This window comes from Cervus canadensis, chromosome 5, assembly GCF_019320065.1.
Source record: "Cervus canadensis isolate Bull #8, Minnesota chromosome 5, ASM1932006v1, whole genome shotgun sequence".
Lineage (NCBI taxonomy): Eukaryota > Metazoa > Chordata > Mammalia > Artiodactyla > Cervidae > Cervus > Cervus canadensis.
In genome coordinates this window covers 23,773,419-23,844,061 of record NC_057390.1, presented here as the reverse complement: position 1 = coordinate 23,844,061, position 70,643 = coordinate 23,773,419, and the positions used below count along the sequence as shown (strand labels likewise).

At 49.0% G+C, this 70,643-nt stretch overlaps 1 protein-coding gene and 1 long non-coding RNA gene across 4 annotated transcripts; one reads left to right on the top strand and one right to left on the bottom strand.

Annotated features, from left to right (window-relative positions):
* The first annotated feature begins 15,984 nt into the window (after nucleotides 1–15,984).
* Nucleotides 15,985–42,806, top strand: LOC122441608. Its single transcript, XR_006269403.1, has 4 exons — nucleotides 15,985–15,996; nucleotides 18,968–18,971; nucleotides 42,026–42,038; nucleotides 42,640–42,806. It is a non-coding gene; the product is annotated as an uncharacterized LOC122441608 (long non-coding RNA).
* On the bottom strand, nucleotides 25,366–35,530 carry PKDCC (protein kinase domain containing, cytoplasmic). Of its 3 annotated transcripts, none has more exons than XM_043468414.1 (7): nucleotides 34,695–35,529; nucleotides 30,497–30,619; nucleotides 29,609–29,793; nucleotides 28,858–28,937; nucleotides 28,524–28,631; nucleotides 26,462–26,635; nucleotides 25,366–26,253 (listed from the first exon to the last, which is right to left on the bottom strand). In XM_043468414.1, exons 1-7 carry the CDS (start codon nucleotides 35,331–35,333, stop codon nucleotides 26,168–26,170), a joined length of 1,395 nt encoding a protein of 464 aa, XP_043324349.1. In that variant the 5' UTR covers nucleotides 35,334–35,529; the 3' UTR covers nucleotides 25,366–26,167. The 3 variants fall into 3 exon arrangements, with proteins under 3 accessions (XP_043324349.1, XP_043324348.1, XP_043324350.1); XM_043468413.1 differs by having other exon boundaries at nucleotides 29,609–29,880; nucleotides 34,695–35,528; XM_043468415.1 differs by lacking the exon at nucleotides 28,524–28,631 and having other exon boundaries at nucleotides 29,609–29,880; nucleotides 34,695–35,530.
* Nucleotides 42,807–70,643: the final 27,837 nt, after the last annotated feature.

The following is a 70,643-nucleotide window of genomic DNA, read 5'->3' as shown; positions in this document are numbered from 1 at the left end:
CCAGTCCAGATGGGCTTCCTTCCTCCCTTCCGTCACAAGCGTCCACCCGCCTGGGCCCAGGTCCCAGTCTTGCAGTCTGACTTGGTCTACGTCACCCACGGCCATCAGTGGCTACCCTTTTCCCTCCTTCTTGGAGCGCATCCGACTCCCGGTTCCGTGCCTGCCGACCACACCCTCAGTCCGCGGCTGCCTCCTCTCGTTCCCTGAGGGGTCAGAGAGCCCTGGAGGGCGCACCCCAGGGGTGAAAGGGGCCTCAGGGAATTATCAGTGCCCTTCTCTCTCCTGCTCCCTCTCGTCCTGTTTATCTAGTCTTTCTTTGGGGAATGTAAACATACAGCAGCCTTGCTTGGCAGGCAAGAGATGGAAGAAAATGTAAAGACCAAGTCTAATTCCCTCACATAACAAGTGAGGAAACCGAGGCCCAGAGAGTGGAACTCACTTGCCCTCACCACGTAAGCTCCGCGCACGTGTCCTTCCAGAGACCACCCTCTTTGTGCACATTAGCCCAGAAATGCAACTTCCATTAGGAAGGCACGTCCAATGCAAACCACTCTAGAGATTGCATTTCAAAGATTGATAGACACGGCTTTTGCGTTATCTGCTGTTTCGGATTAGCTATGCTGTGGCTTCATACTTTAGTGCTGATATTGGGGGGTGGGAGGGATGGGGAGTGGGGGTGGGGAGCCAATTTTGAGACCCCCTCACAGGCCTCAGGCTCCAGCCTGCACGACTAGGCCCAAAGAGGACAGAGTGATCCATCCTATATTTTCAGTCCGTCAGGAGATTTCACTGTTTAAACAAACATTTCAGCGAAGCCATCCAGCTGGGCAGTGATTTATGGCTCTGGCTGCAGTTTTTCCCCAACAAAGATAAACAATCCTACAACTCTTGGGACTGGGGCTGGGACTCCTGGTTCTAATAACGTGGAGCCGGCTGGACCACGCCAGCCATTGCCTGGTCTGGGGTTTGGTTAGGATCTGTTCGCACTGGTCCTGCGGCTCAGCCACAAACCTTGGGGGACTGTGTTGTGTTTGGAAGCTAGAACCATTGCCTCCAGGGCCAGGGAGAGTGGTAGGCAGGAGAGAAATCGCGTTGACCCACCCGTCTTCTAGGAGGGCAGCCATGCTCCTGTATTCTGTGCGGTCATTGTTTGGTGGTTTGGCCAACAGCATCTATTCTTCCTTCTTTTGGTCACAGTATGTCATTTCCTTCTGGGGAAGTATTTTAGGCTCTGTGCTGTGTCCTGCTACTCATAGAATCCACCCAGTCCATATCTGAGAGTAGATATGTGCTCAGGTCCTATTAAAGCAATGCTTTCCTGTGGTCACAGTGATTGGCTCAAAGGTGGACACCTAACCCATTAAGAGACAAGGAAAGGTAGTGGGAGCTTTGCTGGGGCTTCTAGAAGGGAGGCAGGTGCCCTTTCTCTCTGGACTTGAATTTGAGATGATACGAGAGTGTAGTTGACCACTAAGTTGTTGCTGCCATCTTGCCTCCACAAGGGTCACATGATCCCTGTCTGACAATGAAGCCAGGAGGCAGGCAGTGAGGCTGAAGGCTGCTCCTCCACCCAACAAGTTCTTTCTCTTTTGTTTAAGAGTTGCTATTCTTCCATTGCCAACTGAAAGAAGGTTAACTAGCACCCACCCTCTCACACAGCCGGGGAGGCTGGCTGGCAAAGGCAGCTCCTGTAGCCCCCAGCCCAGATGTCTGGATACGTTGGTTTCACGAGAGAACAGTAACTCCCTCATAATCTGCCCTCCTGCCCCCATCAGTCTGATTACTTGTGTCTATGATTTATTTCAACTAAAGGTTAAGGAACTGTGGCAGATGCAGAGATGAATGGGAATAGTTCACATTTTTCCTAGAATTCTTGGTTTGTTTAAGGCAGCTTGAGAGGAAAAGAAAGAGCAAGGTGCTTGAGTGTTCAAGGGAAGAAGAGTTCACATCTGACTGTTGGGGACCAGTTGTGACTATGGAGAAGAGGTGTTTGGGATGGGTCTTGAAAGATGAGGAGAATTTGCATAGGCAGAGATTGGCAGAAGACTTTACAGGTAGATGTAGCATAGAAATCAGGGAGGAGGAATAGATTATTTAAGGCAACACTGAAGAGTCAAGAGTCCTCCTTTAGGGAGGACAACAGACATTTAGGGGGATCACCAGTTGGCAAAGTAAGTTGATATCATTGACACAGATGCCTCTAATGAGAGGTTTATCCTTGCTTCAGTTGGTGATGGGTAGTTACTGAACACTCTAGAGCAGGGAGATGCCCTGATGGGAGTTACTCTTCAAGGACTTCAAATGGGAGCAGGGAGAAAGTGAATGTGGAAAACCCACTAAAGCTATACTAGGCGATAACCTTGACTCATTCATAGGAGAGGAAGCCAGTCAGGGGAGGAAGGGCAGGGAGGGAAAAGCAGGAAGTAGTTCTAGTTTCTATTCATTCATATTGAATACTTTAAGAAGTGTGAGGTTTCTGGAGCATAGCTTAAAGCCCAACAGTCATAAAAGGAAAGGTTGATATATTTAACTACATAAAAATTAAAAATTTTCTACATGGCAAAAATGCCATCAATAAAGTCAACAGACAGGGACAAACTGGGGAAATGTTTGCTACGCAAGTGACAGAGGGTCTCTTTCCTAAAAATATACAAAGAGCTTTTACATTTCAGAAAGAAAAAATAACAAGCAATGGAAAAATGGGCAAAGGACATGAATAGACAGTTTATGGGAAAAAATTACAATGGTCATTAAACACAGGAAAATGTAACAGTGACAATTAACACTTATACTGAGCTTTGCTTTTATTTATGCATCTGATTTTCACAATTACTCTATGACGAATGCATTATTATGATGATATTTATTTTACTGATGAGGAACCAAAAACATAGAGAGGTTAAATAAATTACCCGAGTCACTCAAGCAACCAAGGATCAGAGTTTCTCCTCTCAAGCACTCTGCTACACTACTTGCTCTGTGTCACCTGTTCTGGAAGAAATCCATATTAAACCCACACCAAAACATCATTCTTTATATGATATCATTGACAAAGATAAAAAGTTTGGTGGGTGGTTGGAGGAGATCAATACTGTGACATATTGTTGGTTAAAACGGAAACAGAAACAACTATTTTGGAAGTTTGACAATACCTATCACAATTTTAAATACACATTTGATCTAACCTAAAAACTACATTCCTAGCTTTTAAAACAGACATACAAAAGGAAACACAGAGAGATATTTACTGCAGCATGTTTACAACAGCAAAAGGTTGGAAATAAGCTAAATATCCATCCACAGGGGAGTTGGTGGATGGGTTACATACATCCATAAAGCTGATCAGAGGAATAAAGCCTAGCTATGTGTATGTTATGGGACAATTTCTAAAGTATACTATTGAAAAAGGCACAGAGAAGAACAGGGCATAGACTGAATACTGCCTACTCATCTCCACATATGCTGGCCGGGGAAGACTGTGTCTGCCTCTGGGGAAAGGAGCTGGGTGCCTGGCTTAGGGATGAGAGGAAGCAAGTTTTTTCACTGTAAATATTTTGGCATTGTTGAAAAATATTTTTAACATGTTTAGGAATTACCTTTTCAAAAATAAAGGTTTGCAGTAAAATATAGTACTACTTGGAACAACCACAGAGAAAGGTGTGATTTCCATTATTCATCCCAGGTCAAGCTTGTTGATACACTCATTCCAAAGGCAAAGAGAAGGGGGCTGTGTGGTGGGGATTGCACACAGAACTGAAGGACAGGAAGCTAGGGTTTCGGAGTTCAGAGAGCTTTACTAGGGAAGAGATATTCTGCCAGGTGGTTATTATTTTAAGATAGGAAACACACAAACTCATTTTTTAAATGCTTAATATATCAGAATTTGCCTCCCTTCCCTTAAAAAAAAAAAAGAACTAAAGTCCCTTTTGAAAAATTCTAATCTATTTCAGATGGACTCAGGAGAAAAGGATTTTGCTCAGGCCTCTGCTGAGTGGCATAGCCAGGGTGAGAGTCAGAGAGACTCAGGGGTCAGGAATTGAAAAGCTGACACTAAGCTGCGCTTTGCTCTGGAGGGTCTTTCATGCGCCCTGTTTTGCATGCCCTTCACACAGATGCTGTTTCTTCAAGGTGGCCAGTTTGATAGTCTCCAGGTGGTTTATGGAGGGTCTGAACTAGACTGAAGAAATTGGTGGAGGTGAGACATGGAGGAAATTTTAGGGTGGGCTTTTGAGATAATAGACAAAGGGAAAAGAAAGAGGAATCCAAAGAAGAGTAGCTGAATCCCAGATAGCAAGTTGGTACAAGATGGTGCAAAAACAACGGTTCGGTTCAGTTCAGTTCAGTCGCTCAGTCGTGTCCGACTCTTTGCGACCCCATGAATCGCAGCACGTCAGGCCTCCCTGCCCATCACCAACTCCCAGAGTCTACCCAAACCCATGCCCATCGAGTCGGTGATGCCATCCGGCCATCTCATCCTCTGTCGTCCCCTTCTCCTCCTGCCCCCAGTCCCTCCCAGCATCAGGGTCTTTTCCAATGAGTCAACTCTTCGCATGAGGTGGCCAAACTACTGGAGTTTCAGCTTCAGCATCAGTCCTTCCAATGAACACCCAGGACTGATCTCCTTTAGGATGGACTGGTTGGATCTCCTTGCTGTCCAAGGGACTCTCAAGAGTCTTCTCCAACACCATAGTTCAAAAGCATCTATTTTTCGGCACTCAGCTTTCTTCACATCCATACATGACCACTGGAAAAACCAGAGCCTTGACCAGACGGACCTTTGTTGGAAAAGTAATGTCTCTGCTTTTTAATATGCTATCTAGGTTGGTCAAAACTTTCCTTCCAAGGAGTAAGCGTCTTTACGGTAGGAGGGTGCATTTAGTTTTTTATAAATAGCACTGCAAAGAACATCTTTGTGGATGTCTTGGTGCACTTATCCAATTCTTTCTCTAGAATAAAATTTTAGAAGTTCAACAACTAGGTCAAAGTTTATGCACATTTAACATTTCTCACCAAACAGCACTCCAATACAATTTTGTCAATCTCCCCCAGGCAATGTATGGGATCCCACTTCCCCCACATCTTTTGCCAATCATTTCAGAAAGGGTGATGAGAATCTGAGGGAGTCCATATCAGACATTCTCCTTCGCAGTAAGATAAGAGGTGAGATCCTGGCCTGAGTTCAGAATAAGGGGCTCAGGTGTAGGACTGGGGTCTGAGAACGGTGAAGGTGAGAAGAATCAAGGTGGAAAGTCCCAGAAAAACCGCTCTAGCAAGAAATAAGCAGCAATTAGGAACAGGTGAAATCTGATGATTTATTGTGTTTTCCTTAATTGCTTGCTCCTTAGGACTGTCTGCTCTGGAGCTGTTTTAATAACAAATCCTGTTTTTGACTCTAAAAAGGGAATTGGGTGTGCAATTCAATTTAACTATATAAACATTTGTTTGACACTGATGATGTGTCAATTACAGGGCATGGAAAAATGAGTAAGACTTGGGTCCTGGTCCCAATACATTCCAGTCCAATAACAGAGATAGACCTGGTTGTAAATAGTTACATTGCAGTGCAATAGTGGAATAATGGAGAGAAGAAAAAGTTACGATGTATAACTAACTGTGCCGCAGATGAGCAGTGCTGGGAGGGAAAGCTTGGAGGGAGGCTAGGTCTGAGTCTTAGTTTCAAGGGCAGGTGGAGAAAGTTCTGTCACTAAGATTAGGCATAAAAAACTGTGCTTAGACGCCTGCCACCTAGCTAGCTAGCTCTCAACATGCTCAATCTGTGTTGCAGCCAGTGTAGGTTTAATCCTCATGGGAGGTGAGGGAGGTTTTGAGCTGCTTCCCTGTAGGTGTGTGTGGGGTGGTGAAGGTAGGTGATGGCAGGGGAAGTTGAGGGTCCCACTTTCTTTTCTTGAGATTTCAGGTGTCCTGGGACACTGTGGGACTAGGGGGCAGAAGCCTGGATGGGGACAGAGCTGAGTATGGCTCCCGTGCTGGCTGATCTGGAAAGATGAGCCACGGGAGGGGGCGGCATTGGGAAATGAAGCCCGGAGTCCTGGGTGCTGGGCCCTGGGTGCAGAGGTCTGGACGCGGCAGTATCCCTCACAGAGGCTCTTTACTGGCGTGTTCTCCATCCTGTCTGCCTGGGCCCCGCAGGTCAGGGGCCCACCAGCCTCTCTTCCCATCACCTTCCCGCCTCTCCATCTCCCTTCACTATTGCAGAGGAATCTTTATTGTTTATCTTTGGGGAGTGTAGAGGAAGGGTGGAGAGAAACCCTGCTCTCACTCAAGATGTTTCTCCTAAATATTTTAATCTTGCCCAGACATCAAAGCTTGTATTTTCCTTTTTCTCCCCATCACATCCTCCCCTTGAGGCAGACAGTATAGAGGAGACTAGCCTCTTGGATACAAGTGGGGGGTGGGATGGTGGTAGAGGAGCTCCTGGGAGCACAGAAATTGGTCATTATCTCTGAAATGTCTCCTGCTGCATTCGAATTTTTGGTCTTGAGACCAGCAGCCACCTGTAGCCGAGTGTACTACTTGCAAGTAATGCAGTAAGTGAAAATTGCTAGAGGCCCTAGTTTGCAACCGAGATCTCTAAAGTGGTGATTCATGTTCACAAAACAAAAATGAGGATCAGAGTGCAGATGCAGATGAAGGATTGCCTGGGTTCCTCTGCATTTTCCTGAGGGATGGGAGGGGTAGTTGGGAGTCAGTGGGAGGCTGGGGCTTGGGAACCACTTTGTGGTTTTGCATCCCAGCCTCAGTGCCTTGGGTCGCTGGTTTCTTGGTTTTGCCTGCACTGTCTGCCCATTTCAGGAAGGGGTGAAATTTGGGAGAGTTGATGTTATGAAAAGCAGGGGGAGGGGACTTCTCTGGTGACTCAGCGATAAAAAAAAAAAATCCGCCTGCTAATGAAGGAGACATGGGTTTGACCCCTGGTCTGGGAAGGTCCGTAAGGTCCATGGGGAAGGTCCAAAGAATTGGACATGATTGAAGCGACTTAGCACACATGCCCACACTGGGAAGATCCCACGTGCCACGGAGCAACTAAGCCTGTGTTGCCTGTACTCGAGAGTCCCGGAGCTGCAACTACTGAAGCCCCTGTGTTGCAGCTACTGAAGGCCATGCACCCTTAAAGCCTGTGCTCTGCACTGCCATGAGAAGCCCGTGCACCGCAACGAGAGTGCCACTCGTTGGAACTAGAGAAAAGTCCAAGCAGCAACAAAAACCCAGCAGAACCATAAAGAAATAAAATTGTTATTTTTTTTTAAAAAAAGCAGGGACATGTGTGATCACAAGCATCACAGGGAGGGAGTGTCATGTTAGCCTGGATCTGAGATACCTCTGTGTTCAGTTGATGTAGACGGAATCCCACCCCCAGCCAGACTACACCTTCTGTTGGCCTCAGGCTGAGTGCTTACTTGATATCATCCTCTACCTTCTGCCAGTGTCAGGGGCTTCAGGGGAGAGGACTGTGTGATCAGCAACTGGGAGAGTAACTCACGGGGCAAAGAGGACCTGTGGGAGGCTGAGGGTGAGGAGGAAGAGAGTAAATGTTGTAAAAAGCTGCTGAGCAGAGAGGAGGGCTGATGAAAGTTACAAAGTCTGATAATCTTCCATCTTCAGAACTTTTCATCTGAAGCATGAAATTTAATCAGATGTTTAAAGATCCGGAGAAACAAATGAGCAAACACAAGAGCAGAAAAAGGAACCCAGGGGCAGGTGTGGCATCTGCATTATTATTGCAGTGAAGACAGATATTGGAACGGGCTGTGAGACTGGTTTTGGAAACCCTGGTATGTTGCTAGGGGTAAACAGACTCTGGGGAAAGAAATCACTTTTCATTTCCTGAGATGGGACGGGCTGGGAGGAAGTGGTCGTGAGTCTCTGGAGACAACAGCATCTTCATCCCCTTCAGCCAGTGAGATGTCAGGTTGAAACCAGATGGCAAACAGTTCATCACAAAGGACAGCCACCAGGGGGAGGGCTTGACTTGAGTTGGGGGTGGGGGTGGGGGGCACATGTCTGGTGCCAACACACTGCTCTGGTCAGTGAATGGTGGTTGAGCCCCTACTGTGTGCTGGCTAGCACTGACGTGGCACACAGCCCAGGCTGCTCACATTGCTTTCCAAGTGAATGCCACTCCTTGGAGCACATCCCAGTTATCTATTTTAGCACCACAGCTTAGCAGGTTTTTATATTTTCTTGGCTGCGCTCTGCTGTTTGTGAGATCTTAGTTCTCCTGCCAGGGATTGAACCCAGGCACCGGCAGCAAAAGCGCTGTGTCCTAACCACTAGACTGTCAGGGAATCCCCCAAACTGAGCAGTTCAAAGCAACAATTTATGACTGTTTTTCACGGTTCTGTGAGTTGACCAGGCTCAGTTGGATGGTTTTTGCTGCGACGTTCCCTTGTGCTTTCAGTCCTCTGTCTCAGCGATTGTGGTCACATGGAGGCTGGTTCACTCCTATCCCTGGGGTTGACCCTGGCTGACTGCTTGGGGCACAGCTGCGGGCTGTTGACTCACACATGGTTTCTCCATGTGACTTGGATTTCTCACAGCATGACGGCTGGGTTCTGAGTATCCCAAGAGCAAGTGTCCAAGAGGGTCAGGAAGGGCTCAAAGGGTTCTTATGACCTAGTCATGGAGGTACGAGGATGTCATTTCCATTGCCTTCTGTTGGTCAAGTGCATTCAAGGGAAAGGACTTTGTCTCATGAAGTGGGGGTGGGGTGCAGGCAGAGGGAGGTGAGGAATTGATACCAGCATCTCTGCAGGCAAGCTACCGCTCACACCACATGGGCCAGGGCAGGCTCCATGGATGCGCGACCAGGGACGTGGCACATGGCCCCACACTTAGACGGGTTCTGTACCTGGCTCAGTGCTCTGCTGTCCTCATCTTGACAATTTTAATAATTAAAAAAAAATCATTTAAGTTTTTAACAAGGAGCGCCACATTTCCATTTTGCACCAAACCTTTTCCAGTCAGGTATCTGGTCCCCAGCAGGACCCGTTGTGAATGATATGAGCAGCGTGCTGAGGGGTGGGACCTTGGCCAGACTCTGCGCTCTGCAGTTGGGCCTTCTGCCTATGGAGAGCTTGCAGACCATCTGAGGACACAAGAGACACAGATACACTGGAACTAGCGGGTGACAATGTCTGAGCAGAAGTTAGGCTCTGCCTATTATACTGAGTGACGTAAGTCAGAAAGAGAAAGATCAATATCATATACTAAGGCATATATACAGAATCTAGAAAGATGGTACTGAGAATTTCTCCATTGCATGGCAGCAGTGGAGAAACAGACATAGAGAACAGACTTATGGACACGGGGAGAGGGGAGGAGACGTATGGAGAGAGTAACATGGAAACTTACATTACCATGTGTAAAATTGATAGCCAACAGGAATTTGCTGTATGTCTCTGGAAACTCAAATAGGGGCTCTGTATCATCCTAGAGGGGTGGGATGGGAGGGAGATGGGAGAGAGGCTCAAGAGGGAGGGGATACATGTACACCTATGGCTGATTCATGTTGAGGTTTGACAGAAAACAGCACAATTCTGTAAAGAAATTATCCTTCAATTAAAAAATAAATTAATTTAAAAGAAAAAAGAAGTTAGGCTCTGGCTGCCAGAGGAGTTCCAGGTGGGGTGGGGAAGATCTTCACATTTTGCATGTTGTCTTGGGCTCATATTCAGACTCAAAACCCATGCTGGGCAAAAATCTTCCTTTTCTGGGGCCAGAAAAGCATCTAAGAATCTGAGAAACGTTCTCCTCTCCCCACTGTACTGCCTCCCTCAGCCTTATTCCCAGGACCCTTGGGTTGAAGGCTTTGTTGAAGGATTCTAGAGAGGGGCTTCTGTATCACGCTCTGGGGAAGGGGTGGGGTGGAGAGGGAGAAGTAGAGGCATTTGATGCCCAGCTCAGGCGGAAGATATTAGTGAGTCACCAGAAGAGGCCTGAAGGAAGCTGGGCCAAAGTGGTCTGGGTTTTTTGAAGGCGGGGATGAGGGATGGGAGGAGGGAGCTCTCTGGTCTCCTCTAAGGAGTGCCGAGTGCCCTGGTACCCTGGACAGTGCCTCCTTCCTAGCCCCCAGTTGGATCCCTCACCATGCCCCAAGACACAGGCCAGGCCCTTTTCCATGTAGGAAATGACCCAAAGGACCCTGGACCCAGCCCAGCCCCTAACCAGGGCACAAAGCCAGATAACCTTTGAGAGGGCCACCCTTTTTTTGGGGTGGGCTTCTCAGGTGGCACTAGTGGTAAAGAACCTGCCTGTCAACGCAGGAGACATAAGAGATGTTGGTTTGGTTCCTGGGTCAGGAAGATCCCCTGGAGGAGGACACGGCAGCCCACTCCAGTATTCTTGCCTGGGAAATTCCATGGACAGAGGAATCTGGCTGGCTACAGTCCATGGGGTCGCAGAGAGTCAGACATGACAGAAGCATTAGTGCTTAAAGGGCTTCCCTGGTGGCTCGGTGGTAAAGAATTCACCTGTGCAGGGGACACTGGTTCAACCCCTGGTCCAGGAAGATCCCACGTGCCTTGGGACACACTAAGCCTTGGGACACACGTGCCACACACACACTAAGCCTGTGTGCCACAACTACTGAAGCCTGTGTGCCTAAACCCACGCTTGGCAATAAGAGAAGCTACTGCAATGAGAAGCCCACGTGCACCATCTAGAGAGTAGCCCCTGCTCTCCTCAACTAGAGAAAGCCCACACAGCAAAGAAGACCCAGCACAGCCATAAGCAGACGAATACATCTTTTTTAAAAATTGGAAAAAGTAAACAAGCAGTGTTCAGTTTTCTTCAGGGGCCTCTCCCGCTGTGATGAATGTGCAGAATTACCTTCTGACTGTGCACGCTGACAGGGCATCCAGGTAGTTAGTCCGTTTCCATCTTTGTGAAGCGAGAGGACGGAGAAGGATGCTGTTTCCTGGGGAGGTGGTTCTAGAACTTCTCTAAAACGCTCACCACTGGCCCATCCAAGGCCTTGTGGGTTATCACTCCTGTGCTGGTCCACAGCCTGTTTGCTCTCAGACTGGTCCCTTGACCTTTGGGGGCTGTTCTGTATGGCCTGCAGGTCTCAGGCTCTTTGCCCTCTGGCTTTCAGGTAAATTCATCCAGTAGGGGGCCTGGCAGCAGGGTAGAAGGTGGAAGGAGGGGGAAACTTGGGGTATCTCTTTCTCTCTGCTTCCTCTTCTCTCTGCTTCTTTAGCAGAAGCTGGATCTCTTCATGGCTCCGGCTCACATCAGACAACCCGTCTCTCTGTGGTTGCGATTCCCACTGGACAACCCTGGCTTCGGACCCTGGTGACCTCACTTTCTCTCTTTCCGGTCTTTCTCCAGCCCTGGGGCAGAAATGGCTCCCTGCTGTTGCTCACATCTGGATTGGCTTAGCATGCCTATGTGGCTTCTTACCTCTTCCATCACCTGTGTAGCCTCTTCTCTCTATCGAATTTCCTCTGACTGACATCACTGGTCATCTGCCTTTTATGAGTTCAGGAAGCCCTGGAGGTGGGAAGGGTCCCGTGACCCTAGCTCCAGATGGCGTCTGCTGAGCTCAGCTCTCACTGCATCTGACTGTCATGCACACCAGTAACCATACTCTACAGCTGGGGGCAAAGAGAGCAGGCCATCGGTCTGCTCCCATCAAGTCCAGATCACTAGACCTCAGATCACTTGCTGAGCAGGAAGAAGGGGCCCGGCCAGGGCAGGTAAAAGGAGTGTGGCTGAGGTACCCAGAGGCTGGGGCATGGGGATCTAGTGATTGTCCTTCCCTGATGTGGGGCCCACTCCTGTTGCTTGTGCCCTTACACACTGGAGGCCAGTGACTAAGAATAGGCATGTGGGTTCAGAAATAGTATAAACATGTGTGTGTACATGAAGCTTAGGGGTTAATGTAGACACTCAAGCGTGAGGCTTAACGGCCTATATAGATGAGTGTGGGTTAAGTTTTCGTGCCTGTCAGGATGTGGGTCTAGCAGAGATGAACCTTGCACCTGGCTCCCAAGGTTACTTACCCTCCCAGAAAAAGTCTTCAGGATCATTGGCGAGACATGGGTCTGGAGCAGAATTTATGGAGTTTTTAGCTGATCCTAAAAAGGAGACAAGTGAGAGCTGGACTGGAGTCAGGGGCTATGGGAACCCTCACTGTCCTTCCTTAACTGGGTCCAGTTCCCTGTTCACCGCTGCGCGTGTTCCTTCCACTGGGGTGCAGAGCGGGGCCTAGAGACAAGTCACTTGCCAGGTGACTGTTGGGGGAGCTGTTAGGTCCTGAGGGACTGGACTTTTCATTAAAAAAAAAGTTGACCCTACCTATTTTGGTTCTTTGGTTCTTTATCAGCAAGGAGGATCTGGGGAGAGAAAAAAAATGCGAAAAGGCAAGAAGCAGGAATACTGGAGTAGTAACTAGGAGAGAGAGAGAGAGTATATGTGTGTGTGTGTGTGAGAGAGAGAGTTCACAGTTAGCCCTCAGTGGCCTCCAGCTTCCCTCTCCTGCACCCGTAGAGTGGGGACATCTCACTGTCAGGCCTGAGCCTATTGCCCTGGAGATTAGCCTGGCTCTGGCCAGGGATCAGCATCAGGCTGGCCCTCATCAGGCCCTGCCCCACTCTCGGCCCGAGCAGGTCTTCTCCCAGCCTCTGGGCTGGGTTTGAGGCTGAGCCCCAGGAATGCTCCTCCTCCCTGTGTCCTAGGCCGACAGCTTCCGTTTGGCCACCTGAATGTCCTTCTGGGCCTGTGGGCCTGCTTTGTTCTCTCTGGCCTCTCTCCATCACTTCTAACCTTTGGTGGGTGCTGGAATCTGTTACAAGATTTTCCTGAGGCTGCCCACCTGCTTGGGTTTCAGAGCCCCCTCTCTGGAGTTGCTCATGGCTGTGGCCCACCTGCTGGTCAGGACCCCCTCTTGCCAAATGCCAGAAGGTCCTCCGCTCACCTCCCCAGCGGCCGGCTGCCGCCAAGCTGCCTCCCGTTGTCTGTTTCCACACCCGTGCGCACTGCGTTCTGCCTGTCACCCTGGACGGCTGCCCAGCAGCTGCAGCCGAGGCCATCCTGCCAGCACCTTCCCCAGCCCGCTGGGTGGTCCCGGCTGGTCCTGGCCCTCCCAGCCTGCCCCACCTGCCATGTACAGAGTCGCATCTGACTGAATACAGGCCTGGGGGAGGCTGGATGGACCCTGCCACACTGACCCACAGAGAGGTGGTCATCTTTCCTTAGGACCTCTTGGTGTGAGTCAGGTCTGGAACCAAGAATAAAAGACAATAATAATAAGAGTACATGAAGTGATAAACTCAATGATTCACCAACATTACTGTCGGTATGTATACCTCACAACTACCCTAGAAGGTAAGTACTATTTTAGCCCCTTTTCACAGATGAAGAAACCAGCGCTAAGTGATATAAATGAATCCTTGTAGGGGTCCCACAGGGCATCATTTATGGAGCTAGGATTCAGAACTAGGGTTGACTTGACTTCAGCACTCAAGTTCATATCCACTAGACCACAGTGACTCCTTAGTGACCCAGGAACTCTATCCAAAGGTCCCAGCTACATCTTCTATTGTCTTCAACGACCTCTTCCTGGTCTGGGACCTCTCCCTGGTCTCCCATGACCTCTACCCACAGGGGATGGGTAGAGGGTAAGGCCATAGACTCAGGCAAGCCTTTGGGTGCTTCCTGCTCCTTTTTGAGAACCTTGAAATAACCTTACTCATGGCCACTTTCAGGAGTGAGTCACCAGAGTCACACATCCCTCCCCCTCCCCATGTATGCTCAGGTCCTTCATTCCCTGTGTCTCCTCCTTTGGGCATCCTAAAGTTTTCAGGGAGAGTTACCTGGTAGTAACGTTGTTCGATAAAGCTGGAGATGGAATATATGTGTACAATTCAATTGTTTATTGATGACTCTACCTTCTCAGAAGGGTCAGAGACTCTGTGAAAACAAGAAGGAAAAGAAAACAGGCCCCGGGGGTGGGAGTAGCAGGAATACATGAGGAAAAGATAGTGGGACTTTCTGGAGGAGGCCGCCTTCGTCTTGGCCTTAGTCCTGTGCAGGAGTAGCTATGGGTGAGGGAAAAGAAAGATGAGCAGTGGATTGAAAGTACTTCAGTTTCCAGCTGAATAATTATACACTGTGGGTTTTTGCAGAAGATGGAGATGGTGAAGGGTGGGAGTGGAGAGGGTTGGATACAGGTAAGAACTGCTTACATTTACATTTCACACTGAGATAACAATTTGTGATTTCTGCCTCCCATTTAGTCTTGGAAACATGAGATCTATAGAAAGTTATCAAGGCAGTTCTTTCCTTTTCCTACTAGCTCTCAGTCATTGCTGAGTTTGGGATGAATGGCTCAGACGTGGGATGGGTATAGTCATGGGACGGGTGTAGTTCCTAGGAATTCTAAGAAAATCCAGTAAGTGGGTCTCCTTACTCATACTCTGCCTAGTCTGATGTCACATCATAAGTTCTCAAAAAAGTATGTGTGGCTCTATTCATGGGCCTCTTCTCTGCAAGGCTACTGCAGCCTGTCTGGGATGGTCTGAGTGCTGCCGCTCACTTCTCCCTCCTCCCAGGTCCGTTTCTGTTTGGAAGTACAGGCTGGTTGTGAGTTTCTGCCATTTCATCCTGCTTTCCAGGTATAGCAGGCAGAAAAGAGAAAAAGAGGATATTTTTAGCTTTTAGGTTGACAGAGCCCAAGAAAGCAGAAGGGAGAAGGAGAATAGATTGAAACAATGAGAAGGCTTTCCCTCCTTGTCCAGCAGTGGAGATGAAGGTGGCAAAGTGATGTGGAATCAGGACCTTTCCCTTCAAGGGGCAGGGATTGTAGGTTATTGCTTGCCGTGTCTCTGGGAGATTTTGGACCCTGGTGGGAAGATACTGGTGCTTTTGGCCTCTGCCATCAGCCTCAGCTTCCCTTAGGAACTTGAGATCCCACAATCCTACTGGGCTCTACAAGTGGTGATGGGAGCAGGCAATAGGGTTGTAGCTGCAAAATGGATCGGGCTTTCTGGGGTTCTGAGGGTAGTCTCGGTGTTCTACCGTGGCCATAACTCCCCAAAGCATCATTTACAGATGGTCCAAATCACTCCACAGGGACGTCTGCCTTTTGGTCTAGACGAGGAAGGGGCTGCTTCAAAGACCAAGGTGAGAAGGGGATTCTGCGGTGAGGAGAGCACGTGAGGGCTGGTAGAGCCCAGGCATGACCTCAGAGTTACACACATGTGTCCCACATGGTGGGCCATGTGTGGTTCTGCCTGTGCTCTGGAGCCTGCCGGGTCCTCCATGCTTGGAATAGTCTGGGTCTGCTGACTTGGCGAAATGGGGGTGGGGGGCCTGGGCCACATCTGGAGGGGAGAGGGAAGGAGCCCCCAGTGACTGGGCTGTGCAGGGGCTTGCCCACCCCACCCGCACCCCCAGCCCCCCTTTCTTCAACCACAAGGGCAGTGTAATTCTCCTCACGTTAAAAGTAAACATCTGGCAGCATCTGCAGTTCCCAAATAAACCAAGAACTAATAGGAGGCGTTTGTAACCGCAATAGGTCCCGGATGGTGAAGAAGGGAGCCGGTCTCTATGTCAAAGCCAAGCTGGCTACTTGGGGAGTCTCAGCTCATTTGTTTATTGATGAGTGGTTAATTGATTGATCAATGCACCAACTCCTAGACCTTTCAGGTGCCATTTGCTGTGGCCCCAGGGCCTCAGGACATCACACTGGAGCCAGATAGTCCATGGTGTAGCATGACTGGGAATGATGGTCAGTCCTGGAGCATCAGCTGCCCTTTGTTGTAAGTCCAGGTCCAAATATTCCAGAGAACAGTGAGATGACCTTTGTGGCAAAGCCATTGGGGTCACTGCAGGGAAAAGGGTCATTTTCTAGAAGTGAAGTTTGCCTGGGCCCATTCCTCATTATTATTTTTAAATCTTCTGACTGTGCTGTGTGTGGGATCTTGTTTCCCTAACCAGGGATTGAACCCACAACCCCTGCTTTGGAAGCGTGGAGTCTTAACCACTGGGCCATCAGGGAAGTTCTGCCTGGGCCTCTTCCCAAGACAGCAGAAGCAGATGCTAGCATAAAAGCAGGAATGATCCCTCTGTGTTTGGTCACGGTGCCAAAGAAGCATCCAGGGATGAGAGAGAGAGGGAGACAGAGAGAGTGAAGAAACAGCAGAAGAGGGGGCTACATCTTGAGGACAAGCTCTCTGAAACCAATAACTGGTGTCAGGTCAGTGATATTGGAAGAAAACAAGAAAACAGTGATTAACACATTGATTGCTCAAATCTGATTGACAACAAGCTGGAAACACAGCCCAAATCTGGCTGGTACATCTGACAACACTGAAGGGGTCAAGGATGAAACCAGTCCTATTCGAACAGCTTCAAATCCATTCTTTACAGTCACACTAAATTTAAGCGACAGACGGCAATACAAAGTAATATTAAAGATGTTGCCAGCTTTCACATTCTGGTAGGAGAAATGCTTCCAACTGTTCACAAGCCTTCATACTTTGAGGACTAACGTCTTCTATCAACCTCATCAAACAGCCAGAAGTGACGCACGGCTCACTGAGGAAGAGTCAATGGGATAGCACAGTGGGAGGTGGGGTTTGGTGGCTGACTGCTCAGAGATCAGGCAGTCGGCTGTAACTTCAGAAACGGGTTTCATGCTAGAGGTCTCTAACTGGTTGCCAGCTGGCTGAATCCAGCTTGTAGATTTGTTCTGTTTGGCCCACAAATGCTTCTACTTTAGTTTTGAATTTGGATTAGTCGCCAAAACGCACAAATCTGGGGAATCACGAAAAAAATCCCAATTTCCTTGAAATATCTATGCACTCAGGCCCAACATCCCCAGATGGCATCAGCCATCAGACTTGCTTCCCTGCTGGACTTACATTCATTTGTGATATCAACTCCTATATTAAGCCATCAAACACCTTTTATGAATCAGTGTTAGTGGAGCTGACTTTTCAATAGTCCAATTTAAATGAAGGTTATGTAACAAAATGGGAGCGAGATTTTTGTCCCACTTCAGGTAAAAAGATTGAGCTACTCCATCAATCCACTGAAGCAGTGATCTACTTGAAATCATTTTTAAAAATTAATCAAGCAACATGACAAAATAAAAAAAGAGTTTAGAAAACTTTAAAAAAGCTAGTCTGTCATCTTGGCAAAATTGTGTATATTCACAACTACTTACAATAGTTGTGTGTGTTCCTTCCAGTTTTTTTTCACATGCATTTTTTAAAACTTAGTTTTTTACTTACTTATTTGGGGTCCTAGTTGCAGCATGTGGACTCTCTAATTGAGGCGTATGGGCTTAGTTGCTCTGTGATATGTGGGATCTTACCTCGCCAATGAGGGATAGAACCTCAGTGAGAGTCCTCTGCATTGCAAGGCAGATTCTTAACCTGAACCACTGGGGAAATCACCTCATGTGCATTTTTACATAGTTATATGCCTAGGTTTGGGGCTTCCCTGGTAGCTCAGCTGGTAAAGGATCTGTCTGCAATGCAGAAACCCTAGTTTGATTCCTGGGTTGGGAAGATCCCCTGGAGAAGGGATAGGCTACCTGCTCCAGTATTCTTGGGCTTCCTTGGTGGCTCAGATGGTAAAGAATCCACCTGCAATGCAGGAGACCTGGATTTGATCCCTGGGTTGGGAAGGTTCCCTGGAGGAGGGAGTGGCAACCTACTCCAGTATTCTTTCCTGGAGAATGCAATGGACAGAGGAGCCTGGTGGGATACGGTTCCAGGGGTTGCAAAGAGTCAGACACGACTGAGCAACTAAGCACCACACAGCACAGGCCTAGGTTTACATCCTCCTCTTTTCATTTAACACTAATTTACACGTTTTATCATATTGCCATATAACCACCCCTCACTTTACCTTATTCTAAATAATGTTGCAAGGAACATTTGTACGCATTTGAACCTTTCCCTATTTTGAATTGTTTGCTGGCAATATATTTTCAGAAATAGTATGAACTTGCACATGAAAGAGTTAACCGGTAAATTCCTAACCCAGAAGGACTCTCTATAAAGCTCTGCATCTCAGCAAATTGTTGGAGAAGCTATAGGAAAAAAAAAAAAAAAAAAACAAGGTCACTTCAGCATATGTGATAGGAGTGTGGGTAATTAAAAAAGAAAAATTCAGCATGTGAAGTCCATTCCAGGAATAGCACTATCTAGAGACCCAAGTCAAATAGTACTAAATGTGCTAAGCAGAGGCCTATGTTTAAAGAAGAAACTCATTTGCTCTTAAGAACTGCAGAGCGCTGCATAGTTCAATGATGGAGTCAGAAAACTCCGCAGAGCATCAAAGCCTGGTTCAAAAAGATACGGGAGGCCAAGCTACAAGACAAGCTGTCTTTCCCCATTAAAGCATCTTGGTGCCCCAAGTACAATAGTCATTTCTTAGAACAATGGCTGCCTTTAAAATTTTTTATTGTCGGGAGAAAAAAAAAATGACTAAACAAAACCAGAGCATTTAAAGGTAACCTATATCCTATAAACAACTGAAAAGGTGGTGTAAACAAGGTGATATGTCATAAAATGAAATGTGATACAGATAACCTCACAACCATCTCCTGTGCAAGTTCAGATAAATAACAGTGCCTTAAACCTCCAAGCAATGGGGAGCAAAGCATACTGTGCTTTTTTTTTTTTTTTCATTCTATTTTTTAAAACTTTTGGCTGCACTGCCCAGCATGTGGGATCTTAGTTCTCAGACCAGGGATCAAACCTGCGCCTTCTGCATTAGAAGCGTAGAATCTTAACCACTGGACAACCAGGGAAGTCCCCATACTGTGTGTTATATTATTATTGTTATTTTTGGCGGCAGTGTCTTTCCTCAAATGGATAAGAAAATTGATTTTATGGAAGGGTGGGACAAAATGAGAGACCTTTCTTGAGACTGACCTCTGTGCTGAAGACCTGAAGGGCACCAGAAGGGCTTCTGGGAAACAGCCCACAAGTTTTGTTTCCATGCCAGGCCAGTCAGCAGAACCTCTCAGGGCTGGATTATGGAGCACTTGAGAAACTCCACCTCCTGTGGAAAGGCAGCCTGTCTTTGGTAAGGAGACATGGGGCCTCTCTAATCTACTAGAGCTCTTTGAAGGGCCAAAGAAGTGTATGGATAAGGGGGGAAACAGTAGACACACTCTATTTACACTTTCAAGAAGCCTCTGACAGGCTCCACACCAAAGCCTGTTGAGTCACCATGGGACTGGGGGGAATGTCTGGTGACAAAAGGGACTGACTTACAGATAAGAGGCACAGAGTAAGGATAAGGTTTTCTGTGGGTGGGAAAGTGTTAACAGTGGGGCTCTTGGTAGGGAATTGATGCTCCTGGGGGACCAGGTTAACTTGCCCTTAGTAGTAAGACATGTGACCATCAAGTCCTTTGCTTTCACAAGCCACATGTGGAAACCGGTCTCTTTGCTCTAGAGTCCCAGCTCATATATTGTCCTGCTGAATTTGTCCATCTTTGTGACATCTCTAGTGACATTGTAAGCTCCTAGAAGGTAGGGGATATATTTGATATTTTAATATTCATTACAGTGACTAGCACTCAAGAAATATTTTGTGGCCTGATCCCTTGAGAGGAGAGTGACTGTGCATTGAAATCCCCTGGCTTGCCTGAGACCCGAGCTCTTCTGTGTAGGCAAATATCAGCTAAAGGCTGTGAGGTGTGCGCAGATCAGGAGACCCTGCATGGTCCAAGATGTTCATCATGGGCAAGGGTACATTGAATAAAACATTAAGTGAAACATAACTCAAATTGCCCTTTGTTTTTATTAGGAATGGCACAGAGAGTACACATAAAAGTATATTTCAGTTTAGAGAAAAGAATATAAAGTGTACTTTTGAGGGTGACAGATTCAAAGCTTCCAGTGACAGCCTAAATAAGGGTTTTGGGTCAACTCTAATTCAGTGCTTCTTAACCTATGTCTCATTACTGCACCCCCAGTTATCTCGCCCCCGACAATACTCTTGTGGATACTTTTTGCTAAATACTACCACCCCATGGAATTTAACAGCACAGTTACATCTCATGTCTGTGTACTGTGGCCCTTTGGAGGGCCACAAACTATTGTGATATCTAATATTTTTTTGCTGTTGTTGGCTAAATGTGGTGTCAGAGGAGACTCTTGAGAGTCCCTTGGACTGCAAGGAGATCCAACCAGTCCATCCTAAAGGAGGTCAGTCCTGAATATTCACTGGAAGGACTGATGCTGAGGCTGAAACTCCAATACTTTGGCCACCTGATGTGAAGAACTGACTCATTTGAAAAGACCTTGATGCTGGGAAAGATTGAAAGCAGGAGGAGAAGGGGATGAGAGAGGATGAGCTGGTTGGATGGTATCACTGACTCAATGGACATGAGTTTGACGGGAGTTGGTGATGGACAGGAAGGCCTGGCATGCTGCAGTCCATGGGGCTGCAAAGAGTCGGACACGACTGAGCAACTGAACTGAATTGAACTGAAGTGCAACGTATTTTTTTTTCACCTTTTTTTTTTTTTAAATTGTGGTGTAATTGCTTTACAATGTTGTGTTAGTTTCTGCTGTACAGCAAAATGAGTATCAGTTATGCCTATACATATATCCACTCTTTTTCAGATTTCCTTCCCAGTTAGGTCACCACAGTTAGTAGAGTCCCCTGTACTATACAGGTTCTCATTAGTTATCTATTTTTTATACAGTAGTGCATATATGTCAATCCCAATCTCCCAGTTCATCCCACTCCCCTTCCCCCCCTTGACAACCCAAGTTTATTTTCTACATCTGTGACTCTATTTCGGCTTTGCAAATAAGTTCATCTGTACCATTTTTCTAGAGTCTACATATAAGCAATAGTATATGATATCCATCTTTCTCTTTCTGACTTACTTAATTCTGTATGACAGTCTCTAGGTCTCTTTAAATTTCATTATTTTGTTCCTTTTTATGGCTGAGTAGTATTCCATTGGATATATTAATATGTACAATATCTAGGATTTTTTTCGTCTCCCAAGAACCAAGTTTTGTCTTCTTGGGGACGATGGTGCCCCTGATAATGTATGCTGAAGAGGACTCTTGGAAGGTTTGGGCCTGTTATTCAAAGAGAACAATAAAGAGCTGGATATCTGAGAATGGATTTGGGAGGAAAAAAGAAAAGTCTTCTCTTGCCCTCCCCCTCAAGCCAAACAGAAGCTCAAACAGGAAGTCAGACACTGCGCTGGGTGTATTACTCTGGCCCTCCCAGTCAGCTCTCTCCCCTTCTTCCCCCTGCTGCGTGACGATTACAGACCTCACATCAGGCTCGCTCTGGCTTCAAGGTAGGTTTGGTGATGGAGAGCTGGGAAGGAGATGGAGGAGTTGGTGGGGAGAGGATGAAGAATGAGGGGAGACTGGGGCCCTCTTTGTGAGGTCATCGTGTCTGGTGGTGTTCTGTGGTCACTTGAGTCCTCCTGGGTTCTCCCGGGCTCTGATAGCAGATACTACTCCTTCCCTTGGGTAGAGTCCGTAACAGCTCTACTGCTACTAGTTCCAGGTTATTGCACCATCCCCATGGGGTTCCTTTGTACCCACACATTTGTAAAAATATCCAACATTCCTGGTGCTCTCTGTTTCCTGTTGGGACCCTGAATGATTGACATGGGGTGGGAGAGGGGAGGTCTTGTCACTGCAACTCAGGAGAGACTCCTGGAGCTGGAAGGAGGCCAGTGGAGGGCAGGTGAGAGGCTGTGGGGGGCTGGGTAGGATGGGGCAGGAGGACGAGGGGTCGCTGTCCTGAAAACCAAAGCTGAAAGGGGCCTTGATCTGGTTTCTGGAATGAGGTGGAAAATGAACTTCTCCCTACATGGTCATCAGAGATCCACCAGGGCTTGAGAGGTGATTTTGAGAAGTATCCTGGTCCGTCTTCTTCACACAGTTGGCACTAATGGAGCTCTTTCTCCACTCAAGCGGGTAGCACTGGCTTAGATTTACAGAGAGGTGAACAAGGGAAATTAAAATACTGCATGACAGGCCTCAAAGGAGTACTTTAAAAGTGCCCAGGCCTGGGACTTCGCTGGTGGTCCAGTGGTTAAGAATCTGTGTTCCAATGCAGGGAACATGGGTTCCATCGCTGTTGGGGAACTAGGATCCCACATGCCCTTAGATGGGCACCTAAGCCCATGCGCTACAAAGGGATGAGGCCAGAGAGGAGAACCAGGTCTCCTTAAATTACTCTTTGGGTTTCTCATCAAAGGTAGAGTGTAAGTCTGGAAATTCCCAAGGGAAGAGGCAGATCATTGATCTCTTGGGTTCAAGGTGGCTCTGCGCTCCTGGGTGAGACAGTGGTAGAGGGGAAGGATCATACAGTTTCAGAAGTGACCACCTAGGCTTGAATTCCAGCTCCTCATCTCTCTGGGACATCACTGGTCTCACAGGTGCCATGAGGATTAGACCAGAAAGTACATGTAAAGACAGCGGGGCCCCTCTTTCAGGCCAACTGAGTAGTCCCGTGTTCAAAGCCCACCAAGCTTCTTCCCAGCTCTTCACTGGCACCAAGGGGCAACCAAGCCTCCCAAATTCTGGTTTCCAGAAGCCACAGAGTGAAAGAAGCTGTCGTCATGGACAGGGGTGGGTGGGCACATTATCCTGTGCCTCCTAATCCCATTTTCTGCTTTCATGTTAATCCTCTTCCCGCTTCTGTCTGCCACACACTCAGCATCCAGGGCACTGACCCGGGGAGCCTGGCTCCACCTCCTCCAGTGTTCCCTGGTAGAGGTGGAGGGTTGGGGGACAGTCCGGGTATGCCTGGGTCTACCCCAGCTGAGCTGGATCCTCTTGTATGGCAGGCCATGGAAGAACACGGAGGGTTCAACACACTCGTATCAGTAACAATGACAATATCAGTCAGTGTTTCTTAAGCAGTGTGTGCTGACTCTAGTTAAGAGTTTTCTGTACTTAATTTCATTCAATGCCAGTAACACTGCTATGAAGTGGGTATCATAAATCTGAAATTTGCAGATAAGGAGATGGAGGCTTGGAGAGTCGTCACAGCCCAGACCACACGGTGAGCAGAGAGAAAGACTGGCCAGAGTTCCTCCAGAGCCTCCTGGGGGCCTTGTGGCATCATGGGCCCTCTGATGTTTTTCCTACTCCGCCAGCCCTGGGAAAGACCCCCCTCCTTCCTCTGGGACCAACACCTGAGGCTTCGTTGGACGAACGCATTTCTTCCATGTGCTGGGTCTTGGTGTCACTGGCTGTGCAGAGGAGAGGAGAGAACATAGACTTCGGGGCGGAAAGCTATGGATCTGGCTTCTGCAGGAAGGGGATGAGATGTTCCAGGAACTGAACTTCTTCCAGGCTCACAGGTGGCTACATGGAAAAGGCCGTGGGGGGAGGGACGATTTGGCTGTCAGTTTTCACTCACTACCCTCTTCAACCCTAGCTGCAAACGCTGCTTTCTATTCTGCAGGACTGAGTCTGACCATTTTTGCCCCCCAGATACGGCTTTGGAGTTAAGGCTCACTCACTGAGGGAAAAGCTGTTTGCTAAGCCTTTATCAACCTGCAGGTGAGTCTTTCGGAAAAGGTTTTACGCCCTTTGGACCTCCATCTGAGTCTGGCATCACTGAGTATGGGCTCCCTGACTCTAACTTCATTCTTCTCCCAGGACAGGCTTGGAAGGTTGGCCTAGGTTTGAATGCCTCCTAAATCCCTTTGCAGCTGTGACCTGGGCTTCAGTTTTCAGGTCTGTAAAACTGGAATGATAATCGTGGCTTGCCGAGGCCAAAGCCTGTCCCTCCCCACAGGCCAGTGAACTCCTCATCTGGAAACTTCTAGAAGCCCAGAAGGCAGTGCTGGGTTAATCTTCAGGCTTCTTTCCTCAGTTCCTGAGCCCTGTGGGCCTCTCTGCTGACTGTCACCACGGTCTTTGCTTCCCTGTGGATGGCACAGACCCCGCAGACCTTGCTGCCCCAGCCCGGTGGGACCTCCTTGGGCCCAGCATGGCGGTGTGGTTCTCCCACCGTCAGAGCTCCACAGATTGGTGGGCAGTTGGGGAACAACAGAGGGCAGTGTAAACTCTAACACTGGCTGGCACAGGGCAGGCTACACGTGTGGCAGCGCATGAATTCAGCTGAGGAAAGGGGTATGGAGGCTGGTGGAAGTCAAACTCCTCCTTGGAGGGGTGGGGTCTGAGGGTGATGAGTATGGGCAGGACCCAGCTTGGTTGAATCATGAAGTGAGGTTCTGCGGAGCCTCTGATGCTCCCTACTCTCCACAGTCACTAAGGCTCAGTAACCAGAGGCAGGATGTAGCGCGTGTGGGCTGGGAATGGTGGTGCTGAGTTACAACTTTGAGGGTCTGAGCGGCTCCATAATGAGGACTCTGGGACTAACATCAGCTCCTCAATTACTTAAAACTAAGGGGAAAAAAAAAAATTAAAAAAAAAACAAAAAAAAACTAAGGGGACAACCTGTGCCTAAGAAATTATGCCAAGCACATCTGGTGAGAAGAAATCAGGTTCTGAGGTAAGATTTGGTTATTCTTTTTAAAGCCCTCAAAGGCTTGTGCACTTTGAGAATATTCTAGAAGTAGAATGGTGTATAGGAGAGAAGACATGGGATCTCAAGTTAGAAGACTTGCATCCAGAGAATTCATTGGTGGTCCAGTGGTTTACACTCCATGCTTCCACAGCAAGAGACACAGGTTCATTTCCTGGTCAGGGAACTAAGATCCCACAGGCTGCATGGTACAGCCAAAAGATAAAGAAAAATTAAGTCAAACAAAACAGAATCACACAGTTTTAAAAAATAATTACTATTAAAAAAAAGATGACTTGTATCCATGCTGGGACTCTCTCTGGCCTCAGTGTGATCTTGAACCTTTTCACTCTGGGCCTCCACGGACTTGGGCCTTGCCCTGTTAGACCCTCCCTCTCAAAACCCATGAAGAAGAGGCTGGGCTTTCCATGGACTTTGCTGTCTCCTGACCTTCCACATATTTATTTCTTGCTCAAAGAAAAGAAAGGCTCTGAAAAAGAAAAGTGTGCATTATCATGTGGTGATAATGGCCAGGACCAACCCCTCCACCAAGGCAAAGCCAACCAGACTGGAGACTGTCCAGGGTCCCCTGGCATGGCTGACGTTAAAATTTTAACTTTGTTAGGGGAAGGGGTTCCACACGTCTTTGGTCAGGACAAGGACGTGGAGGACCAAAGAGGGGGATGGAAGCCATGGGAGCAGGGCTTGAAAACACATTTTGCAAACTTCAGTGTCTGCCATGGAGATTTCACTTCTTTGTCACACACCACTCCTCCCCCAACTCCCAGACATACACCAGGGACATAACTGAGCACAAGTAAGTCAGGCCAAGAAACTGTGGCTGGAAGATCAGTCGTTGCCGTGAAATGTCATTTTATTAATCGATTTTATTTTTTTTACAAAAATAAACATTTTAATGAACGAGAAGTACAAAAGCTTCTGGATATACAAACTCCAGGATGGGGGAGAGGCTGGTTTTGGCTGCTTTGCGGCTTTCACTGAAAGCAAATGAGGCAGAAAGGCCCCGGCCCCACCCCCGCCCCAGGTCCTGGCTCAAACTGCTACCTGCTCCTCAACCCACGACTTGGCTCATACCTGTGTGCTCCTCTGTCTGTGCCCCTGGGCTGGCTGGCAGGCGCCCCCTGTTGGGTTCCCAGAGGCAGCTGCCCTGGGGCACAGAATCGCCCACATCTTGGAGCATCCTTTCAAGTCTCCGCTCAGGAGCTTGGCTAAGACAACGCTCCATGACCGATTGTCCCCTCGCGGCCCCTGCTGGGCCATGGCACATGCAGCAGCAGGGGCTCTGGCTACATTCTCACACTACAAACACAGTGATGGGGCTGCCCATGGAACTGTCCCCATTGAGGGGCAGAGCCCCCAGTGGGGAGACCAGCCTGAGCCCCGCTGGCAGCCGAGACGGTGAGAGGGGCAGTCGGCTCCCTCCCCCCGATTCCTGGCCCTGGAGCCAGCAGTCCCAGACCTAGACTGGTAAACTCACATTTTTAACATTTGGCATTATTGCACGTTGTCCTGGTGACCTCGGTCTGTCTGGGCTGTCAGCTTGGTCTGCAGGGGTGCCCACGTGACATGCAGTGCTGCTAGGGCAAGTCACGGGCAAGCCCAGCTGGCGGGGATGGTCAGCGGAGCCTGCAGATGGCTCAGCCAGAGGCCCTCACATATGTGGTCTTGCTGGGATCAGGGACCACGTGGCTCCATCCTGTCTTGAAAAAGACCAGTTGCCGACCTGGAGGCAGGAGTGAGAGGTAACAGGACTGGATGTTTCTCTCCCTGGAGGCAGGGCCACTCTCCCTAACACAAGGACACTTGTCTCTCATCCCCTCAGCCTTGTCTTCTCATTGTTTCTGGCTTCTGATGGGGACCCACCACTACCCGTCAGTCTCTTCTGGGGAGTCTGGTCACCTCCCGCAGGATGTCCTTTCCCGCTGGCTCACCTGTCCAGGTGGTCTGGTTGGTGACCACAAAGGCCTGGCACTGGGCGTGGTTCTCACAGATGTCCACGGCCTCGGCCAGGTTGAACACTGAGAGGAGGCAGCCTCCGTGGTGGTAGGATGGCCAGCATCGGTAGTCCTCCTGGGAGATAGTACTGTCGGGGAGGCGCTGATACTCTGTGGGTTGGAGACCGAGCTCAAGTGAGAACTCCGTGTGACCAGGGGTGAGGGCTGGGACCACTTTCCTTAAAGGGCTAGGAGACCCATTTCTTAGATGTAGTCTGAAACCCAGCCCAGTCTTCCTAGCATGGAGATGCAGGCAGCTACCACTGTGGAACTGGGATGACCACTCAGGAAAAGCAAAGCTCAGGTTACCTTTTGGGAGATACATATCTCCCAAATCTAAGGGCACACAAGTGATTTAGGCTGCGTGTGATGGCGGGCACATGTGTGGGACGAACGCACACACACAGAGCTATTGGTTGACCAGGCTGGTTGCTGAGCTTGGAACATTTTAGACGTTTAAAACTGGGCTTCCCAAACTTCAGTGTACATGTGAATCTTCAGGAATCTTATGAAAATGCAGATTCTGATTCTGAAGGTCTGGGGTGGGGACGGGGAACTGGCATTTCCAATCAGCTTCGGGCACTGCTGGTCTGCAGACCACACTTCGAGGAGCAAGAGTTTCCAGCTGCCCTTGGTCCCATTTCCTTCTGGCCTTGGGGAGAGAGGTTAGGCCAGCTCCTTGGGTATCGGGGGTCAGTCGCGAGTTTTTGAAGTTCAGAGGCATGCAGATGAATGTAAAACACAAAGAATTACCATTTGGGAATCCACAACTTGAGTGTTTGAGGCAGAGGCTGGAGGAAGAATATGAAATCTTCCCATTTCACAGAAAGAGCCCCCAGAGGCTCTGAAAACTCCTCAATCCGGAAGCTGCTTCGCTGCAGGCCTCCTGTTCACCCGAGTCTTTCCTGCTGCCTGGGGAGCCCCAGCTCCAGACTGATAATGCAGAAGCCCTGGGCCTTGGCCACCCCGCCTTCCTGCCTCCTTCTTCTACAGGGACTAGACCAAAGTCCAGGGCAGGCTGTGATTTATAGCCCCATAAACGGCGTCCTCAGGGACAGAGCCAGCCATTGTTCACCTCGTTAAACTTTATTTACAGGGCTAACGAGGGCTCCCCCACCCCTAAGACTGGCCAGAGCTCCTTGAATACGGAGGCTGCCCATCCCTCGCCCCCTGCCAACCATGCTAAACCCCAGGGCCTCAGCGGAGGGACTGCGCAGCCTGCAAGTCGTGACTGGAATTCTCTCTCTGCTCAGGGGCTTCTTAATTGGTATCAGGTAGAGCCCTCTCCACCTCCAGCCCTCCTCCTAGCCCCAGAAGGGTGAGGAAGGAAAGAAAAGTAAACATAGACTGTGTTCCAGTTGTGTAAGAGGAAACGAGTTAACTGCTTTCACACGTTTCACCTATCATTTACTCCCTGTTTCACCTATCATTTACTCCCTGGAAGAATTTTGTGAGGCAGGTAATACTGAACCCAATTCACAGATGAGGAAAGTGAGGCTCAAGGTGTGAGTAACTTGCTAAAAGTACATACAATACAGAATCAGCTTTGCAACCACCCAGAGAAGGGGTGTCAGAGCCCAACCCCCAGTTCAAGGCAGAATTATAGTTATTCCTGGGCATCCCTGGTGGCTCAGATGGTAAAGAATCTGCCTGCAATGCGGAAGACCAAGGTTTGACCCCTGGGTTGGGAAGATCCCCCGGAGAAGGAAATGGCAACTCACTCCAGTATTCATGCCTGGAGAATCATATGGACAGAGGAGCCTGGTGAGCTACAGTCCACAGGGTTGCAAAGAGTCGGATACTACTGAGCGACTAACACACACATACAGCGTTGTTGTAGCTCAGACGGAAGATCTCCGAGTGAAGGCCAAGCAGTCTCTCTGCATCACTCCAAGTGAGTCTCAAAGGGAGGTTGAGCCACCTCCCCAACTAGGGGGATCACTCTCCTCGAACCGCTCCCCACCTTCCCTGCCCCTGAATCCCTACAGGGGCCACTCACCGGCTTGGCTGCCCGCGGTGGAGTTCTGCAGATACTGCCCGCTCCGGTACAGGTGCAGCACCTTCTCCAGCTGCGCCAGGGTCTCGTCCACCCCCCAGCTGAGCTCTCCTGCAGAGCGCAGTGTGGCTCTAAGAGGGCACCTGGGGTCCCTCCCCGCCCCCACCCACCCCAACTCTGGGAGCCTGGGCCCTGATGACCGGAGGACTGGGGCGGGGGTTTGCCAAAGAATCTACTTTGGGAAGTGATGTTTCTGGACTGTGTGCCATCCTGGGCCATCCTTGTTCCCACGCTTGCTGGAGGTGCGGAGGACAAGGTGATGGGAGGCAGGGCTCACCTGTGGCATTGACGATGCTGTCCAGCAGGGGCCGGAGGGAAGGCGGGGCGCTGTGGGGCAGGAGGTATGTGAAGAAAAACCTGGGGCCGAGAGAAATCAGGGGCTCAAAATCAGCGGGGACATAGCCTTCCTCTACCCCAACTTGGGACAGAACCCCAATCTCACTAGGGAGCCCGATCCCTTGGGCTAACCATCTCACCCATATAGCCCCAGAGGGTGCCTAAGGGTCGATTCAGACTAAGGAGTCAACTCAGCATGTGCCCTGTTGGAGTCTGGGCACATGCTAAGGCCACCAGTAACTTCACACCAAATTGAAGTCTGAGGTATGTTTTCCCCATCCATTCTGGGGACCTGTCCTCCCCTCAGCCCCACATTATCCCCCAGGTTGACCCGTGTCAGAACCAACTTGCATGGCTTGGCTCTATGAGGAGCTTCCACAAGTGAAGGGCCCCGGGAGGAAGGGGCAGGGCCCTCCCACCAGCCCTAGGCTGAGTCTGACACTATTTTAAGAAGCCTCCAGCTGCCACCCCCCCAACCCGGATTCTCCTTGGAGCTGACTATTTTTAGCTTCATGGTCAGGAGCCTGCCTGTTCCCTTCTGGACTGTGGGGGAGCCTTTCCCCGCCCCTGGCACTCCATTGGTCATGGCAGTCTCCTGCCTTGGCTGGTCTCTTGGACCCCATGTGAGCTCCCCTTCCTGCCTTGCCCCCTGGGTCCCCTTGCTGGTCCTCCTGAGTGGGGGTGGAGGTCACCTGTAGGCATTGTAGAGGTTGCGTTTCTCATTCATGGCCTCGCACCAGCCCTGCGCAGAGCAGGGCAGGGTGAAGTTCCTGGCTGGGAACTCGAGTATGCAGTCGGCGTTGCCTGTGCACGGCGTCTCCTCCACACGGGCGTCGTCCAGATCTGTCACCTTCAGCTCCCCGTCCACCAGCACAAACTGTCGGGGGCGGAAGTCCAGCAGAGTGACCGAGCCCAGCGGGGAGTGGGCCAGGTGGTGGAGGAGGCGGCCCAGGCTCAGGCAGATCTGAGGGGCAGACACCGGACTGCTCACTGCTTTTCTCCAGGGAGGGGAGCCGGGGCTCCAGGGTGCCCTCCTCTGAGGCTCTGGACTGAGCTGGGGGTGTTTGCCTTTCTCTTAAAAGTTCAAGTGTTCACTAAGGGCTGAGGCCTGGGACCTTACGGAGCAAACCAGTGATTTTCTACAACCCCATGGCTGGCCTGACCCTGAGGGTAACACGGAGAAAGTGGGGAAACAGGCAAGGGAAACTGGGGGACTCCTCCTTGAAGTTGCATCTCAGTGTGGGTTCTGGCCAGTGCATGCAAATAGAGGGCAGGCCAAGATGACCTTAAGATATTTCGAGACCTAGGACACTGGCCCTCCTGCAGCCTGGCTGAGGGTATGTATGTGTGTGTGTGTGTGTGTGTGTGTGTGTGTGGAACAGGAGTACAAAACCAGGATCCTCTCTGCCTTGGTTTCTTTTTTAACCCTTTGGCTGATGGCTGAGTCAACTTCGCGGCATCCTTCCCTCCCTCCCTCCCTCAGCTGAGGAGGAATCCAAGCTGCTCTGGAGAGCTGACCTTCTAAGGGAGCACCATCCCAGCCAGGAGCCCAAGGCCGACTGGCCCTCCTCCCTGCTCACTCGGAAGCGATCCTCCCAGGAAGTCTGCAGCAGCTGGATCATCTCCACAGGGGCGCCCAGCTCCGTGATGGTGGTCAGTGTGTCTGGGATGTCCTCACTGTCCTGGTAGCAGTAGCCATAGAGCTGAAAGAGGCCCAGGTAGGTCATGAGGTCACAGGGTGGGGACAGGGACGAGGAAGGGCTGGGTTGTCAGATGCCCCCAGCCTCCCATCCCTAGGTCTCTGCTTCAGCTCAGGCCAGAAGAGAATAGCAACTCTGCCTGGGAAGCCTGCGCTCTAGCCCACTGTTCTAGCAGCCCCTTACCTCTGGCCACTCAGGTAAATGGGCAGGTCTGAGCACCATGTGATAACCATGTGCCAGGCACTGTGCTAAATGTTTTACATGCATAACTCAATTCTTAGAATAACCTAAAAGGGCATAGTTGGTACTATTAGTATCTCCAATTTCCATGTGAGGAAACCAACTCAGAGAGGTGAAATTACCTCCACAATGTCACACAGCTAAGAAATGCAGGAGCTAGGATTTAAATATATGTCACTCTGATTCCACAGCCTTGTTCTTTCCAAGAGTACCATTTGCTAACTGGCAAACCAACAAATGGTTGTTGTACCTCCTCCCCTGCTCTAATCCTTGTCTTTGCTTCATCATTTCCACTTACAAGCACCTTCATTTTTCCTTTGCTCTGGTTTTTCTGTAGGGAAAGCAATCTCCCTGAGGATTTGTAACAAGTGTTGATCAGTACAAAAAGAACCCAGGGCTCAAACCCTCGGGTGTTCTTTGCATAGTTGGTGGGGGTGAGGGGATGACCCATATCAGCTGGGGTAGTAGTGAGTTCCTGGGGAAGGTCACTGTTCTTTGAGGGCATGGTCACAAGGGCCTTTCCACTCCATAGGATCTGGGGGAGGGGCTTTGTACAGCTCAGCTGGCCAGGGGCTTCTGGGAAACACAGCCTGACTTTGTCATCGACACCTAAACCAGGATCCATGGAGAGCCCTGCTTGTTCCCGCCTTTCCCACCTCACTGCACATCAGCCAAGGGATCAGCTGGTGCTCAAAACACCCAGCACCCTGTGGGGCAGGAACACAAAGGCCAAGTTGTCCGGGCCAGAGTAGGAAGAGAGGAGAGCTGAAGGATGGGGGTGGGGGTGGGGTGGATACCAGCAGAGCCAAGCCCCTGGGCTAGATGTCCCTGCAGGCTTTCCCCCTCAAGGTTCCACTCCAGGCCCCTACATCTCCCTTCCATCCCAGCAGGGACCTTTTAGCGCCCCCATCCCTGGAGCCAGCTGCCTCAGTCCTGTCGGCAAGAGGGAAGGCACATCTCAGATCACTAGGGTGGCGACCTGGGGGATCGGGGGAAATCCCGGGTGCCCTCTTCTCCCCTCCTCTTCTTCCCTCCCCACCCCGCATCAGCCCGGGGAGGCCCCAGATCCCAAAGGGGGCAGCGGTAGGGGGAGGTAAAAGGAGCAGCCCTGAGGCCTGGTTCTCATTTTCTTGCCCAGAGTCTGAGCCTTTGTGGGAAACTTCTGAAGGTTATTAAACACCCGGAGGTCGTTAAATGCGCTGTTAACGAGGTATTAATCAACACCCCTCAGGAAAAAATAAAAAGACACCATTAACCCCCCCAGGAAGCGTGAGGCTGAGCATTTCAGGCGCATCTTTTGTTCCTCTGGGAGAAGAAATATACTCTGGCAGGGCCAGAATCAGGGCCCAGGCAGGCCTGGGGCCCCATCTGAGGCCAGAGGCCCCAGAACGACAGAGGTGCAGGGGAGGGGAGACCCTTGTGCCCTTTGACCCTGGGCTATAGAGGCATCTATCACGTGAGGGAGTGTGTGTGTGTGCGTGTGTTGTGTGTGTCAGAGCTGGACTGGGGAGGGGTCACAGAAGATGGATGGAGACATCCCACCCGGGCAGTGCCGGAGACCAGAGCAAGCTCCGGGAAGTGCCCAGTGGGACAAACTGTCCTGGGCCTTTGCTGTTTGAACACCCACGGAGCCAACTCTGGGGCTGCCAGAGAGGGGGAGGGCGCCTCCGGGAGCGGGAAGCACTCTCTGGCTCCTCCCTGGTTCAGCAAACAGTCGAACAATTTTGAAATTTTAAATGATTAAGAGGTATTAACACATTATTTCTAGTTCCCTGAACACCCGAATGGAAGCCTCCTGAGCAAGAAGACCCCCAGGTAGAAGACCCTCTTTGGAGGTAGAGGTGGCACTGCTGAAGAAGCCAGAGGGATACTGGCCTGGGGGTCTGGGGATGAGACCCCTACCTAAGCCGTCCCTAAATTCACCCCAAGGTTCCTTTTCCTCCCTGTAAGGGTAGCTTTTCACCTCTCCCCTGACAGAAAGGACCTGGGACACTCCCCGTCTTGTAACACTTGTGTCTTAGGGCAACTCACCCCAATCTCCCACCCTGTAAGAGTCACACAGCCAACCCAGTCTTGGTCTAGAGAGGGACTGAGTGAAAACCAGTTATAATTTTTTTTCTTTGACACCTCCAGCATTGTAGTGGGTGCCTGACATTAAAGTGGAGGACCATTCTGTGATATATATCGGGGTGGTTAGCTGATGCTCGTGCTGAAGTCTGGGTTGGGTAAGAGAGGGCGGGAGGAGTTCCTTAAGAGACAGGAGAGCATAGCAAACCTCCAATCTATCATAAGGGAGGGGGTTCTTGAGTCAATTAACTAACACTCATTATCCTGCTAACACACTCAAGACCTTCCCCAATGCCTCGGAATCTGACCGACACCCCAGTTTCCAAAAAGTTCCCAGGAGCCCCTGGGAAGGGAAGAGAACTAGATCCTCCCAGTTAGAATGGCCACGTAACCAGCTGCTCACTCCCTGCAGCTCCAGAGTCAGCTATGCCACCAGGCAAGCCACCCACAGCTGCTGGCTCTGCCAGACTTTCTGCAACCAGTTCAGAGCCCAGGTCCCAGTCGATACGTGTCTGATTAGGGCTGGGGTAGCCTGGGAGCCAGCAGTGGTGTCAATAGCTCTCTGACTTCTCTCTACTATTCTGTAATGCCCAGACCTGGGGTCCATCTCACTCCTGAGGAAAGGAGGGAGGGACTCCTGGGTTCTTGCTCAATTCTCCCGGGTGCAGAAAGGTTCATGTGAGTGGGCTGGGAGGTGGAAGATGTGGACATGGTTCCTCGGCGGTGGAGCCTGCACACATCCTGTGTTCACTGGGCCAGGAGCAGTCAGGGATTCCCCTCTCCGTCTGCTCAGACATGTGCAAAGAGAACGGTTTGTCTAATTCCAGGACTGACTCAAGGACGGAGGAGAGCTGGGGGAGAGGAGAAGTGGGTGTGTGAGGGCAGTGCTGGGACTGTGAGGGGCCCACTCTCAGTCTAGCCTGGAGGGGACAAGGTGGGGTCTCATCTTTCCTCTCTGCTTTCCAGTGAATGGGAGAGACAGAGTCCCATTTAGTAGGAACCTGGGCATCTGGCCGTCTCAATCCTCCAGTCTCTTGGCCACATTTGCTCAGGTAATGTGACTCTCAGACCCTCAGCCTGTCCCCCGAGCATTGAGCTAGAACCCCAAAAGCTTCCCCAAAGCCTACTTGGAGGTCCAGGGTCTCCTCGAGGAAGGGCCATACATTTTGTGGCCTACTATCCAATCCCCTCCAGTGGCTTCTGGGTGGGGTACCAGATATTCTTGGGGGATCAAGCCTGGTCTTCTAGCTCTTCCCAACCCCATTTGCTGTCCCACTCCACCTTCAGACAAGTCACTGTTTGGAAGTTGAGAGAAGTGGGGTTCAGATCCCACCAAGAAAGTAAACGGATCACTGCAGCTGTGCCCCTAACTCAGGGATGAGCTCTGTTCAGCGTCTCAGTCTGGGGTCATTTCCCTGGTGCTCAACACCCCAGCTCCAGCCAGAAGCAGGGTCCTAGGTCCAAACGGACCCCAGTCCCCATCCTGAGTTTGGGAACCCTCTGTCCTGGTCTGTCTTCAAGAGATATGGTGTGGAAGCTGAGGAACCCGGGAGTCTCTCCGGACGGCCACCCAGGAGAAGCAGGGTGGTGTGTGTGGGGGGGGGGAGGGGGGGAGCTGCCACGGACCGGGTTCTGTCCCCCAGCTTAACCTGGCACAGTCACTGGGGCTCCGCTTCTTTATGTGTAAAAACAAGGGTTCTCTTCTAGCCAGAGTGGCCGGACCTGGGCACGTCCAGCCAGCACCCTCAGCCCCGCACCCGCACCCTCGTACCTGCAGCACGTTGGGGTGCCGCAACCGCTCCAGCAGCACCATCTCTTTGAGCAGCTTATGGGCCGCCAGGCGATAGCAGCCCCTCCGTGTCCCGAACTCGCGCACGCAGCTGCCCAGATCGTGGCCGCTGAAGTCCACAGCCTTGAGCGCCACCGCCGCGCCGCCAGGCAGGCGGACCCGGTACACGGCCTTGGTGTAGCCGGAGCCCAAGTACTGCGCGCCGGACACGTTGCGGAGCGCGGCGCAGCCCAGGCGCGGGCCCGGGCCAGGGGAGCCCGGGCCGGGAGCCGGGGGCCAGCCCGGAGCGCCGTCGGGCAGGGGCCGGGCCCGCGGGGGCCGGGGACGCTGCAGGCCCGGACCGCCCGGAGCCAGGTCCATAAGGCGCCGCCGCTCCGGCCGGCCGGCCCCGGGCCCGGGGCCCCCGCGGGAATAGCGCTGCACCTCCTCGTAGCGCGCTCGAATCTGCCGGGCCAGCTCCCCGCGGCCCCCGCGACGGCCCGGGCCCGGGGCTGGCGAGGGCCCGGGGGACTGGCCGGGCCGTGGAGGCTCCGAGCCCGGTGCGAAGAGCACGTTGAGGACCGAGCCTAGCAGGAAGGAGGCGCAGAAACCCGCGGCCACCGCCGCCCGCCGGCGCCGCATCGCTCCCCTCCCCCCGGCCGGCCGGCCCCGCGCGGCTCCCGGGCCGCGGCCCCGGGAGGCTCAGGCTCCGAGGCGGCTCCGCTCTGCGCTCCGCCGGCCCCCTGCCCAGCCCACGCGCATGGCCCCGGCGGCCCCGACCCCGGCCCCGGCCCCTCGCGGGCGGCACATCGGCCTGACACTTGCCTCCCTCTCGCCCTGCCCCCGCCGCTTATAAGGCCCGGAGCCGCCCCCGCCCCCGCCCCCGCCCCCTCCGCCTCCGCCTCCGCCTCCCAGCTCCCGGCCCGAGCCCGTCCTCGGCGCCGCCCCCTCCGGCCGGCCCGGCCTTCCCCGCTGACTGACAGCGGGACCTCCTCCCGCGGCCGTCCCGGCCTGAGAAGCGGCTCGGAGGCGGCTCCGGCCCTGCCCAGCGCGCGGCCCGGGATCGCCGGCCGGGGGAGCAAGGGAGGGGGCGGCGGCGGCCCGGAACGAGCCGGGGGGATCGGACCCAGAGCGAGGGCGGATAACGGGGCCGGGGCGGCCAGATAACGGGCCCGGGAGGCGGTCAACTGAGCCGGCGGGGCAGGGTGGGGGAGCAGACGGAGGGGCGAGGCCGGCGGGTAACGGGTTCCGGAAGGGACGAGCAGCTGGGTCCGGGGTGCGCCCTCCCTGGAACCCGGGGCCGTGGGGCTCGCTGGGCGCGGGGAAGGGGCGTGGGGCCCGCCTCACGTGGGGGGCGCTGCTCATCGCTTAGTCGCGGATTTGGGGGCCAGGGATGGGGAGGCGGGCGCTCAGGGGCTGGCACCTGCGAGCGCCCGTAGGATGGGAACTCTGGGATCCGAAGAAAAATCATGAGATGCCCTCTTCCATCTCCCCTACCAAGCTTTTCTGATTTTCCTTGTCCCTAAAGCCCCACATCGAACCCCTGCCCCGGGGATTCCCGCAGACAGACGTTAGCCGCGGATCACGAACTTTATTCGGGCTAGTAATTTGTACAAAGAGCACTTGTACCACAGACATGCGTGGTCCTGATTGTCTCTGGAGCGTGTTGCATTAGTGTGTCTGAAGGGGCCACTGTGTCCGAGGAAGGGAGTGTGTTCCATGTGTGTAAGTAGGTGCTGACTCCAGCAGAACTTCTGGTCCCTCCTCCTCCCTCCCTGATTGCATCATTAGCGCTAATTGAGGAGCTTTCACACGCCAGTGCATTAGTTGTTTGGAGTGAGCTCCCCCCTCCTGGGAGAGATAAGCCGCCGCCCCTCCCCCTCGCAGCCCTCCGCTTCTTCAGCGCCCTGAAACTGTCCACCTAGATCCCCCCACCCTTCTTGGGCACCTTCTTGCCCCCTGGTCCTTTCCTAATTTCTTTCTTCTTCGCAGTGTCAGAGATTAGCTCGAGAGGAGGCAGGAGGAGGTGGAGGGCCTAGAAAATCTTTCCTCCAGGAGGGTGAAGAGTTCTGAATGCAATCTGTGTGATGAGAAAGACAGAAATCTCTGGCCGGTTCTTGTGGACCTGGAAGGGCAGGCGACAGCTCTGAATCTTCCATCACCAGCCTGTGATCCCACTGATGTAGGGGTATCCAGCCCTGACTGCTAGGGTCCCCTAAGACTGGGAGAGTTGGGGTCCAGTCTAACTTAGCAAGCAGGAGAAGCGCAGAGTGAGAGAAGCCTCCATTCTCCTGGGGACCTTGGGTTCGGTAGAGTTTGGTCTGGTCCTGTTTAGCTGCTCTGCCCTGCCCTGGCCCTTGGCTGCTGGTTGTGGGGGAAGGCTCTGAGCAGATGCCCTCCCCAGCCCTCACACCAGATGTCTTTGGTCTAATTAACTGTGCTGGGAAAACCAACCTGGGTTTGTAAACAGAGCTACTGGCTAAAGTCAACAGGGAGCAGCAGCAAACAGCAAACATTCCCCTCACACTCAGCCACAGTCCAATCCCGCTCCCTAGCGAAGAGGGGAGCCTTGCGGATCCTGAGGCCTCTTGGCCCACATCTGAGTCAAGGAAAACATCTCTTCTTCTGTGACCCCAGTATGGACATTTCCTTACCCCAGTGGCTCAGACAGTAAAGAGTCTGCCTACAACACAGGAGACTGGGGTTTGAACCCTGGGTTGGGAAGATCCCCTGGAGAAGGGAATGGCAACGCATTCCAGTATTCTTGACTGGAGAATCCCCATGGACAGAGGAGCCTGGTGGGCTACAGTCCATGGGGCCCCAAAGAGTCGGACATGACTGAGCCACTAACTCATTACTAGTCTCAGAGGCTTCTCTGCTGGGGAGGACTAGGGATTCTGGAAGGACAGAGTTGCCATCCTGAGGCTCTGCCTCTCTTCCAGAGAACTCTTGGGATCTATTAGCCCAACCTCCTGATCCATGGGGAAGCCATTATAGGGGGAATGTTCCTTAAAGAGGTTTCTTTGGGGCCTCCTCTGCTCTAGGATCTTGGAGAAACCTCCTAGGTAGGGCTTGGCATTGTTGAATCTCTAACTCAGAGTTGGTGAATATAACATGAACATTGTTAAGTGCGTTACACATCATGTAGGTATTATAATAACATGGTCTGAAATTAGATAATTATTCCTGTGATATCTTTGCCAAGCTTCAGTGTTTCTGTTATGGTTTGAAAGTTCAGTGCACACAGGGCCTGAGAAAAGGCCTGAATATACATACATACAATGCACACGCATGAGCCCATGGACAGTGACCTCACACACAGGAACAAAGGCATTTCAGCTCTCGTTCTCACACTCACTCTGTCTCCCTCGCTGGCTCTCAGACATACAGACATATACAATCTTTGATGGAAATAGGTTTTTGGCCTCTGAAAAAAAGAGGTTGAACGTTTTGCACAGATTAGAGTTTCTGAATTGGCAGTTTCTTGACTTCTTAACCAAATTGTGCTTGTTTGTTTTCTTTTTTTCTTTGCCACCCAAGGAGTAGAATCATCATATCAAAGAACTGAAAAAGACCTAAAACTCTTGTTCAGGATCCAGATTTACTATCTGCCCTGCCCCGAAGACCTGGCAAGGCTGGTAGCCTGGGCCTCCCCGACCAGAGTCCTCAGGCCTGCAGGCGGCTCAGAGCAGGGAGGGCCCTCCTTCTGTGTGCCTGTGTGAGTTCTTCAAGAACTCACTGCTTCAAACACACCATGTTTTCCAGCCGCTCCCTCTACCTATCACACCCCCACCCCATCCAAACACTAACTGGGATGACAATCCTTAGGGAGGAGGCAGATGGTCCAAACTCCAAAATACTAAATTTCTTTGGAAATGTCTTCAAAATACATGTCTTTCTGCATGTATTGTCAGATTTTCTTAGGCTACCACGGTAGGAATATCATCCTCTCCTTAGTCCTCTTTATTGTCTGCCTTCACCCTCCAGCCCAGATCTCAAATACTTCTTTTGGAATGTCACTCTCCAGCTCAGAAACCTGGAGGAGAAACTGAACTGGACCTTTAGGCCTTTGTGAGCTGGCTCCAGCCCTCCACCTGGCCCAGTTCCCCTCTTTTCATTTCCCCGCACAGAACCAGACTCCCCTGACCTGTTGCCTGCACTGGCTCCTGACTTGGAGCCGTCATTAGTGTTTTCCCCTGTGGCCCTCCCAGTTCCTTTTCCTGAAATGCCCACTTGTAGCCTTACCCACTGGCTTCCTCCGTGGCTCAGCGGTAAAGAATCTGCCTGCAATGCAGGAGACTCAGGAGACATGGGTTTGATCCCTGGGTCAGGAAGATCTCCTGCAGGAGGGCATGGCAACCCACTCTAGTATTCTTGCATGGAGAATCCCGTGGATGGAAGAGCCTGGAGGGCTACAGTCCTTAGGGTCACAAAGATTCGGACATGACTGAAGTGACTTTAATACTCAGTACTCAGCCTTTCCACATCATCTTTGCTAGCTGCTAGCTGGTTCATCAAGGTTCATCAAGGTCTCCCAGAAAATAGTGAGTCACAGACACTGCTTCTTCACTTGGGATACCTGGGTCCCTGGGACCTTGAAGGCCTATTCTTAGAGTTCTGTGGATTTATTTTCTTTAAAAGGAAATGTACAAAACACATTTCTCAGGTCTTGGAAAACTTGATGTAGACCAAAGAGCTTGGGGCTACAAGAAACCAAGAAACCTGGGTTCAAATTTCATTAACTGAGTTACTGGGTGAATTAGTTAATCTATGTATTAATTTTCTCATGAAGAAAATGGGAGACAATACTAATACCTACCATGTAAAGTTGTCGAGTGATGAAATGCAGAGACATATGAAGTGCCTGGCACAGGCTAAGCCCTCAATATGAGTAATGTATAGCTAGTATTAATGATAATATTGAACAAATAAACATCTGGGACAACATGTTAGACAACTAACCATAACTCTGCCTAGTGGCAGAAATGACTTTAACTACTTCCCATCCTGGTTTCCACTGGTGAACTCCCTCAGCCTCCTGGGCTCACTCTGTGTCTGGAATTTTCACTTTTTCCCAAATCAGCAACCCAGCGGTCGATCAGAAGAGGCCTCGTTGCCCCCACTACCGCCCTGCGGTGAGCTGCAGAGGGAGAAACATGAATCAAGGCCTGATTCTTGGTGCCACGGGGAAAGCCTGGGTCTGTCCTCCCTGGGGCAGGAGCTGGGGGAGGGGACGGCTCAGAAAATGAGGAGGGGGAAGGAAAGGGGTGGAGTCAGGCAGCCTGCGCCCCCACCCCCACTTCCCTCAGGTAGGAAGTGAAGCTGACGTTTCCAAAATATAAAAAACAGATGATGAGGGTCAGGTTTCCTACACACTGGAGAGCGGGAGCCCCAAGGCAGAGTCCCCAAGAAATGATGTGAGACAGAGATGGGGGGCAGAGAGAGAAAGAGACTGGAGGGGAGAGAAGATAGATAAGGATGCAGAAAAACAGAGACAAAGACAAAGCCCCTCCTGAATCCTGAGGGTAGTCAGACAAAGACAGAGACAAGAGACAGAAAGGCATGGTTCAGGAGAGATCCTTCCACCCGTTTCTGGAAAAGAGCTTAGTTCCTCTCTGTGGGTCTCAAGATGGGAACGTGAGCCCTTTTGGCTCCATGACCCTGTCGGAGGATGAGGCCCTCCAGAACTCCAGAAATGAAAAGGCCCTCTGGGTTCAGAGCTCTCCTTGCCCGGGGCCGGTCTCTGTCTGGACCTCCAGACCTTGGTCCCTGAGCCAGCCTCTCCCTTCCGCCCTCCTCTCTCCTACTTGGCCTCACCTATCAGCCCAGAGAGATGCTCTATGACAGCTTCTCTTTCTCTCTTTTTCCTGGATCTCTGGATCTCTTGTGTTCTGTTCCTTCCTTGGTTCCTTTGATTGGAGGATCTGGGGCACGGTGGAGCTGAGGACAGACAAGATTGCGAGGTACCTGTTTTAGAGCCATTACCTGGGGAAAGGTGGGACAGGGCTGCCTTAGTCTTGGAGCCAGGACAGAATAAAGATTGTGTCTTACATAGAGAATGGACTTATGGACACAGTGAGGGGAAGAGAGGGTGGGATGAGTTGAGAGAGTAGCACTGATGTATGTACATGACTCTGTGTAAAATAGAGAGCCATTGGGAATCCGCTATAGGAGCTGCTGTAGGGAAGCTGCCCGGGGGCTCTGTGACAACGTGGAGGGGCGGGCTGGGGGCTGGGAGGGAGGCTCAAGAGGAAAGGGATGTATGTAGGCTTATTTTCACATTGTTGTACATCAGAAACCAACACAACATTGTCAAGTAATCATCTTCCAATTAAAAAAATATTGTGTGACACAGAAAATTATGGGAAATTCAAATAGCAATGTATATAAAAAATAAATAAAATAAAAAATTTTATTGATATACAGTAAAAAAAAAAAAAAAAAAAAGGACTGTGTCGTAGACTCATTGGGGGAGAGAGAACAGTGAGGGCTAAACCCTAGGGTCCCTGTTCCCTGGGCAGATACAGAGGCAGGGAGAGGAATGAAGAGCTGGCCACTGGCTCAATGGGTCATGGGTGGACTCTGGTGGGAGAGGTGGTAGAGGGGAGGCCTTTGTCTTTGTCCATAGGCCTTTGCAGGGGAGAGGGATGGGAATGGGAGCACAGGGGCCAGGTGATCCAATCTAACAAATAACACCTTCTCTGACCAAGCCGAATGCACCCTGGGCCAATGGGGCAGCTCTTCTCCCAGGCCATGTCAAATAGAAAGAGCCAGTTCTTTTCAAGCCGCCTCAGGGCGGTGGTTTAGAGAGTAGATAAAAAAAGAAGAAAGAGGGGCTGTTGAGTTTGTGCATCTGGTCTGGACCTCCAGACGGCTGACAACTCTCTCCATCTTTCCCAGCCGCCCCCAGAGGCTGGCCTGGACCCAGGCCCAGGAAGAAGACCGTTCCTTACAGTTAAAGAGGCCTTGGCCCTGTCTCTGCCCTGAGGACTTTACCATGTAATTGCAAAGATTCACATCAGGCCATCAGGGACACAGTGGGCTGTGGAGGGTTTGGGCAGGGAAGAGCTGGCCCCCAGCTGGAGCCCTGATGGAGAGTTATCATGTTCTGAATGCCTGTTGTGTGCCAGGAACCATCTAACTTCTTAACACATACTGTGAGGTCCGTGTTACCACACCCGTTTTACAGATGGGGGAATTGAGGCTCATGAGGCAAAGGAATCTGTCAAATGTCACACAAATCGCAAATGGCAGAGTGGACCACTGTGAAATCAGGAAGCAGCAACTGGGACCCCGCTTCAGATATTCTCTCTGTTCTTTGCTGGTTGGGCAAGAAAAAAAAATCCTGTCAAAGGGAGCAGCAGAGAGGCAAGCAAATGCCACCAGTGGGAACCAGGATGGAAATGCATTAAGGTGATTTCTGCCTGCAAGCAACAATGTTTGGTCATAAAGATTTATTATTTTATTGTTCTTATTAATTCTAATGATAGAGTACACTCATTAAATGCCTTTCATCATCATTTAATCCACTTAATACCTCTCGGAGATAAATACTATTATTATCTCCAATTTTCGAGATGAGAAAATTGATGTATAGAGCAGTTAGGTAACTTGTGGCAGAGTGAGGATTTGGACACAGATGCCTCTGACAGCAGAGCTGTTCACTTCCATCTTCTATCTTGTGCCCGTTGTTTAGTTCATGGTCTGGGCTGGGCTCATTTCAGCTCTAAAAATCCCAAGGTCAGCCTTTCCAAACTCAGTGCTGCAAATTGCTTCAAAGATGGTCATCTGATGATATTTGAGGCTTTAAAGGAGAGAAGCAGGTCCATCTGGGGCAGAGGGCAGAGAGGAGAGAAGGAGGGGGATCCCCTACCCACACATAGGAAAAACCACAGACTCAGGAGCCAAGAGGAAACCCTTATGAAGTGTTTTTCAGAGACCCCAGCAGACGCTGTAAATCAGGGGTCCCCACCCTCCAGGATCTAATGACTAATGATCTGAAGTGGAACTGATGTAATAATACTAGAAATAAAGTGCACAATGAATGTAATGCACTTGAATCATCCAGAAAGCATCACCCTACCCCACCCCAGTCCCTGGAAAAATTGTCTTCCATGAAACTGGTCCCTGGTGACAAAGGGATTGTGGATCACTGCTGTAAACCACTCTCTCCTCTTTCCTTTTGGGTGAAATGGTTTATAAAGGGTTAACGAGACTCTTGGAGTCTGCACGGAATTAAAATAATTAGTTGAAAAATTCCAAAAAGCACAAAAAGGAAGTAAAAATTACACAAAATCCCTCCATTAAAAGAGATTATATATCCTAAGATGTGAAAGCCACCTTGCCTGCCCCTGCAACCCCACCTGCAGAAGTAACCCTTCTGAAAGATGCTATGTGCAGACTCCCTAAGATGTCCCATGAGTTCATCATCTCCTTCCTCCCACACACTTCCCTTGGTGGCTGTCTCAGTTCTGCACCAGCAGGCTCCAAGACATCTCAGTCTCTTCCATGCTTCCAAACTCAAACTTAATTCTGTGCTTAAAAAAAAATCTCTTAGATTTGCCCCTTTATTTCCTCTCCGACATCCTCCCCAGTCCAGGCTCTTCCTCACACATCTGGTCTGTTGTGTGGGTCCCCTCGATGCTCTCCTCCCACCTCAAAGCATGTACAGGCACCAGATACATCTGCCAAGAACACTGCTTCCAGCCCATCATTTTCCTGCTCTAAAATCGTTGATGATTCCCCAGCATTTGAAGGATAATTCAGCTTGGCATTTAGAGTCAGTCACAACTGACATCTTCTAGTCTTGTTTCCACAAGTACTTCCCGACGCTGTGCTGCAGCCTGGCTGGTTGCTTCACTCATCTTAGAGCTTTGTCTGCTTTTCTTGCCTGATGAGATCCTCCACCTAAGCTTGCCCATCCTTCAAGGTTCATTTCAAGATTTTCTTTTTCCAGAAAGCTTTCCCTGACTGCTTTAGTTCACATCTACTGCTCATTTCTCCCCATGCCTGGCCGCCAGGAGGCTGTGCATCACGGTTCAGAGAGCCCTGCTTGGAAGAAACCTTGGGGATGACCATCAAATAGTAGTTCTCAGCCTGGACCCCATGGATTTTCAGGAGCCTATAAACATATTGGGGAGGGGGAAACTATTGTCAATGTTTCATGATAAGTTTGTCAAGTCAAGGGGAACATGGACTTTCTTTGCTTCTGCCTATAATTATATTATGCCTTGAGTCTCTTGTGCTGATGAGTGATACTGGTTGTTTATTAAGAAATGTGGGAGTAAAATTAGGTTATGTAAATAGACCGTGATCACACCATCGTGGTTATCTGGGTCATGAAGATCTTTTTTGTATAGTTCTTCTGTGCATTCTTGCCACCTCTTAACATCTTCTGCTTCTGTTAGGTCCATACCATTTCTGTTCTTTATCGCGCCCATCTTTGTATAAAATGTTCCCTTGGTATCTCTGATTTTCTTGAAGAGACTTGAGAAAAATCTGGGGGTTGTGAGGCAGCAGGATGAATAAAAGAGATCTTGATGGTGAAAATTTGATTACTGATCCTGCCCATCTCCTGACCAAGGTAGGTTTCCCCACTGATACTAGAATAGCCTAGGCACCCCCCCCCACCCATGATGGACAAGCTCATTTTCTTATAGGGAGCCAAGACATTATTTGATTGTAGTAAATCTAAACCATCTCCCTCAGGACAACCCTTCAAATTTTGAAGATAATTTAAAACCTTCATTGGCTTCCAGTATTTTACAGGCCAAAGACAAACTTTCTTTTGTGTTTTCTGAGGCCCCACATGCTATAGCCTTGCCCACCTCTCCCACGTCCCCCTTCACTGTCCTGCCTCCCTGTCTCTGCTGAGATCCATTTACCCTCCTCTGCTCCTCTCCCCTACTTACTGTGCCCTCTGTTTGAAACGCTTTTATCTCCCCTGTTTGCCTAGTTACCCTACTCATCCATAGAGCTCAGCTCTGAAAACACCTCCTCAAAGAAGTTTTCCCTGACCACCTCAGTATGGATTCTTGTACCCCCATGTACCGATCCATTGTGACCCTCATCAGTTATAATTTTTTTCATTTGTGTCATTTGATTGAAATCAATCTACTCTGAACTACATACACTGTGAAAGCAGGACCTTGTTTGATTTCTTCTTCTGATATACACCCATCATCTAGTACAGTGCCACGGGCCATAGGCAATTAGTTAAATATTGATTAATATTGTTATTATTTCACAAGGCTGTTAGAAACAGTAAATGTATGCAAAGTATTTTGTAAGCTCCAAAGCAGGGCCTATCCCAGATCATGCTCCTCTGATTCCCTTGTTGTTTGATAGTGCTCTTCTTAAAATGGGGCCCTTTGCACCTGCTGTTCCCTCTGCCTGGAAGGGTCTTCTATCAGACCCTCCTGTGGCTGCCTCTCTGTATTTTCAAATCTTGGCTCGAATGTCATTTCATCGGAAAGATCTCCCCTGACCACTCTCTACCATATTATACTGTTCTGTTGGCAGAATATTTGTCATCTAAAATTATCTTGATATGTCTATCATATTTTTCCTTTTTTTTGTTGTCGGTCTCTCCCCTCTTTAGACTGTAAGCATCATGAGATCAGGGTCCATGTTTTGTGCACTGCTGTTCGCTCAAATTGCCTAGTAGTGGTAGCATCTTGCAGGTACCCAGGACTAAATAATTGTGGGTAGATTGAATTTGACATTCCAGTGAGTTTCTGCCAACTCAAGCTGAGCCCTTCCCCTCCTATGGTTTGGACATCATACCTCTTGTAATGTGCTTGTCCTCTGATGTTTTATTTTCAGGGATATCAGCCTCGTGCCAGAAGCTAAATAACGAATGTCTCATCAGCAGAAAGAAATTCTCCCCTTCTGTCTTAACCAAACTCAGTCTCTTTATCAGAAGCCTGGCTTCCTGCTTCCAACAACTGTGACCTGAACTATGTCCCAGGAATTTACCTGCCTTGTTTCTCTCCCTCAAGGCTCTACATTGTGACTTTTAAGGTGACAATCAGCTAATCCAATAACAGAATCCTGCTAATGTGCTAACGGGAGAGGGTGGAAAAAAAAAGGCTCCCAGCTCCCTCCCTTCTGACTCAGGTAACATCTGTGCATTTAACAGGGCCCTTCTGGAGACAATTAAATAAATGCTTTATTGAAACAATAAAATTAATAGGGGTCTCATGGAACTCAATGAAAGGTTTTTAAAAATTAGCTTCATTGTTTTTTAAGCTTCAAATTAAATTTTGCTAGGCAAGGGGGGGCAGGGCCAAATTTTCATTAAAGCCAGTCTGTGCCCACAGGGCCACCCATTTGGGAGGGAGGGAGTCAAGATCCCAAGCCTGAGCTTTCCCTATGGAAGGGCCACTGCTACTGTTTTGAGGGCCTGGCTCCAAAGGGTTCCCCACTGTAAGAGGCGAGGTTATTCTAAAACATAGGTCTGGCTTCAGTCCTAGGACTCCGTGACCTCACTGATTGACTAGCCCTATGCTTCATGAGATTTGAGTGCCCTAGGTCAGGTGTCCCATCAAAGGAAATGTCATGATGACATTTGTCATGCTGAATGAATGGAACAATGAAACTGGAGACACTCATTCTGCCAGGAAGTGGGTGGGACATTTGGTTCTGCAATTGTCTGGATCCAGGCCCATCCACCTCACCATGTTGCTTCACAACCCTTGCCCCAGCTGTGTAATCCTTGGTCTCCTGTTTCTCCCTAAGGACCATTTTCAGCCCCCAGAAAAGCCTGGGAACTCAGAGTCTGTCAAAGCAGAACCTGAGGCCAGAGATTTTGGGAAATCAGTGGGAAGTGCTGGTGGGGGCTGGGAAGCAGGTGTGATGTGGGACCAGGGGACTTTTAGATGAAGGATTTGCCTAGCTTGGAGGGCGCTGGGATCCTGGACAGCATGATTCTTGTGGAAGATGAGGTTCTCTGTCCAGACGGATGGAGCTGGCATAAGACTGTCTTCAGGACTCCTCATTATTCCTATCAAGGTAGCACATTGATTCAAACCATCTGTGGGCTTGTGAGGTCTGATTAGACTTGGCATTTCCCACCCTGGGCTCCCGACTTACGCCCTATGTGAGTGTGAGGAGCAGGCTGGAGGTGTGGTTGAAGTCTGGGGTGGACTCTCTCCCTGAGCCTCAGCCTCCTTGCCCCCAGTGATGCAGGCACATTCAGCTCCAGCTCCCTGACTCCCTGGGCTGCCAGTAGGCATTGGGAGGGGTTCTGAGCTGAAAGGCAGAACCCTTTCTGCTCCCAGCCCTGCCTTTAACTAGTTATGTAACTTAGAGCAAGTTATTCAGTCTTTCTGGGACTCAGTTTTTTCATCTGCAAGATGGGATAATGATACCTGCTGTGGTTGTTTTGTGGATCAAATGGGGCACAGGTGTGAATGGCTTTGAAGTGCATGAAAAAAAAGGTGGTATACATGATGTTGGTTTCATTAATGGCATTCCCTGCCTCAGGACACAAAGATTTCCTGTCTTGGAGTTGCCATCCTCTGAGTACTAAGTTCAGGGCATCTTTGACGTCTGCGAGAATAAAGCTTTGGGGGCCTTGTTTATTAACTCATCTGGTCCCTCACTTCATCTAAGGGCCTCTACCCTCTTCCTTCCTCCAGCACCCCCTAGTCTCCCAGACTGGAGGTCTTGGAGATACCTTTGACTTTTTTCATACCCTTTTATCCCCTTGTATCTATTACATCAGCACATCTTATTTCTTCCTTGGAAATCCATCCCTGACTCACCTTTTCTTTCGTGGTCCCATTGTCATCACCGTAGTCTAAGCCATCATTGCCTGGGTTTCCTCAGGAGCTCCTCAGTGGGTCTTGCCTCCATGCTTTCCTGCACAGGGCTACCAGCTTCATCTCCTCATGGGCCACTGTTTTTTAGGTGACTTCCCTGCTGAAGAAAACCCAGTGACTCCCCAATTATCTCATCAAGGCCATTGCCCTCCGGGTGCTCTCAAAGTCTTCCACTCCTCTGCTCCATTGGCTCTATGCAGCTTGATTACCTGTAGTTCCTCCACACATACCTTTCTCTATAATCAGGTCCATTTGCTTATAGTCCTCCAAAGATGAGGTAGCCTTCCTACTTCTGTACCCTTGCACAGACCATTTACCTTGCCTGGAGTGGGAATACCCTCTCCTAGCCTCTTTGTCAGTTCTCTCCAATCTTCAGTATTCCGTTGAAGTCCCTAGTTCTTTCCCCAGCTCTCACCCCAAATTTTTCTAAGGAGGTTGTCTTATGGGGCCATCTTCCTGTTCTCTATCCTAAATGCTTCTTGCTTATATTGGCAGTACTGACTTCATGTCAACCATCTTTTGCTTCTTGTCCCCTTGCTCTTTGAGGGCTAGAACCCTGTCCTCTATCTTTACTATAACATCTAATCAAAGCCTGGATGCCCTGTGAAATCTTGGTTAATTGGATGAATGAAGAGATCTGGTTTGGAGAGTGGAGATGGTATGGAGAATTTCTATTTTAAATAGAGATTTCCAGTCCCCTTCACTCCTCCCCCACCCCACTCAAGCTTTTCAGAATCCACCCCCTCCTATGTCTTCATCCATCAGTAATAAAGCAGGAACAATAGGGGGTTTCTTTCTAATTAAAGGGAGCAGTTAGTGTTTCCACTTCAAAGCCCTGAGAGAGAAGACTTTTGTTCACAGGCCTGGGAGCACTGGAGCCTGGGTTGGGTGGGGAAGTGGATCTCCCCAGGCCCAGCCAAGCATTAAGCTCCTGAACCTGAGATCCCCCCGTTTGCAGGCAGAGAAGCTCAAATTTAAAACAACAGCGTAATTTGGTAACTTGGGCTCTGATAAAACAGTTGGGGGAATTTCTTCTCTCCTAGCGTCTAAAGTCAATGTTATTACAGGTGTGCTTGCCTCTCCCACAGCCTCCCCAGTCCTGTTGCCCCACCACACACACAGCGCACACACATGTACCACACCACACACTCACACGCATGTGGGACTTGCCACATGGTGCTTCCTGAGTGGGTGCCTCCTCTTACCCACATTCACAGGGCACTCTGGCCTGGATGATCCCACACACCCAGCTCCTCTCATACATATCATCTCTCCAATGCTCAGAAGCAAGACACTCTGGTTGAGACTGTTCAGTCTCTATTCAGCTGCAAGTCAGTTTGGCAGAGGGGTGTTCTCCTCCTCTGACATCCAGTGGCCACAGCCTGGTCCTTTATGCTGGTCCCGGGCTGATTCCCACCCCATGATTATAAGCTGGCTCCTACCTCTGATCACAGACTGAGACCCCAAAGTGGCCGCAAACTGACATGGACATGGTCAGAGACTGAAGCTCCAAAGTGGCCACGGAGTGTGTCCTAACAGCAGACCCAGTCAAGAGCATAGAGTGGGTCTTTGGTCTAGCAAATTGTCTCACAAATATCACATCTCCCTGATAAGGGAGATGGGAAGGGAGCTTTTTACTCAATTCTAGTGCTGAAACTCTGTGAAGCCCATATTATCCCTCCATCCCTCCATCCTACATGGAGCACCTAGTCTTTGCCATTTAGTGATGAACAAGGCTACATACATAGATCCTATGCTCAAATATCTCAGTGTTAGATAAACAGCGTGGGTCTGGGCATTTTACGATCCTGTATTCAAGTTTCCCCTTCTTGATTTATTAGCTGGGTCACTTTGGACAAGTTACTTAACCTTTCTAAGTCTCAACTTCCTAACAGGTAATTAGGGATAATAATAATAATGACCTCCAGGGACAGTAAAAGGGTTAAATGACGTGATCTATCAAGTGTGAACACAGTGCATAGCACATAGAACATGCTCAATAAATAATAATGACCATTCATTGCTATTCATTCTAGTGGGAAGGTAGACAAACACACCAAAAATTATAGAACAGCAGAAGATCTGTCCTAGTTCCATGTACCAGGTGAAGGGGGAACCAGGAGGAGACCCTGGGTCTGCTGGGGATGTCAGGGAGGATTTTGTGGGGGTGGGACTTGGGAGTGGGGGAGGAGGTAGCCCTTGGATAGAGACTTGTGGGAGTGGAAGTTTGCTTGGCTGACCAAGCCTGTTGGGTCCAAGTGAAGGAAAAGTCTGGGGTCAAGAATGGCATCCTCCTGTAGACTACGGGCAGAATGTTTTAAAGATTATGGGAAGGTACTCTTCTCATGACTCATCAATAACTGATGAAGGCAAGAACACTCTGAGCATCCAGGAATGTCTCAAAGGGCATCTGATGCTGGCGGTGGATGGTGATGGCGGCACAGTGCTGTGATGGTGGTAAAACAAGGCCACGGTTAAGAAATAGATGGCTAAGCTCATCTGGCTGTACTCACCTTTCTGCTCTGACCTGGCCTTCTGTCTCCTTTCCTTTCCTGTTTTCACACCCCACCCCCTTCCTTCATCCTCCTTTGTTTTTGTGGGACACACAAAGACACCCTTGTCGTTATCATTTGCCTTGTCCTCATCCCCCAAAGACCCCTGGGTCCCTGCACCAGTTTGGGTTGACCAGGGCCCCCCCCCACCCCCGTTTCCACACACGTGAGGACGACAGTATGGGGCATGGCTGCCCTGCTGCGGCCTTGCTTGCTCCCCTATTTCTCTTTAATTGAGCGTAAAGAATGTGAGGAATGCAAAGGAGACCGCTTGAGGAGGGCTGCAGCAGCGGCCCCCTCGGGATCCGGGATTCTGAGCTCTTGGATGCGAGCTCTGCAGATGGCCACTGAGCCCCACCGAGTGTCTGTCCTTCCTGGTGCCCGGCCCCCCAATCCCCCGCCGCCCTCCCCACTGTGGTAGTCCAGTTCTACAAACTTGGATCCATCCCTTCACTCTTCTGGGTTTCTTCTTCCTCCTTTTTTTGCACAGAGAATCTCATTTTTTTGTCCACAGGCCACAATCTCCCCTCTACCTGGCAGTCTGCCTTAATTTAACTTGTCTGACATTGAGAATCCTTATCAGTCTATAATTCCAGGTGGAATTCTAAAAGCTATTTAGAATAGCTCCTCTGGTGGAGGTGGGGGAAGCGGTGATTCTGGCCTTGCTGGGCTGTGGGAAGATGTGTGTCCAGGTGCGAAGCTGGATGCTTACCTATCAGGAAGGCCTCCTGGTGAGGCACAGCTGGATCGTGGCTGTGAGGAAAGCCCTGCAGGCGTCTCCTCTGCCACTTTTCAGCCTCAGGTGGAGCGTGAGGTGGAGGAGAAAGCACAGGTCGACAACTCAGACCCGGGTTGGCGTCCTGGCCCTGCCCCGTTGTCTAGCGGCTATGTGACCTCAGGTGAATTATCTTCTCCTCTCTGAGGCTGTTCCCTCGTGTTTAAGAGGATGGCGGTGTGTCTATATGCATTGCGTTGTAAAAATGAAATTGGATCTGTTCAAGCATGTGAACACATAGTAGGTGCTCAGGAAGTATTTTGGCTCTTCTGAGGACACTGGAAAAGGGGGTGGATTTTTCTAAAAGAGATTTTGCTTCCTTTGGCGAGTGTGCTAGGGTGTCCCCAGAGATCGTTGAAGGGACAGGGTGGAGGGACTCAGTCCCCAAATTTCCACTCAGAAGCCAGTGGATCCTGTAATTGCAGATGCATGGGAAGCCAAAGAGAAATGCAGCATCGGGACGACTTGGGAATCCCCGTGCTGTGGCTCTGGCTCCTTAAGAACCGAGAGTGACAGCTGTCTTCCTCCACCTACCCTCCCCTGAGGCCTGACCCCGGCAGTGGCTCGTCCTGCAACCGGAGGGTCTGTTTAAAGAAAACTTCCTGCCTAGGAGAGATGTTCTGTATTGAGATAGCTAATCTTCCCAGAATAGCTGAGCGTGGGCTGATCTCTTAATTTTCACAAACAGGACCCGGATGGGGTTTGGCCGGAGCCGGCCAAGCTCACCCAGAGGTGGGGGCTGGGCAAGGTGGTTTTCCGTGGCCTCTTCCCACCCGGACTCCACCAGCTGCCTTCGGCCTCCCGAATCTTCTGTTCACTGGTTGGTGTGGCTCCCTGGAGGTGCTCTGTCAGCGTGGCAAGGCCTAGAAGGCACTGATTATATTCTGCAACTTCTGGAAAATTCCTGCTGCTAGCGATTTTCAAACTTCTCTTGAGATGAACATTCATAACAAAGTGGGAAGTAAATGGGCCTCGTGAGTGATGGTGTAGGGAGCTTTATCATTGGGGGTGTTTATGTGCAGGGACCCCTGAGCAGGGCTGTGGGCCCCTTCATCTTTATGGCTCCTGGTATGCTGGGTATTAGCGGGGCTTAGGACAGAGGCTGACCTGCCGGGCTGACACTGACATTGCCCTTCACTTCCCAGAGGCAGCGTTGCTGCCCTCCGCTCTGTGGCAAGGTGCAAAAGGAGAACCCCAGGGCCACCAGCAGAGAAGGGTCCCCATGAGGCTAGTGCTGTGGCTTCATGCTGAGGCGGGGAAGGGCAGCAGAAGTCGGAGCAGAGTGTAGAATGAGGGGAATGAGACTTCAGGTGATGAGGGTGTAGGATTCATTTGCAGAATATCTTCTCCTTGGGACCAGGCTGCGTCTTTTGGGGACGTCAGCCACTAGACCCCTCTCGCTGTCTGAGCTGCAGCCCTCCTGGAGCCGCTCTGTGCATCGCCGTCCCCCAACCCCCAGCCCCCAACCCCATCTGGGTCTACATTCCTGTTCACAGTCACAGCAGTCCTGGCGGCGGCCATGGCTGAGCCACATCTGGGCCTCTGATGACCACGTCTGTATCCGCCTGTCACAGAGCCAGTTATTTCTCTTCTGACTTTTATCTGCATCTGTGCAATCTGGAGGGGATCTGTGCACGGTGGGCTCCCAGCCCCAGGAGCTGTCAGTTTCGGGGGGGAGGGGGTGGTTGGGGAGGACTCCCCTGTCACCAGGCCCAGAGGAGTTGCCCTGATGGGCTTCAGTCGGAGGCAGTGGCTCCCACCTCTCAACAGTCATGGATTCCAGGCAGAGACAGGGCTGGGGAGCATTTGCACCAGGGCCTCCCACCTCCCTCCCAGGCCCCCGCCTCCCCTGGTCTGACTTGGCCTATGCCATCGGCCCTTCCTCCTCCTGGAGCTAATTATGCTTAGTATTGGTGCTGAGTCCAGGTTACGATTCCCAAGTGACACTGGGGATTGTGGCAGGAGAAAGAGACCGTGCTTGCTGCATTTGAGAGGGAGAGGAATGTAGGGGAGGGAGGGAGAACAAGATTGGACTGGGCAAAGGTGACTTCAGGTGTTTCCTGGCTATCTCAGGGGTCCCTGGGCTGGTTTGGAAAGGCTCTAAGTAACGCCAACAGGCAACACTAGGATCAAGGGTTGTGTAATCAAGATGTTCCATGCTGACAGGTCAGGAGTGTCCAGGAAGGACATCTGGCTTTTAAGCCAGAGTACCTTGGGCCATAGACTGGGTGTCCCAGCTGGCCTTTGATCCGGCTATTTTGTGGCCAGAATTCCCATTAGTTCTCGAGACTAATGGAGAGTGGTGAGGGGCGGGGAGCACACGGAGCATTTCTTGCTGTGGTCCTTCATGGTTAGACAGACACCCTGGCCATAAAAACCCAGACACTGGGACTTCCCTGGCAGTCCAGTGGTTAGGATGCCATGCTTCTGCCTCAGGGGGCATGGGGTTTGATCCTGGTTGGGGAACTAAGATTCTGCATGCTGCCTGGTGTGGCCAAAACAATAACAACAACAAAACCCTGGACACAAAGCCTAACCCAGGAAGGAACAGAGGACTCCAGAGAGCTGGTCCCTTCCCTCTGGTCTGGCCCAGAACTGCTGATGTCCTGGGAACTTTGCAGGCCAGTGTCTACTTGAGCAAGGTCCTGTAGGATGAGGGAGGTGGACCCCCTGTTGTTGAGGGGACTAGAGGGGACCCCTTTAGTCCCCTCACTGGACTAGAGAAAAATATAGGTTTGGGGCAGAGAAAAGACATCAGAGAGGTCCTGAATGGGAGAGTGTGTGAGAGTATGAATGAGCCCATCCGTGAGTGTCTGTGTCAGGGATCCAACTCTTTGCTTAGAAGTCCATCACCCCTGTCCTGATCCAGGACTTTGCTCATTGTATTCTGGAAGAACCTTATGATTTAGAGCAGGGTTTTGCTTGGCGCGCTTTGCAGGATGAACCAGAATATTAGCCAAGCCCGAGTTAGAGCTAGTTGATTGGGAAGAGCACCCCTGAAGTGGTGGGGTGGTGGTGGTGGTGGGGGTCTCAGTGGTTCTGTTGAGCTGGGAATTAACCAGGTCTGGAGTTGCTTTCCTAGATCAGACCTTCCCACCTATGTTTCCAGGAAACCCACCTGTGTTTCCAGGCTCTGTGACCTCAGAACCAACTCTCATTCCAGAGCTGAGCAGAAACCCCATCTGGATCTCATCTGATGGAAGTTGGTTAGCTTCTGAAACAGCTATAACCTTCCTCATGCAGAAAGAAGATATCCCAGTTGAGGCCCCACACTTGCCTTGTGAGATATTCTTGATGGGAGCAGTGATTCCAGTCGCATCCAGGGCTGTTGGCACTCTACCTGAGGCACTAGCCTAATCCTTCTGAGCCTTGGTTTTCTCATCTGTTAAAAAAAAAAAAAATCGGTAGTCATAGTAATGCCTAAGGCATAGGGTTGGTATTAATTAAACTCAACAAGAACTAGAAAAAGCCTGTTCCAGTGCCTAACACCTCGTAAATGTTCCATGCATGTTAACTCTTACTGTTTGCTAATTCCCACCCCACAACAGACACCTCTGGACCAGGCTTATGATTTACAAAGATCAGGATGAGAGTTGGGGCTGCAATGAGGTTTTGGGTGAAGATTAAGAGATGGGGTTAAATTCAGCAGTTTTGAATAGTGTTTGAATTGAGACTGGCTTGGGGTTCCTGAGGGCTGGGTGTTAACATTGAGATTGGAGTTTAGATGACATTTGGGAGGGAAGTTGTTAGGAGAATTACAGTCTGGGAAGGAGTTGCCCTTGAGGATGCCTTTCTGTTAGGGGCAGAATGACTACCTCTGTCTACATCCCAGCTTATACTCTGGAGTCACACTAGGGCTCTGCAAGTCTGGCTTCTGGGCAGGGAGGTACCCTGGCCTGCTTAAGCCTGGAGCTTTTCCCAGGATGACCTGCACCCCTCAGGCTTTGGTGGAAACAGCAGTGCACAAGGTCAAGGCCTTTTGTAGAGAGCCCTAGGAGGTCCAGGCTGGAGAGAATTTAGGGCCAGAGGATCCTGGTTGTGCTTTTGGGTCAGTCCCATCCCTCCTACGCGGCAATGCCCTGTCCTCCTTCTTCCAGCCCTCCCACTCCTCACCATAGCCCACATTCTCACCTGGCTGGCCTCTGATCCCAGGACTCTGTGGTCCCAGCTCCCTTGCACATCTCACAAGGGAGCAGGCAGGGAGAAACCTTGGCCTGGCCTGGGTGCCCTCCATTCCCACCTCTCCCCCGAGCCTCCACCTTATGGGGGTGGGTAAGACACAAAGACGGATCTTTCCACCAGCCCCATCCTCCTCCCTCTGGCCTTTCTCCCTCTCCCTCTTGGGGCTGGCAGAGGCCAAAGAAAACAGAGCTTCTCCAGCTCACTCTCACTCTCTCTCTCCCTCACTTCCTGCTCCAAGAAGATGGTTTACTCCCTCCCCCACCCTGGCTCCAGACCTGGCCTTGGTGTCAAGTTTCTCCAGAGTTTCCAGGAGCAGAGGCCCTGCCTAGGCTCAAGCTGGACCCCTCACCTTTCCCCATTTCACCTCTTCCGTCTTTTTTCCTCCCTCAACCCAGGGTCCTGTGTACCAGTCTCCCCATAGTTAATATTCTTCTTTAGCTAGTAGAAAAGTCTAGTGGAAGTCAGGTTTCTTGGGGGTGTGGGGGGTATGTGGCATAAGAGTGGGATCAAGGAGGGCAGAGCTGCTGGGGACACTGTGGATTGGGTGAGAGAGTCCTCTGGACACAGGAATTGAATACATTTCCTTTTAGTATATTGACCGAGTGGAGAAAAGCTCCTCCTGCAGCCCAGTATGAATGATGCCCCTGAAACTGTGTAGTGAGGGGTCCATGGCCAGGACAGCCATGATATCCTTCCCTAGAGGGTCAACACCCCCAGGTCCATTTGTGGACAACTGAGGAGACACGTCTTCCTCAGCATCTCCTGAATTTCAGATCCCTGCTCAATCCAGTTTCAAGTCCAGCTGTGGTGGTTTAGTCGCTAAGTTGTGTCCGACTCTTGCAATCCCACAGAATGTGGCCCGCCAGACTCCTCTGTCCATGGGATTTCCCAGGCAAGAATATTGGAGTGGGTTGCCATTTCCTCCTCCAATTCGTAGTCCAGCTACCCTCCCCAACTTCCCTCGGAGGCATCTCAGCCTCTTTTCGTCTGTTCTGGATAGTGCTTTGTTGAAGAGCCGGTCAGTTCCTAAGGGGGCTCTGGGGGTTCTGACGCCCTTGGACTTCTCCCTGCCCTACTGACCAACTGTCTCTCTCCATAAGGAGGATTCTCTTCTGGCCCAGACCATTTTTCCTCTTCTCTTTTTCACCTACTCTCCCCAGCTTCCTGACCCAGAGCTTGGGTCCCCTTGAAATTATTGTGCAATGGATCCAGAAACAGAAATTCAACAGATGGGCTCTGGGGTTGCACTCTTAGATTTGAATATTCGCTCCACTACTCACCTTGGGCAAGACACTGGCCACCTTCCCTGTGAAGTAGGGATGGTAACCTAGAGCTGCCGTGAGGAGTAAGTGAGGTCAAGCAGTAATGCATGTAAGGGACTTGATGTGGAGCCTGGCACATGGCATACATCTGGTAGGTGGCAGCTGTTATTATTACACCTTGTCTTTTGATCACTCACCTGTGCCTGAAGGCAATTCCAGAGACATGACTTGAAGGATGGTAGAAGAATGAGGGTGTGCCTCTCCATCGGACTGGTCGGGAGGCGTCCTGGTTTGCTGACCACTATGTAATACCTGTCTTGGCTTTTAACACCAAGCTGGGTCTTTCCTGGAGAAGGCAATGGCAACCCACTCCAGTACTCTTGCCTGGAGAGTCCCAGGGATGGTGGAGCCTGGTGGGCTGCCGTCTGTGGGGTCACACAGAGTCGGACACGACTGAAGCGACTTAGCAGCAGCAGCAGCAGCAGGTCTTTCCTTCCATCCCCTTCCCTTCCTCCCTCCCTCTCTCTTTTCTGATCTTAACACTTATCAAGAATCTCCTCTGGACCAATACTTCGCTATGTACTAAGGATATCATAATAGATAAAGACAAACAGCCTGGAATACGGTCTTAGAAGGTGGGGGAGACAAGCGTATAAACCAGAAAAAACAACACTGGCTCTTCACTGCTGTGGTAGAAGCATGTCCAGATGTGGTGGAGCATAACAGGCTGAGTCAGTGAAGCTTCAAGGCTGAGGGGTCCTGAGCACCTGCGGTTTTCAGGCAGAGGGAACAATTTAGCAATGAGTGACACAGAGGTGAGAAGTACAGTATTTTATTTGGGAATGCTTTCTGCAGGCTGGAGTTGAGGACCGGCAGCATGAACACGGGGCCTGCGGAGAATATCCTTCCTTTGGAGAATGCTAGAAGAACAGTTTGGTTGCTCTTTCTAGAGTTCATCTAGAAAAGCACTTCCTGCAGCAATCTGAATGTCTCATTCTCCTTTCCTTCCAGTCTTGACTCAACTGCCACTCTTCAGGGAGGCCATCCTATTCTGAATGGTGACTTGGCCCTCCCTGCCTTTACAGTTCTATGCCCCCGTCCTTCAACTTGTTTTATTTTTCCATAGCACTGTTGCCATCTAACATTCCATATATTTTATTACTTTTACTTTTAACTTATTTTATTGGAGTTGATTTACAATATTGTGTGAATTTCTGCTATGTAGCAAAGTGACTCAGTAATACACACACACACACGCGCGCGCGCACACACACACACACACATATATATGCACACATTCTTTTTCATATTCTTTTCCACTATAGTTTACCCCAGGATACTGACTATAGTTCCCTGTGCTATACAGTAGGATCTTGTTGTTTATCTTAATTTTTGTTTTACTTTTCTCCTACTATAAGAATGCAAGCTCCATGAAGACAGGGATTAAAAAAAAATTTGAAGCATAGTTGATTTTTACAATGTTGGTGTACAAAGTGTTCAGTTATACATACATACATATATATTATTTTTCATATTCTTTTCCATTATGGTTATTATAAGATAGTGAATATAGTTCCCTGTGTCATACAGTAGGACCTTGTTGTTTATCCATTCTATATATAATACTTTGCATCTGCTAGTCCCAAACTCCCAATCTAACCCTTCTCCCACATCTCCCTCTTGGCAACCACAGGTCTGTTCTCTTTTTCAAGGACAGGGATTTTTGTCCTTTTTATTCACTCCTGTATCCCTAGTGCCTGAACAGCTTGGGGAGGGTCCTCCTTCCTTGATTCATGCATGAGGCATATTTGACTCTCTCTAAATGTGCCCAGTATGGTGCTGGTGAGCCGCAGCCAATGACCCCTAGAAGGGTGAGCTGAAGTCTAATCATCATCGTTTTCAGGTACTTGCTGCAGATTTTGGAATCCCATTCAAAACCTAATGCATTAGAATTTCCACAGGTGGATGCTGCATTTTAGCAAGGATGTTTGGTGATTTGATAAGCACTATAGTTAGAAACCACATCTAGGCAATTTGGAATACACAGAACACGCCTCCTTCATCAATAGAAGACTGAAGTATCAGGAATCAATGCAGAGGGACCAGTCAGGAGGCTGTAGTTATAGTCTATCTCAGAGACAAAAGTACTTTTGAATAGGATTGAAAGCATTATTAGAGATGGGGAGAAGTGGATGGATTCAGGGGATGTTCAGAAGCTGAAATCTTGAGATGAATTGCATATGTCAAGAATGGGCTCTATGGTCCAGGTGCATAGATGAAGGTGCCATCATTCAGGTGAGGGACCCTGGAATAAGACTTAGTTTGGGGATAAGATTATAAGTTTAGTCTTGCATGTATTGAACGTAAGGTGCTTTTGGCAATCAGGGAGGAAATGTCAAGTCAGCAGTTATTTGCCTAGGCCAGGGGATTTCCAAAGCCAGTCATCTGAAAACATGATGTTCAGGATGGAAGTAGTCAGCTTTCAGCTAAGCAAGAAAACTGAGATCAAAGGAGTTTATGTGCACTACCTCAGCATGTTTACCTGCCAAGTTAAAAAAATATGCAAACATATATATAGTTTCCATTGTGAGAGACAAATAAAGTAATGGAACCAAAAATAAAATTACATGTGCCCTGAACTTAATTACGCTAGGTTAAAAAAAAAAAAAAAGAGGCAGGAACTCTACAACTGTGAAATGCATGTGTAGCTCTTAGTGAAAGATTTAAATCTTGCTGACACCAATATGAAATGATGGGTTGTGATTCATAGGGAAGGTAATGTGATTTCTGCAGATGGGCTCTGACCTTGGGCGCCCCAGCTGGAGCTCAGAGAGTGGTTCTAATTGAATCAACACTGGGCTGGGTGGGGGTGGGGCAGAGAAACAAAGTCTACTAGGACTGTGGGAAGAACAATCTCAATGGAGTTAAACAGAAGGAAAAAACGGGTCAACAGACAAAAAGTGGTTCACACAGGAAAAAGGAGTTTAGGAAAGCAAGATGTGTCAGGCTTCTCCAGCATGGGCCCAGGGGAGGGAAATATAAAATGTGAAGATTGGGAGTGGCCTAGTGACCAGAGGATGTTCATTGTTTTGCAGGGTAAGGGATATTTCACAGATGTCTCCTAAGCTAAAGGGAGCTATCACCTTAACTGCCCTTTGTTTTTTAAATATTTATTTATTTGGCTGTGTTGGGTCTTAGTTGCAATACGTGGAATCTTATATCTTCATTGCAATATGTGGAATCTAGTTCCCTGACCAGGGATCGAACTGGGACCTCCTAAAGTGGTGGGGTTGCTGTCTTAGCCGCTGGACCACCAGGGAAGTCCCTGTCCTTTGTTTTGATTCTGGGCTGGCAGAGCAGTCTTCTGGTGCATACTTCTACTTAAATAAAGAACACTTTTCTAAGCACAGTAGAGAACCTTGTTCTAAGCCCTTTAATACATTTTCTCATTTGATCTTTACAATAACTAATGCTTTGGGTCACTCTTATTATCTGGATATTACAGAGGATAGAATGGAGGCAGAGAGGCTAGTTCATTTCCCCAGCCTCACACAGGTAGTAAATGAGAGCTGGGATAGGAACCTAGGCTGTTGGACCCTGAGGTCCCCGACTCTGAGCCACTTCCTTGCCCTTAATACCTAGTTGGTAATTTTGGTTGCGGATTTAAGTATTCTGATTCCTGGTGAGGGAGTGAGGGGGTCAATCCCATATTAACTGAATAAATCAAAGCTCTAGTTTTCATAGCTCCTTCTGTGATTTCACTAATCTGACTTTGCTACTGTGGGACCAGTAGAACAACTAGTTTCTGTCCTGAAAGGCATGGGCCAGAGCTGGAACGTGGTCTCTAACCTAATAGCTGTTTCTGGCGGCTCATCCAGTGCCTGACATGTGGATGGAGACTCTTTTGTTGAGGATTCATCACCGATGAATCGCCTGAGGGACTCTGAGAGATCTCCAGGCAGCACCCTGGCTAATGGCCCCTAAACAAAAAGGTGATACTATTTTTGACAATCTTCAGCAAGTTTTCAATACTGAGAATCTCTTTTCCTATCAACTGCAAGCTCAGACTGGCTGCCATTTATTAATACAATTCCATACTTGTGTTTGAAACATCGCTATGGAAGAAAAAATAAAATCGACTCCCAGATGTAAATCGAACCCAAAATACACACAGAATGTAGAGCAAGGCCAGGCCCTTCAGCGTAATCAGTTTTGGGGAGAAAAGTTTCCAAAAGCCTTCTTTCCCACCACTACCCTCCCCCTCCCCCACCAAAGATTTCAAATGGAAGGAAAGTAGATGTTTTACAAACTCTAAGTCTTGAATGGCTACAAATGTCTGTAATTTGAAGTCATTTTTTGGAGGCTATGTTTCTATACTGCCATCTGGAATGATAAACTTGTGGAAAAGAAAGATTCCCAGCTTCAGTGTCTCCAAAATGCTATGTGAGCATTCGAGTGATGCCTGAAGGCAGTGTTAAACACTCCTAAATCATACGGAGTTCTTTACTATTTTTAATATTATTATTATTTTTCAACTTTTAAGGTTTTTTTTTTTTCTATTTTGAATGCATGCCTCCTGCAATGGAAGCTTGGAGTCTTAACCACTAGACCGTCAGGGAAGTCCCAACTTTTAAGTTTTGAAATAATTATAGAGTCACAGGAAGTTGCAGAAACATGTACAAAGGCTTATGTGTCTTTTACCCAGTTTCCCCAGAGATGAATCTTGGATATTATTTTTAATTAAATAGAGAAAATTAAAAAGTGGCTCAAACCCTTCTGTGGCAAGCTTTCAGAAGACTGAATTTACACTTGAAAGGTCACATTGATTTCAACAAAGGGAGGAAAACTATTTTTTTTTTTTGGCCTGGTAAACTAATTTGAGGAAGTTTAAAATGGATTTGGACATTTTATTTCTTTTCTTTAAAAAATGTAGAAACTGGTCCATAGACACAGGTACTGAACATCCAGGCTCCTCTTTCACCCATGTGTAATCTGAGCCCGGACCACTGCTCCAGCCTCATTTCCAACTCTTCCTCCGTTGTTTTCAGTGTTCTCAATGCATCACTTTAGCAATTAGAAAATGTCAGCTCCTGTAACAAAAAGTTTGTTTTTAAAAAAACTCTGGAATAATCATTAAAATTTCAGTGATTTGGGACCAAATGAATTTGCAGGTATTTTCAGTAATATAAATAACTTTCATTTATGGCAACTAAGAAATTCATGAGAAGGGAAATTACTAACTTATTGTGTTTATATGCCTCACTTACTTCCTCTGCCCTGCCCTCTGATGAATGCAATAGAAGAGGAGAAAATTATTTTAGCCATTTAAGTCACTTTTGTGTCTCCCATATTTTCGGAAAGAAATGACAAGCATTTGGCAGCTGAAATGCAATAGAGGAGACGGAAATTATTTTAGCCTTTTAAGTCACATTTGTGTTTCCCATATTTCTGGAAAAAAAATGGCAAAGCATTTGCGAGCCCTTCTTTGGGATAAGGGACATTTTATGCAAAGCTTTTTTCTTATCACACTGTTTTGTCCATCTCTCTCATAAAATAATTTGCTAACTTGAAATCTCAAAATTTTCTTGAGACTTCCAATTGATTCTAAGAGAAGAATCAGTGGGATATCTGTAGAATTTACTCATGTAAATTCTAAGGACTCCTATTAGTGGTGAAACTATCACACAAATTGAATGTGATACTTCATAATTTCACAGAAGAGAAATATTAAATGCTTGTTTAAAAAAAAATCCATCAGTAATAAAATGTAACCTTACTTTTTACAGAGATTTTTGGAGAGTCTGACAGCTAGTTCCTCAAAATCACAAGATATTTAAAAACCTCTAAGTGATTGATAACTACCCAAATGCCCAGAATTGTGGCTTATTCATAAAAGGAATATTATATAGCAATGTGAATGCAATTGTGTACCTGAAAAATTATAGATGACTCACAAATATAATACAGAGCAAAAAGACCAGATGCAAAAGAGTACGTATGGGTTGATTACATTTATATAAAATTTTAAAATAGGTAAAACTGATTAGCAGTGTCGAAAGTCAACTGTTGGTGCATAGCATGGGGTAGGTATCAAGGGAATAGGAGAGGAATAGAAAGAAGGCTGAAGCTTCAATACTTTGGCCACCTGATACAAAGAGCTGACTCATTGGAAAAGACCCTGATGCTGGGAAAGATTGAGGGAAAGAGGAGAAAAGGGAGGCAGAGGATGAGATGGTTGGATGGCATCACTGCCTCAATGGACATGAGTTTGAGCAAGCTCTGGGAGATGGTGAAGGACAGGGAAGCCTGACATGCAGCCATGGGGTTGCAAGGAGTCAGACACAACTAAGTGACTGAACAGCAAGAGAGAAACCTGGGGTGCTGGGAATGTCCTGTTTCTTGATGTGGGTTACCTGGTGGTTTGATTTGTGAAAACTGAGCAAGCTACATACTTAACAATTTTTTCACTTTCACCTTGTACAATCCCATAAAATGTTAGGAAAAAAAAAAGTCAGTAAGTACAGTGGGATTATGGTAGAGCCTGGGTCGCTGGCAGGCACCCCAGCATCCTTCACTCCAGACATGATGGCGGCCTCCATTCAGTTCTGTCTCAGACAGGATGGCGTATGGTGGGGAGGTGGGGCAGGCTCCATGGAGACAGCATAGATGGTCTCTAATTATATTTTTCCTTTTAGAAAAAGGAATTTTTTTTTCTTTTTCCAAAAGAAGGATTTTAAATGATAGTTCATGGAAGAACCTCCTTGATGTCATCTTACCCTTGGAATACTTTTCTCACCGACAAATCCGTGTGACTACACCCACACACACACACACATCCCTAGCTCAGCATCACACCGCCTGATAGGGAGGGGTGGTGACAGCCAGAAGGCTTGGAGTATCACAAAACCGGCTTCAGACGTGAGCACTATTTCTCACCTCACCTGGGACCCTGAGCAGGGTCTGCTCTCTAAGCCTCAATATCCACCTAGCAGGTTGACACTGAGAACTAAATAAGGTCTTGTTGAAAGGGATATATATTGTCCCAGGACACTCCCTAACAGGTGAAAGGCATTTGAGGAGTCGTTCCTAACATTATCTTTAATTTTCCTCCTGCACAGTAGGTATTTTTATTTTACAAATGAGGAAACAGCTCGCATGGAGCAAGATCACAGCTACTGAGTGGCAGAGAGGACCTGAACTCCAAGTGCCTCACTTGTCCGACAGGCTGCCTCCAACTCTGTGCCAACAGCTGCCCATTCTGCTGTGGCTCCAGGACCCCTGGGGACGAGCTCTCTGGCTCTCTGATTATTTTGTTTTCTTATTTTCATTCCTACATAGTAAGTGTTCCATAAAATGATAATTGTTAGTAATCAGGTAGGAGGAATAGGATGATTAATATGAACAGACAGCATGGTGTATAAGGATAATAACTTCTATTTTGAAGTGTAGACGTGAGACTCAAAATGTGGGCCAGAACTCCCACCACAGAGCCCAGAGCCCAATAAGGGCAAAAATGTAAACCATTTGTTCATCTTCTCACCAGCTGTCCCCGCGTCCATCCAGCACTTGGGGCCTCCTTCGATCTCGTTATCAAGTTCCCCTAGACAGATCATGGCACACGGCTCTCTGGCTCAGCTGGCAACCATGAGAGGGTCTTGTGAACACATGGGGAGAGGGGGCCCGAAGGCCTGATGACCTTGGGCGTACCCAGTGAGAGGCACAGCCCAGCTGGCTTACTCTGCCCACTGGTGCCTGACTCTCTCTGCTCAGATATCCCAATAATCTGCCACTCAGCTAGGCTGCTATAAGCCTCCATGCCCCCATGGACTTCAGTCTCTTTGTTCCTTGGCCAACAATTTAGACTCTAGCAGTCAGCTTCGCTGCCACGCTCTTCCTTACCCTCCTGTCTCCTTAGCCAACCCTAATCCTCTCTTTCTTCCTTCTAGCCTTCATCTTTTTTTGCAGCCCATTTAGCCCTCCACCTGCCCTATCTTACCAAGTTCTAACCCAAACCCAACCCCCGCCACCCCTGCCTAGCCTGTCCTCTCCTCCCTCCCCATCTGCCCTCACCCCCTGGGCTCTGGAGAGGGTCTCCCCCGCCCAGATCTCTGGAGGACCACGCACGCCTCTGGCTGGAGGAGTGCTTGCCAGCCATTCCATTCTGGTGACAGCGGTTGGTCCCGGCCAGAGTGTGGGCCGTCCCGCTGGCCGTCAGGCCTGGGGATGCCCCTGTAGCGCCCTCCTGCCTGCCCCACTCCAGCCCCCGCGAGCGCCACGGGTTCCTGGGTATGGCGAGTCAGGCCTGTCTCTGCTGTTGTTTATGTAATTCTTCCCTGCAGTAACAGGGTGTTTACTGTTGCACAAACACATTTTGGTTTAACGGCTGACAGTAAAACTGTCTGATAAAGTTTGATTTAGCGAAAGAAAGCAAAATAAATCTGGGGGCACGGAGCGCTGTTGGGAGGAGAGACTCCTAGGGCTTTGCAGAAGGGGCAAGAGAGCGAGGCCGGGGAGCTGGCTGCACTCTCCTGGCCATTCTGTCTGCCTGTCTCCCAGGAGCACTCCCACTCTGTGGAAAGCTGAGTTCCTGTTATACTGGTAAGCACCCAGACCGGGTACAGCATGTGTTTGGGCTTCCTCTGTTGTCTGCCCTTGCGAGTTGTCTTCATCCTTCAGTGTCTGGTGTAATGTGTTCCTCCTCCAGGAAGTCTACCCTGATTGCTCCAGCTCAAATTGAGCTGGCAGTGTGGCCTGAGAGAAAGATCCTTGAGCTAGGAGACCTGAGGACTAGATGTTGACTCTGGGATTTTTAGCAGTGTAGCCGCAGGCAAGTCCTGTTGCTTGTAGGGATCTTGGTTCACTCAGCTGCAAAGAGGCATGAGCAGGATAAAATACAGAAAAAGGCTCCCAGAATATTGGAAATAAAAGCAAAACTAAACAAATGGGACCTAATGAAACTTAAAAGCTTTTGCACTACAAAGGAAACTATAAGCAAGGTGAAAAGACAGCCCTCAGATTGGGAGAAAATAATAGCAAATGAAGAAACAGACAAAGGATTAATCTCAAAAATATACAAGCAACTCCTGCAGCTCAATTCCAGAAAAATAAATGACCCAATCAAAAAATGGGCCAAAGAACTAAACAGACATTTCTCCAAAGAAGACATACAGATGGCTAACAAACACATGAAAAGATGCTCAACATCACTCATTATCAGAGAAATGCAAATCAAAACCACAATGAGGTACCATTACACGCCAGTCAGGATGGCTGCTATCCAAAAGTCTACAAGCAATAAATGCTAGGAGAGGGTGTGGAGAAAAGGGAACCCTCTTACACTGTTGGTGGGAATGCAAACTAGTACAGCCACTATGGAAAACAGTGTGGAGATTCCTTAAAAAACTGGAAATAGAACTGCCATATGACCCAGCAATCCCACTTCTGGGCATACACACTGAGGAAACCAGATCTGAAAGAGACACGTGCACCCCAATGTTCATCGCAGCACTGTTTATAATAGCCAGGACATGGAAGCAACCTAGATGCCCATCAGCAGATGAATGGATAAGGAAGCTGTGGTACATATACACCATGGAATATTACTCAGCCATTAAAAGAATTCATTTGAATCAGTTCTAATGAGATGGATGAAACTGGAGCCCATTATACAGAGTGAAGTAAGCCAGAAAGATAAAGAACATTACAGCATACTAACACATATATATGGAATTTAGAAAGATGGTAATGATAACCCTATATGCAAAACAGAAAAAGAGACACAGAAATACAGAACAGACTTTTGAACTTTGTGGGAGAATGTGAGGGTGGGATATTTCAAAAGAACAGCATGTATACTATCTATGGTGAAACAGATCACCAGCCCAGGTGGGATGCATGAGACAAGTGCTCCGGCCTGGTGCACTGGGAAGACCCAGAGGAATCGGGTGGAGAGGGAGGTGGGAGGGGGATCGGGATTGGGAATAAAGACCTGCCCTCTGTAGTTGAAATAAAAAAAAAAAAAAAGAAAGAAAAAGGGCTTGGTTCTTGATAAAGCCCCACCCACATGTAAGACCCTCCTATCTGGTTCTCCTCTGAAATCTCATGACGCATGTCTTGGCTGAGCACTCAACTCATACTTGGCTCTCAAAGCAAGTTAAGGTGAGCATCTGTCCTTCTCTGTGTGGGATGATTCCAACACTACTGCCTATTGCCAGTAGCTCCTTGTTGTGCTGTCTCCTACCCCTGATTTTTCAGCTGCAGTGTGGTGGCAGGTACCCACAAAATATGTTTTTTGAACTTTTTATTGAAGCATGACATAGTGACAGAAAAGAACACAAATCCTAAGAACACAGCTTGATGCCATCTCTCAGACAGTACACATTCATGTAATCAACACCCTGATCAAGAAATGGAACATTTCCCCTACTCCCCAAATCACTCCCAGCGACTTTTCCTGCTTGATACCTGCTCAAGGATAATCATTGCCTTGACTTCACCATAGGTCAGTCTCACTTGTTTTTGTACTTTATATGGATGTATATAAATAAAGACAACATGCACTATTTTGTATCTGGCTACTTTCTGCTCAGCATCATGTTTGTGAAATTCATCTGTACTGTTGTGTGTAGTAGTGGGTCCTTCATTTTCTTTGCTGTGTCGTTTCATTCTGTGAATAAACCACAATTATTTATCTATTCTGATGTTGATTGGCCTTTAGGTAAAGTTTCTAGTTCATGTATATTATGAACTGTGATGCCATGAACACTCTTGTACATGTATTTTGGTGAACGCATTTCTGTTGGATGTATACCTAGGATGGAATTATTGGGTTAAAGGGTATGCATACCCAAAGGGCAGCTTTGGAAGATGTTGCTGAACAGTTTTCAAAAGAGGATTTGCCAATTTATGTTCCACTCAACCTTTGGTATTGTCTGTTTTTTTTTTCATTCCAGCCACTCAGGTGGGTGCTAGTGGTGTCTGTCTGATGGTTCTGTCTGTATTTCTGATAACTAAGGAAGTGGAAACACATTTTCATATGGTTATTGGTCACTTGTATATCATTTTTTGTGAAGTGCTTGTTCAAGTCTTTTGCCCATATTTCTGCTGAGTACTTTTTGTCTTTTTTAAGTTGATTTATAGAAGTTATATATATAGTCTAGATCTGAGTTCCTGTCTTACATATACATTTCATATATTTCTATGAAATTTTCTCTCACACTGTGGATTGCTTCTCCAATCTCTCAATTCTGTCTCTTGAAGAACAGAAATTCTTCCTCTTAATAGAATCCAATTGAATTAAGTTTCTGGGAAATGTGCTTTGACTGTCTGAATCTAGCTTCTATCTTCCTGGCTGACTTCCTTCTTTCCTTCTGAGTCATCCTCTTTCCCATGTCCTGTGTGGTGTTTTGGGGGAAATAAAAAGATGGTTTTCCAGGAAAAGCCAGTTGTTCAGGTCCAAACTGCTCACCTTGAAGCCTCTTTTCACTTGGAAGTGCTGCCTGAGAATTGCTGGTTCCCATGCCCAGATACCTTCCAATACTTGGAAGGTACCTTGGTACCTTTTCCAAGAATTCAGGTTAGTTTTGTGGACAAATCTTCCTTCTGTCACTTAAATCTGACTCGCTCATTCAAGAGAAACTAAAAGGCCAACAAGCAAATGAAGAGTTGTTCCAATCATTAATAATCAGAGAGATGCAAATTAAGGAAATAATGAGATATCACTTTACAACTATTGGACTGACAGAAATTAAAGAGCTGTGCAACACCACGTGCTGGCTGGGATATGAGGCTCTACAAATGTGAGTGCTCTCATTTGGAGGAACAAATCAGGGCGGCAAACAGGATTACTGAGTTAAAACTATTGACACCTGGGTACGGCAGACCTCCTCCCACAGGCTCAGGAGGGGCATGGTAGGGGTGTATGTCACAGTATAGCACTGGTGATGGGGAGTACCTGGGTGTCATCCTTGGGGGAGTGGATGGGTAGGATGTGGTAGCTACACACCATGGAGTATTATGTAATAGTGGGAAGCAACAGATTGATGTACACTCGGGAGCATGCATGGATCTTTGAAACATAGTGCTGGGTAGAAAAAAGCCAGTGTGATATCATTTGTGTAAGTTAAAAATATGCACAAGAGAAATATAAGCATTTTGCAAAAGCAAAAATGAACTAAGATTCATATGCACATTATAAGAGGGTTGCCTATTAGGGGGATGGGGGTGAGGAATAGAAATAAAAGGGGATTTAAAAAAATCTGATACCACCCCTTCTTTTGCCTAATGCATCTTCTGGATCCGTCTTTAAAAATTTCCTTCTTCATAATTTCTTCTTTTTTCCTTCCCAGAGGTCTCAGACCTCACTAGTCAATCTCCCTTTGGATCAGCTCCTCTGAGGCCATGTCTCTTAACTTATTAGTTAATGTTTACCAACATCCACATTTACTCTGAACAAGGACTCAGCACACCACAGTGGCCAACACGCGGTCCCATGGGACAGGGGATTGTGGGAAACAGGAAGACTTGAGGGGGGACCCTGTCCTACTAGTCATGGTATCTGGCACCTGGGAGCTGCTCAGTCAATGTCTTTTGAATGAACCAAAGAAATTCTAGCTCTGCTGTATACCAACTGTGTCGGCCAGGGCGCATACCTTCACCTCTGAGCTTTGATTTCCATTTCTGTCAAAATGGAGATAATAAGTAATTTCAGCCTCAGAGGGTTATTGTGAGGCTTATATGAGATCGTTGCTTTGGAAAGCACTTCATTAACTGGAAGGAGTTAATCGTGCAAAGGAAAAAGGGTAGAGAAAAGAATGTAGGAGGCTCAAATCCTAGCACTTCCGCATATTAGCTGTGGGACCCTGAATAAGGCAGCATCCCCTCATCTCAGGTTTTAAATTCCATAAAACGAGCAGCAAGAATGTCAACCTCGTAGAGTTGTTTTGAGGATGAATGACAATATATATTTGGTATTTAATAATAGGTGCTTAGAAAATGGGAGGTCTATATCTCCATTCATTAATCCATTCAGTGAATTCTTGTTGAATGCCTGCAATGGGCCAGGCGAGGTTCTAGACACTGGGAATGGAGAAGTGAACAAAACAGACAAAACCCCCAAATCCCTTTCCTTTGGTCTAGAGGAGAGGGGTCAAACAAGAAACAAAATTAATAAGACATGTAGTATGCAAGTTGATACCAAAGCCAGTGGCAAAAACTACGCTAGAAAGGGAAATAAGGGAGCAGCAGGGGATTGGTGGAAGGCATTTCCTTTTTACTTTGAGTGCTTGGGAAAACCGTAGCTGAGAAGGTGATGGTTTGAACAGAGACTTGTGGAAAGAGAGAAAGTAAGCCCTGGGGAAGTGCGAAGGCCTTGAGCATGCACATCTAGTATGTTCAAGGCACAGCAAGGAGGTGAGGTGGGTGGGTGGGTGGGGGGATGGGTAAATGGGGGTAGGAGTGGGGATGAGCTCAGAGACCAAAGGCCTCAATAAGGTTGATGGTAGAAGCCCCACTTAAAGATGCTGTAAATTATACCTGGCTGCACAAGGATATCTCAGGGGAGGAGGAAAGATGGAAAGAGCTGTGATTTTCAGGTGTGGAGGAGGAGCCAAGGTAGGTGTACTATTTTTCTATGGCCACCTAACAAATTGCACGTGAACTTAGCAGCTTAAAAGGACTGTCATTTATTATCTCAGACTTTCTGCATGTCAGGAATTCAGGCACATCTTCGGTCTCTCTGATGTCTACAGTCAAGGTGACTGGGCTGTAGTAATCTGGAGACTTGTTAGCTGAGAGAGAGTCTGCTTGTACCCTCACTCCTGTGGTTGGGGACAGAGTTCAGTCCCTTCCAGGCTCCTGACAAGAGGTCTCTCTCAGGTCTCTGCCACACGGGCTTCTCTTAGTTCAGCGTCAGGCCGGCCACTGGCTTCCCTCAGAGCCAGAACACGCCCAAGAAGGAAACCGCAGTCTTTCAAAAACATAAACTTGGAAGTGGCATCTCATGACTTCTGCTTCGGTCTGTTCGCTAGAAATAGGAGATTACACACGAATGCCAGGGGAGGTCAGAGGTGAGGTTGCCTGCCACTGGGCACTCGGAGGGTCAGCAGTGGCAGAATTGCCAAAGACTACAGGCGGATGAGAAGTTATTTGTCCAGACACAACAGGGACATTTGAGAATTACTACTTTGTAAGTTCAACCCAGTCGTACTACTTCCTTCAAGAACTAGGAGTAATTGAATAAGTAGGAACCTAGCTAGCTAGCTAACTTGCTGTCATCTACATGGTGCTCCATGGTCCTCCTAACCTGGCTCATTAGGCCCTCTGGCCTCTCATTCTGAGGGTAGGTTTCAACTCGTAGG

Coding starts and splice junctions, on each gene's coding strand:
- PKDCC (XM_043468413.1), bottom strand. CDS start 35,333: ATGCGGCGCCGGCGGGCGGCGGTGGCCGCGGGTTTCTGCGCCTCCTTC. Junction 28,938..29,608: donor AACCTCTACAATGCCTACAG/GTGACCTCCACC, acceptor TCTCGGCCCCAG/GTTTTTCTTCACATACCTCC. Junction 26,636..28,523: donor CACCGCGGGCAGCCAAGCCG/GTGAGTGGCCCC, acceptor TCCAACCCACAG/AGTATCAGCGCCTCCCCGAC.